Genomic DNA, 72089 nt, shown 5'->3' with positions numbered 1-72089 from the left:
GTGACTCAGAGTGTAATTATTATGGGATGCCAATTTTCCCCCTAGCAACCAAATACAGTACCCTAGCAACAGAGTAAACAAAGCCTTATATCTCCGCATCAGAACATCGTAGAGACACGGGGGTTGGACCGTTTGACTCGTGACTCGAAGTGTAATCATTATGGGATGCCAATTTTTTCCCTAGCAACCAAATACAGTACCCTAGCAACATAGTAAACAAAGCCTTATATCTCCGCATCAGAACATCGTAGAGACGCGGGGGTTGGACCGTTTGACTCCTGACTCAGAGTGTAATCATTATGGGATGCCAATTTTTTCCCTAGCAACCAAATACAGTACCTTAGCAACAGAGTAAACAAAGCCTTATATCTCCGCATCAGAACATCGTAGAGACGCGGGGGTTGGACCGTTTGACTCCTGACTCAGAGTGTAATCATTATGGGATGCCAATTTTTTCCCTAGCAACCAATTACAGTACCCTAGCAACATAGTAAACAAAGCCTTATATCTCCGCATCAGAACATCGTAGAGACGCGGGGGTTGGACCGTTTGACTCCTGACTCAGAGTGTAATCACTAGTGGATGCCATTTTCCCCCTAGCAACCAAATACAGTACCCTAGCAACAGAGTAAACAAAGTATTATATCTCCGCATCAGAACATCATAGAGACACGGGGGTTCGACCGTTTGACTCGTGACCCGGAGTGTAATCACTGTTGGATGTCAAATTTTTCCCTAGCAACCAAATACAGTACCCTAGCAACCAAATAAACAAAGCCTTATATCTCCCCATCAGAACATCGTAGAGACATGGGGGTTTGACTGTTTGTCTTGTGACTCGGAGTGTAATCACTAGTGGATGTCAAATTTTTCCCTAGCAACCAAATACAGTACCCTAGCAACCGAATAAACAAAGCCTTATATCTCCGCATCAGAACATCGTAGAGACATGGGGGTTGGACCGTTTGACTCGTGACCCAAAGTGTAATCACTATTGGATGTCAAATTAGCCCTAGCAACCAAATACAGTACCCTAGCAACAGAGTAAACAAAGGCTTATATCTCCGCATCAGAACATCGTAGAGACACGGGGTTTGGATAGTTTTACTCATGACTGAAAGTATAATCATATACGGTCCCCAGAAATTTGCCACGGCAAGCACCACTTCACATTTTCTTCAGGAAATGTACCTATCTAGTTATTATTATTATTCTTATGTCTGCACGTTTTTTCGGCGCGTAACTCGTCCCGCACGGTTTGCCGTAGTCCCATGAAGGAGGGCTCAAATCGACCGGTATATTGAAGAGATGGTGGCTATGACTTTTATAAGGGATCGGGTGCAGGATTTCTGAAAGGGGGGCGAAAAACCACCCGAAAAATCCCATTGACTTAACATTGCGCCCAACTTTGACGAGTCATAGCTCCGCTCGAGGATTTTATAGAAACATGTGGGTTACAACATTTGAAGAGGGTGGTAGGCTCTGTAAGAACATGGATAACAATGGGGTGTAAGTTGTACCCCTGGGGTGTAAGAGGTGCCCAAAAATGCCCAATGAAAAGTCAATGGGGCAAAATCCCATAGACTTACCATTGCAAAAATTTTGACGGGTCATAGGTACGATTGAGGATTTTGTAGAAACATGTGGGTTACTAAATTTAAAGAGGATGGTAGGCTATGTAAGAACATACATGACATTGGGGTTTAAGTTGTACCCCTGGGGTGTAAGAGGCACCCGAAAATTCCCGTTGAGGAAACATGCCCATATAAGGGAATAAAACAGTTCCAGATGGGATATCTTTGCTTTACAGTGTCGTAGAGATAAGTGGGTGGGCTCATTTCACTCAGGCATCCAATCAGTCTCTCAGGATCATCCCAGAGCTATTAAGCCACGCCCCTAGCAACCACTTTTGGGCACCCTAGCAACATCTTCCATAGACTGCCATTATAAAATGCCCAGATGGATATATTTGCACCACAGTGTCATAGAGACATGGGGGTGGGCTCATTTTACTCAGGCATCCAATCAGTCTCTCAGGATCCTTACATAGGTATTAAGCCACGCCCCTAGCAACCACTTTTGAGAACCCTAGCAACATAAAATTCAAACAGTTATATCTCGGCATCCGAACATCGTAGAGACACGGGGGTTGGACCATTTGACTCGTGACTCAGAGTGTAATCATTATGGGATGCCAATTTTTTCCCTAGCAACCAAATACAGTACCCTAGCAACAGAGTAAACAAAGCCTTATATCTCCGCATCAGAACATCGTAGAGACACGGGGGTTGGACCGTTTGACTTGTGACTCGGAGTGTAATCATTATGGGATGCCAATTTTTTCCCTAGCAACCAAATACAGTACCCTAGCAACAGAGTAAACAAAGCCTTATATCTCCGCATCAGAACATCGTAGAGACACGGGGGTTGGACCGTTTGATTCGTGACTCAGCGTGTAATCATTATGGGATGCCAATTTTTCCCTAGCAACCAAATACAGTACCCTAGCAACAGAGTAAACAAAGCCTTATATCTCCGCATCAGAACATCGTAGAGACACGGGGGTTGGACCGTTTGACTTGTGACTCGGAGTGTAATCATTATGGGATGCCAATTTTTTCCCTAGCAACCAAATACATTACCCTAGCAACAGAGTAAACAAAGCCTTATATCTCCGCATCAGAACATCGTAGAGACACGGGGGTTGGACCGTTTGATTCGTGACTCAGCGTGTAATCATTATGGGATGCCAAATTTTTCCCTAGCAACCAAATACATTACCCTAGCAACAGAGTAAACAAAGCCTTATATCTCTGCATCAGAACATCGTAGAGACACGGGGGTTGGACCGTTTGATTCTTGACTCAGCATGTAATCATTATGGGATGCCGATTTTTTCCCTAGCAACCAAATACAGTACCCTAGCAACAGAGTAAACAAAGCCTTATATCTCCGCATCAGAACATCGTAGAGACACGGGGCTTGGACCGTTTGACTCGTGATTCAGAGTGTAATCACTATGGGATGCCAATTTTTTCCCTAGCAACCAAACACAGTACCCTAGCAACAGAGTAAACAAAGCCTTATATCTCCGCATCCGAACATTGTAGAGACACGGGGGTTGGACTGTTTGACTCGTGACTCAGCGTGTAATCATTATGGGATGCCAATATTTTCCCTAGCAACCAAATACAGTACCCTAGCAACAGAGTAAACAAAGCCTTATATCTTCGCATCAGAACATCGTAGAGACACAGGGGTTGGACCGTTTGACTCGTGACTCAGAGTGTAATCACTATGGGATGCCAATTTTTTCCCTAGCAACCAAATACAGTACCCTAGCAACAGAGTAAACAAAGCCTTATATCTCCGCATCAGAACATCGCAGAGACACGAGAGTTGGATCGTTTTACTTTTGGCTTGGAGTATAATCATATATTGTCCCGAGAATTTTGCCACGGCAAGCACCACTCACATTTTCTTCAGGAAATGTACCTATCTAGTTAGTGGTGCTTGCATTTATGCAAGGCATCACTATTACTATTCCTCAGGGATATTATTAGTGGTGCTTGCATTTATGCAAGGCATCACTATTACTATTCCTCAGGGATATTATTATTATATTTTATTCTTCTTTTTCTGGACACTTTTTTCGGCGCGTAACTCGTCCCGCACGCTTTGTCGTAGACCCATGAAAGAGGGCTCAAATCGACCCGCTTATTGAGGAGAGGTGTGCTATGACTTTTATAAGCGATCGGGTGCAGGATTTCCGAAAGGGGGGCGAAAAACCACCCGAAAAATCCCATTGACTTAACATTGCGCCCAACTTTGACGGGTCATAGCTCCGCTCGAGAATTTTGTAGAAACATGTGGGTTACAACATTTGAAGAGGGTGGTAGGCTCTGTAAGAACATGGATCACAATGGGGTGTAAGTTGTACCCCTGGGGTGTAAGAGGTGCCCAAAAGTGCCCCATTGACTTATAATGGGCCAGGAAACACGCCCATATAAGGGAATAAAACCGTTCCAGATGGGATATCTTTGCTTTACAGTGTCGTAGAGATACGGGGGTGGGCTCATTTTACTTGGGCATCCAATCAGTCTCTCAGGATCCTCCCAGAGTTATTAAGCCACGCCCCTAGCAACAATTTTGGGCACCCTAGCAACATCTCCCATAGACTGCCATTATAAAATGCCAGGATGGATATCTTTGCAGCACAGTGTCATAGAGACTTGGGGGTGGGCTCATTTTACCCAGACATCCAATCAGTCTCTCAGGATCCTTATTGAGGTATTAAGCCACGCCCCTAGCAACCACTTTTGAGCACCCTAGCAACATAACATTGAAACAGTTATATCTCGTCATCAGAACATAGTAGAGACACGGGGGTTGGTCCGTTTTACTTGTGACTCTGAATGTAATCACTGGCCACATCATTGTCCACTCCCAAGCCACGCCCCTAGCAACCAAATATGAGCACCCTAGCAACCCAATAAACAAAGCCTTATATCTTCGCATCAGAACATCGTAGAGACACGGGGGTTGGACCATTTTACTTGTGACTCAGAGTGTAATAACTGGCCACATTATTGGCCACTCCCAAGCCACGCCCCTAACAACCAAATAAGAGCACCCTAGCAACATAATAAACAAAGCCTTATATCTCTGGATCCGAACATCATAGAGACATGGGGGTTGGACCGTTGGACTCGTGACTCAGAGTGTAATCATTATGGGATGCCAATTTTTTTCCTAGCAACCAAATACAGTACCCTAGCAACAGAGTAAACAAAGCCTTATATCTCCACATCAGAACATCGTAGAGACACGGGGGTTGGACCGTTTGACTCGTGACTCGGAGTATAATCATTATGGGATGCCATTTTTTCCCCTAGCAACCACTTTTGAGCACCCTAGCAACATAAAATTCAAACAGTTATATCTCGGCATCAGAACATCATAAAGACACGGGGGTTGGACCGTTTGACTCGTGACTCAGAGTGTAATCACTATGGGATGCCAATTTTTTCCCTAGCAACCAAATACAGTACCCTAGCAACAGAGTAAACAAAGCCTTATATCTCCGCATCAGAACATCGTAGAGACACGGGGGTTGGACCGTTTGACTCGTGACTCGGAGTGTAATCATTATGGGATGCCAATTTTTTCCCTAGTAACCAAATACAGTACCCTAGCAACAGAGTAAACAAAGCCTTATATCTCAGCATCAGAACATCGTAGAGACACGGGGGTTGGACCGTTTGACTCGTGACTCCGAGTGTAATCATTATGGGATGCCAATTTTTTCCCTAGCAACCAAATATATTACCCTAGCAACAGAGTAAACAAAGCCTTATATCTCCGCATCAGAACATCGTAGAGACACGGGGGTTGGACCGTTTGACTCGTGACTCGGCGGGTTATCATTATGGGATGCCAATTTTTTCCCTAGCAACCAAATACAGTACCCTAGCAACAGAGTAAACAAAGCCTTATATCTCCGCATCAGAACATCGTAGAGACACGGGGTTTGGACCGTTTGACTCGTGACCCGGAGCGTAATCACTTTGGAAGTCAAATTTTTCCCTAGCAACCAAATACAGTACCCTAGCAACCGAATAAACAAAGCCTTTTATCTCCGCATCAGAACGTCGTAGAGAGACGGGGTTTGGATCGTTTTACTCGTGACTGGAAGTATGATCATATACTGGCCCCAGAAATTTGCCACGGCAAGCACCACTCACATTTTCTTCAGGAAATGTACCTATCTAGTTCTTATTATTATATTTTATTCTTATGTCTGCATGTTTTTTCGGCACGTAACTCGTCCCGCACGGTTTGCCGTAGTCCCATGAAAGATGGCTCAAATCGACCGGTTTATTGAGGAGAGGTGTGCTATGACTTTTATAAGGGATCGGGTGCAGGATTTCCGAAAGGGGGGCAAAAAATCACCCAAAAAATCCCATTGACTTAACATTGCGCCGAACTTTGACGAGTCATAGCTCCGCTCGAGGATTTTGTAGAAATATGTGGGTTACAACATTTGAAGAGGGTGGTAGACTCTGTAAAAACATACATGACATTGGGGTGTAAGTTGTACCCCTGGGGTGTAAGAGGCACCCAAAAGTGCCCCATTGACTTATAATGGGGCAGGAAACATGCCCATATAAGGAAATAAAAAAGTTCCAGCTGGGATATCTTCGCTTTACAATGTCCTACAGACAAGTGGGTGGGCTCATTTCACTCGGGCATCCAATCAGTCTCTCAGGATCATCTCAGAGCTATTAAGCCACGCCCTTAGCAACAATTTTGGGCACCCTAGCAACATCTCCCATAGACTGCCATTATAAAATGCCCAGATGGATATCTTTGCACCAGAGTGTCATAGAGACATGGGGGTGGGCTCATTTTACTCAGGCATCCAATCAGTTTCTCAGGATCCTTAAAGGCTTACTAAGCCACGCCCCTAGCAACCACTTTTCAGCACCCTAGCAACATAAAATTCAAACAGTTATATCTCAGCATCCGAACATCGTAGAGACACGGGGGTTGGACCGTTTGACTCGTGACTCAGAGTGTAATCATTATGGGATGCCAATTTTTTCCCTAGCAACCAAATACAGTACCCTAGCAACAGAGTAAACAAAGCCTTATATCTCTGCATCAGAACATCGTAGAGACACGGGGGTTGGACCGTTTGACTCGTGACTCGGCGTGTAATCATTATGGGATGCCCATTTTTTCCCTAGCAACAAAATACAGTACCCTAGCAACAGAGTAAACAAAGCCTTATATCTCCGCATCAGAACATCGTAGAGACATGGGGGTTGGACCGTTTGACTCGTGACTCGGAGTGTAATCATTATGGGATGCCATTTTTTTCCCTAGCAACCAAATACAGTACCCTAGCAACAGAGTAAATAAAGCCTTATATCTCCGCATCAGAACATCGTAGAGACACGGGGGTTGGACCGTTTGACTCGTGACTCAGAGTGTAATCATTATGGGATGCCAATTTTTTCCCTAGCAACCAAATACAATACCCTAGCAACAGAGTAAACAAAGCCATATATCTCCGCATCAGAACATCGTAGAGACACGGGGGTTGGACCGTTTGACTCGTGACTCAGCGTGTAATCATTATGGGATGCCCATTTTTTCCCTAGCAACCAAATACAGTACCCTAGCAACAGATTAAACAAAGCCTTATATCTCTGCATCAGAACATCGTAGAGACACGGGGGTTGGACCGTTTGACTCGTGACTCAGAGTGTAATCACTAGTGGATGCCATTTTTTTCCCTAGCAACCAAATACAGTACCCTAGCAACAGAGTAAACAAAGCCTTATATCTCTGCATCAGAACATTGTACAGACACGGGGGTTGGACCGTTTGACTCGTGACTTGGAGGGTAATCACTAGTGGATGGCAATTTTTTCCCTAGCAACCAAATACAGTACCCTAGCAACCGGATAAACATAGCCTTATATCTCCGCATCAGAACATCGTAGAGACACGGGGGTTGGACCGTTTTACTCGTGACTCGGCATGTAATCACTAGTGGATGCCAATTTTTTCCCTAGCAACCAAATACAGTACCCTAGCAACAGTGTAAACAAAGCCTTATATCTCCGCATCAGAACATCATAGAGACACCGGGGTTGGACCGTTTTACTCATGACTCGGCATGTAATCACTAGTGGATGCCATTTTTTTCCCTAGCAACCAAAAACAGTACCCTAGCAACAGTGTAAACAAAGCCTTATATCTCCGCATCAGAACATCGTAGAGACACGGGGGTTGGACCGTTTTACTCGTGACTCGGCATGTAATCATTAGTGGATGCCAATTTTTTTCCCTAGCAACCAAATACAGTACCCTAGCAACAGTGTAAACAAAGCCTAATATCTCCGCATCAGAACATCGTAGGCACACAGGGGTTGGACCATTTCACTTGTGACTCTGCATGTAATCATTAGTGGATGGCAATTTTTTCCCTAGCAACCAAATACAGTACCCTAGCAACAGAGTAAACAAAGCCTTATATCTCCGCTTCAGAACATCATAGAGACACGGGAGTTTGACAGTTTGACTCGTGACTCGGCGGGTAATCAGTAGTGGATGCCATTTCCCCCCTAGCAACCAAATACAGTACCCTAGCAACCGGATAAACAAAGCCTTATATCTCCGCATCAGAACATCGTAAAGACACGGGAGTTGGATCTTTTTACTTTTGATTTGGAGTATAATCATATACTGTCTCCCGAAATTTGCCACGGCAAGCACCACTTCACATTTTCTTCAGGAAATGTACCTATCTAGTTATTATTATTATATCTTATTCTTATGTCTGCACGTTTTTTCGGCGCGTAACTCGTCCCGCGCGGTTTGTCGTAGACACACGAAAGAGGGCTCAAATTGACCGGTTTATTGAGGAGAGGTGTGCTATGACTTTTATAAGCGATCGTGTGCAGGATTTTCGAAAGGGGGGCGAAAAACCACCCGAAAAATCCCATTGACTTAACATTGCGCCCAACTTTGACGGGTCATAGCTCCGCTCGAGAATTTTGTAGAAACATGTGGGTTACAACATTTGAAGAGGGTGGTAGGCTCTGTAAGAACATGGATCACAATGGGGTGTAAGTTGTACCCCTGGGGTGTAAGAGGTGCCCAAAAGTGCCCCATTGACTTATAATGGGCCAGGAAACACGCCCATATAAGGGAATAAAACCGTTCCAGATGGGATATCTTTGCTTTACAGTGTCGTAGAGATACGTGGGTGGGCTCATTTTACTTGGGCATCCAATCAGTCTCTCAGGATCCTCCCAGAGTTATTAAGCCACGCCCCTAGCAACAATTTTGGGGACCCTAGCAACATCTCCCATAGACTGCCATTATAAAATGCCAGGATGGATATCTTTGCAGCACAGTGTCATAGAGACTTGGGGGTGGGCTCATTTTACCCAGACATCCAATCAGTCTCTCAGGATCCTTATTGAGGTATTAAGCCACGCCCCTAGCAACCACTTTTGAGCACCCTAGCAACATAACATTGAAACAGTTATATCTCGGCATCAGAACATTGTAGAGACACGGGGGTTGGACCGTTTTACTTGTGACTCGGAATGTAATCACTGGCCACATCATTGGCCACTCCCAAGCCACGCCCCTAGCAACCAAATATGAGCACCCTAGCAACCCAATAAACAAAGCCTTATATCTTCGCATCAGAACATCGTAGAGACACGGGGGTTGGACCATTTTACTTGTGACTCAGAGTGTAATAACTGGCCACATTATTGGCCACTCCCAAGCCACGCCCCTAACAACCAAATATGAGCACCCTAGCAACATAATAAACAAAGCTTTATATCTCTGGATCCGAACATCATAGAGACATGGGGGTTGGGTCTTTGGGTCATGTTAGCTTCATGCTAGCTTAATGCTAAGTCATACTAGCTTCATGCTAGTTTCATGCTAGCTTAATGCTAATTTCATAATAAATCTTGCTAACTTCACGTTAAATCATGCTAGCTTCATGCTAACTTCATGTTAACTTCTTGCTAATCATGCTAACATCATGCTAGCTTCATGCTAATCATGCTAACATCATGTTATCTTTATGCTAATCATTCTAACATCATGCTAACTTCATGTTAATCATGCTAACATCATGCTAGCTTGATGCTAATCATGCTAGCCTCATGCTAATCATGTTAGTTTCATGCTAGCTTCATGCTAATCATGTTAGCTTCATGCTAACATCATGTTAATCATGCTAACATCATGCTAGCTTCATGCTAATCATGCTAACTTCATGCTAATCATGTTAGCTTCATGCTAGCTTCATGCTAATCATGCTAGCTTCATGCTAGCTTCATGCTAACTTCATGCTAATCATGCTAACATCATGCTAATCATGCTAACATCATGCTAATCATGCTAGCTTCATGCTAATCATGCTAGCTTCATGCTAGCTTCATGCTAATCATGTTAGCTTAATGCTAGCTTCATGCTAACTTCATGGTAATCATGTTAGCTTCATGCTAGCTTCATGCTAATCATGTTAACATCATGCTAGCTTCATGCTAACTTCATGCTAATCATGCTAACATCATGCCAACTTCCTGATAATCATGCTAACATCATGCTAACTTCATGCTAATCATGCTAGCCTCATGCTAGCTTCATGCTAACTTCATGCTAATCATGCTAACATCATGTTAATCATGCTAACTTCATGCTAATCATGCTAGCTTCATGCTAATCATGCTACCTTCATGCTAATCATGTTAGCTTCATGCTAGCTTCATGCTAATCATGTTAACATCATGCTAGCTTCATGCTAACTTCATGCTAATCATGCTAACATCATGCTAATCATGCTAGCTTCATGCTAATCATGCTAGCTTCATGCTAATCATGCTAGTTTCATGCCAGCTTCATGCTAACTTCATGCTAATCATGTTAGCTTCATGCTAGCTTCATGCTACTCATGTTAACATCATGCTAGCTTCATGCTAACTTCATGCTAATCATGCTATCATCATGCCAACTTCCTGATAATCATGCTAACATCATGCTAACTTCATGCTAATCATATTAACATCATGTTAGCTTCATGCTAATGATGTTCGCTTTATGCTAGCTTCATGCTAATCATGTTAACATCATACTACCTTCACGTTAATTATGCTAACATCATGCTAATCATACTACCTTCAATAAACAAAGCCTTATATCTCCACATCAGAACATCGTAGAGACACGGGGGTTGGACCGTTTGACTCGTGACTCGGAGTATAATCATACATTTCCCCCAGAATTTTGCCACGGCAAGCACCACTTCACATTTTCTTCAGGAAATGTACCTATCTAGTTATATTTTATTCTTACATCCGGACACTTTTTCGGCGCGTAACTCGTCCCGCACGCTTTGTCGTAGACCCATGAAAGAGGGCTCAAATCGACCGGATTATTGAGGAGAGGTGTGCTATGACTTTTATAAGGGATCGGGTGCAGGATTTCCGAAAGGGGGGCGTAAAACCACCCGAAAAATCCCATTGACTTAACATTGGGCCCGACTTTGACGGGTCATAGCTCCGCTCGTGGATTTTGTAGAAACATGTGGGTTACAGCATTTACAGAGGGTGGTAGGCTCTGTAAGAACATACATCACATTGGGGTGTAAGCTGTACCCCTGGGGTGTAAGAGGCTCCCAAAAGTGCCCTAATGAAAAGTCAATGGGGCAAGGAACACGCCCATATAAGGGAATACAAATTTTCCTGATGGGATATCTTCGCATTGCAGCATCGTAGGGACAAGTGGGTGGGCTCATTTTACTCGGGCATCCAATCAGTCCCTCAGGATCATCTCAGATCTATTAAGCCACGCCCCTAGCAACAATTTTGGGTACCCTAGCAACATCTCCCATAGACTGCCATTATAAAATGCCCAGATGCATATCTTTGCACCACAGTGTCATAGAGACATGAGGGTGGGCTCATTTTACTCAGGCATTCAATCAGTCTCTCAGGATCCTTAAAGACTTACTAAGCCACGCCCCTAGCAACCACTTTTGAGCACCCTAACAACATAAAATTCAAACAGTTATATCTCGGCATCAGAACATCATAGAGACACGGGGGTTGGACCGTTTTTCTTGTGACTAGGGGTGTAACAATTGGGCACATAATTGGCCACTCCCAAGCCACGCCCCTAGCAACCAAATAAGAGCACCCTAGCAACCGAATAAAAAAAGCCTTATATCTCCACATCAGAACATCGTAGAGACACGGGGGTTGGACCGTTTGACTCGTGACTCGGAGGGTAATCAGTAGTGGATGCCAATTTTTTCCCTAGCAACCAAATACAGTACCCTAGCAACAGAGTAAACAAAGCCTTATATCTCCGCATCAGAACATCGTAGAGACACGGGGGTTGGACCGTTTGACTCGTGACTCGGAGGGTAATCAGTAGTGGATGCCATTTTTTTCCCTAGCAACCAAATACAGTACCCTAGCAACAGAGTAAACAAAGCCTTATATCTCCGCATCAGAACATGGTAGAGACACGGGGGTTGGACCGTTTGACTCGTGACTCGGAGGGTAATCACTAGTGGATGCCATTTTTTTCCCTAGCAACCAAATACAGTACCCTAGCAACAGAGTAAACAAAGCCTTATATCTCCGCATCAGAACATTGTAGAGACACGGGGGTTGGACCGTTTGACTTGTGACTCAGCGGGTAATCACTACTGGATGCCATTTTTTTCCCTAGCAACCAAATACAGTACCCTAGCAACAGAGTAAACAAAGCCTTATATCTCCGCATCAGAACATCGTAGAGACACGGGGGTTAGACCATATGACTAATGACTCAGAGTGTAATTATTATGGAATGCCAATTTTTTCCCTAGCAACCAAATACAGTACCCTAGCAACAGAGTAAACAAAGCCTTATATCTCCGCATCAGAACGTCGTAGAGACACGGGGGTTAGACCATATGACTAATGACTCAGAGTGTAATCATTATGGGATGCCAATTTTTTCCCTAGCAACCAAATACAGTACCCTAGCAACAGAGTAAACAAAGCCTTATATCTCCGCATCAGAACGTCGTAGAGACACGGGGGTTGGACCGTATGACTAATGACTCGGCGTGTAATCATTATGGGATGCCATTTTTTTCCCTAGCAACCAAATACAGTACCCTAGCAACAGAGTAAACAAAGCCTTTTATCTCCGCATCAGAACGTCGTAGAGACACGGGGGTTAGACCATATGACTAATGACTCAGAGTGTAATCATTATGGGATGCCAATTTTTTCCCTAGCAACCAAATACAGTACCCTAGCAACAGAGTAAACAAAGCCTTATATCTCCGCCTCAGAACATCGTAGAGACACGGGGGTTGGACTGTTTGACTCGTGACTTGGAGTGTAATCATTATGGGATGCCAATTTTTTCCCTAGCAACCAAATACAGTACCCTAGCAACAGAGTAAACAAAGCCTTATATCTCTGCATCAGAACATCGTAGAGACACAGGGGTTGGACCGTTTGACTCGTGACCCGGCGTGTAATCACTATGGGATGCCATTTTTTCCCCTAGCAACCAAATACAGTACCCTAGCAACAGAGTAAACAAAACCTTATATCTCCGCATCAGAACATCGTAGAGACACGGGGGTTGGACCGTTTGACTCGTGAGTCAGAGTGTAATCACTATGGGATGCCATTTTTTACCATAGCAACCAAATACAGTAAACTAGCAACAGAGTAAACAAAGCCTTATATCTCCGCATCAGAACATCGTAGAGACACGGGGGTTGGACCGTTTGACTCGTGACTCGGAGTGTAATCATTATGGGCTGCCATTTTTTCCCTAGCAACCAAATATAGTACCCTTAGCAACAGAGTAAACAAAGCCTTATATCTCCGCATCAGAACATCGTAGAGACACGGGGGTTGGACCGTTTGACTCGTGACCCGGCGTGTAATCACTATGGGATGCCATTTTTTCCCCTAGCAACCAAATACAGTACCCTAGCAACAGAGTAAACAAAACCTTATATCTCCGCATCAAAACATCGTAGAGACACGGGGGTTGGACCGTTTGACTCGTGACTCAGAGTGTAATCACTATGGGATGCCATTTTTTTCCATAGCAACCAAATACAGTACCCTAGCAACAGACTAAACAAAGCCTTATATCTCCGCATCAGAACATCGTAGAGACACGGGGGTTGGACCGTTTGACTCGTGACTCGGAGTGTAATCATTATGGGATGCCATTTTTTCCCTAGAAACCAAATACAGTACCCTAGCAACAGAGTAAACAAAGCCTTATATCTCCGCCTCAAAACATCGTAGAGACACGGGGGTTGGACCGTTTGACTCGTGACTCGGAGTGTAATCATTATGGGATATCAATTTTTTCCCTAGCAACCAAATACAGTACCCTAGCAACAGAGTAAACAAAGCCTTATATCTCAGCATCAGAACATCGTAGGACACGGAGGTTGGACCGTTTGACTCGTGACTCAGAGTGTAATCATTATGTGATGCCAATTTTTTCCCTAGCAACCAAATACACTACCCTAGCAACCGAATAAACAAACCCTTATATCTCCGCATCAGAACATCGTAGAGACATGGGGGTTGGACCGTTTTACTTGTGAGTCGGAGTCTAATCACTAGTGGATACAAATTTTCTCCCTAGCAACCAAATACAGTACCCTAGCAACAGAGTAAACAAACCCTTATATCTCCGCATCAGAACATCGTAGAGACACAGGGTTTGCATCGTTTTACACGTGACTGGAAGTATAATCATATACTGTCCCCCGAAATTTGCCACGGCAAGCACCACTTCACATTTTCTTCAGGAAATGTACCTATCTAGTTATTATTATTATTCTTATGTCTGCACGTTTTTTCGGCGCGTAACTCGTCCCGCACGGTTTGCCGTAGTCCCATGAAAGAGGGCTCAAATCGACCGGTTTATTGAAGAGATGGTGGCTATGACTTGTATAAGCGGTCGGGTGCAGAATTTCCGAAAGGGGGGCGAAAAACCACCCGAAAAATCCCATTGACTTAACATTGCGCCCAACTTTGACGGGTCATAGCTCCGCTCGAGGATTTTGTAGAAACATGTGGGTTACAACATTTGAAGAGGGTGGTAGGCTCTGTAAGAACATGGATCACAATGGGGTGTAAGTTGTACCCCTGGGGTGTAAGATGTGCCCAAAAATGCCCAATGAAAAGTCAATGGGGCAAAATCCCATAGACTTACCATTGCAAAAATTTTGACGGGTCATAGGTCCGAGTGAGGATTTCATAGAAACATGTGCGTTACTAAATTTGAAGAGGGTGCTAGACTCTGTCAGGACGTCCCCCACAAGGGGGTGTAAGGTTACCCTAGCAACCATTTTGGGCACCCCAGCAACCTATCCCATAGACTGCCATTATAAAATGCCTAGATGGATATCTTTGCATCACAGTGTCACAGAGACATGGGGGTGGGCTCATTTTACTCAGGCATCCAATCAGTCTCTCAGGATCCTTAAATAGATATTAAGCCACGCCCCTAGCAACCACTTTTGAGCACCCTAGCAACATAAAATTCAAACAGTTATATCTCGGCAACAGAACATCGTAGAGACACGGGGGTTGGACCATTTTACTTGTGACTAGGGGTGTAACAATTGGGCACATCATTGGCCACTCCCAAGCCACGCCCTTAGCAACCAAATTTGAGCACCCTAGCAACCGAATAAACAAAGCCTTATATCTCCGCATCAGAACAACGTAGAGACACGGGGGTTGGACCATTTGACTCGTGACTTGGAGGGTAATCACTAGTGGATGCCATTTTTTTCCCTAGCAACCAAATACACTACCCTAGCAACCGAATAAACAAAGCCTTATATCTCCGCATCAGAACATCGTAGAGACACGGGGATTGGACCGTTTGACTCGTGACTCGGAGGGTAATCACTAGTGGATGCCATTTTTTTCCCTAGCAACCAAATACAGTACCCTAGCAACAGAGTAAACAAAGCCTTATATCTCCGCATCAGAACATCGTAGAGACACGGGGGTTGGACCGTTTGACTTGTGACTCGGCATGTAATCACTAGTGGATGCCAATTTTTCCCCTAGCAACCAAATACAGTACCCTAGCAACAGAGTAAACAAAGCCTTATATCTCAGCATCAGAACATCGTAGAGACACGGGGGTTGGACCCTTTGACTCGTGACTCAGTGTGTAATCACTATGGGATGCCAAATTTTTCCCTAGCAACCAAATACAGTACCCTAGCAACAGAGTAAACAAAGCCTTATATCTCCGCATCAGAACATCGTAGAGACACGGGGGTTGGACCGTTTGACTCGTGACTCGGAGGGTAATCACTAGTGGATGGCAATTTTTTCCCTAGCAACCAAATTTGAGAACCCTAGCAACCGAATAAACAAAGCCTTATATCTCCGCATCAGAACATCGTAGAGACACGAGAGTTGGATCGTTTTACTTTTGGCTTGGAGTTTAATCATATCTGGTCCCCAAAATTTTGCCACGGCAAGCACCACTCACATTTTCTTCAGGAAATGTACCTATCTAGTTATTATTATTATTCTTCTTCTGTTCATACTTTTTACCAATTGTAACTCCTCCTAGAGCTTTCAAGCTACACCCACAAAACTTTACAAAACTTTTAAGACTGGTCCGTAGATAGGTGCTATGCCTTTTCTAACTGATGGGACCTACCGAATTCCTAAACGGGGCGCTCAAACACCCCAAATTTTCCATTGACTTAACATTGCGACAAACTTTGACGGGTCATAGCTGCAAGCGAGAAATTTGTAGAAACTTGTGGGTTACCACATTTGAAGAGGCTGGCAGGCTCTGTAAGAACATACATCACATTGGGGTGTAAGTTTCACCCCTGGGGTGTAAGAGGCACCCAAATTTCCCCATTGACTTATAATGGGGCAGGAAACATGCCCATATAAGGGAATGAAAGCGTCCCAGATGGAATATCTTCACTTTAGAGTGTCGTAGAGATATGGGGGTGGGCTCATTTTACTCAGGCATCCAATCAGTCTCTGAGGATTCTTATCGAGGTATTAAGCCACGCCCCTAGCAACCAAATATGAGCACCCTAGCAACATAATAAACAAAGCCTTATATCTCTGGATCCGAAAATCATAGAGACATGGTCGTTGGGTCTTTGGGTCATGTTAGCCTTATGCTAGCTTCATGCTAAGTCATACTAGCTTCATGCTAGTTTCTTGCTAGCTTTATGCTAATTTCATAATAAATCTTGCTAACTTCATGCTAAATCATGTTAACATCATGCTAGCTTTATGTTAATTCATTTTAGCTTCATGCTAATTCATGTTAGCATCATGCTAGCTTTATGTTGATTCATGTTAGCTTCATGTTAGCTTCATGCTAATTCATGTTAGCATCATGCTAGCTTCATGCTAATTCATGTTAGCATCATGCTAGCTTCATGCTAATTCATGTTAACATCATGCTAGCTTTATGTTAATTCATTTTAGCTTCATGCTAATTCATGTTAGCTTCATGCTAGCTTCATGCTAATTCATGTTAGCATCATGCTAGCTTCATGCTAATTCATGTTAGCATCATGCTAGCTTCATGCTAACTCATGTTAGCATCATGCTAGCTTCATGCTAATTCATGTTAACATCATGCTAGCTTCATGCTAATTCATGTTAGCATCATGCTAGCTTCATGCTAATTCATGTTAGCATCATGCTAGCTTCATGCTAATTGATGTTAGCATCATGTTAGCTTCATGCTAATTCATGTTAGCATCATGCTAGCTTCATGCTAATTCATGTTAGCATCATGCTAATTCATGTTAACTTCATGCTAATTCATGTTAGCTTCATGCTAATTCATGTTAGCTTCATGCTCATTCATGTTAGCTTCATGCTAGCTTCATGCTAATTCATGTTAGCATCATGCTAACTTCATGCTAATTCATGTTAGCATTATGTTAGCTTCATGCTAATTCATGTTAGCATCATGCTAATTAATGTTAGCATCATGCTAGCTTCATGCTAATTCATGTTAGCATCATGCTAGCTTCATGCTAATTCATGTTAGCTTCATGCTAATTCATGTTAGCATCATGCTAGCTTCATGCTAATTCATGTTAGCATCATGTTAGCATCATGCTAATTCATGTTAACTTCATGGTAATTCATGTTAGCTTCATGCTAATTCATGTTAGCTTCATGCTCATTCATGTTAGCTTCATGCTAATTCATGTTAGCATCATGCTAGCTTCATGCTAATTCATGTTAGCATTATGCTAGCTTCATGCTAATTCATGTTAGCATCATGCTAATTAATGTTAGCATCATGCTAGCTTCATGCTAATTCATGTTAGCATCATGCTAGCTTCATGCTAATTCATGTTAGCATCATGCTAGCTTCATGCTAATTCATGTTAGCATCTTGCTAGCTTCATGCTAATTCATGTTAGCATCATGCTAGCTTCATGCTAATTCATGTTAGCATCATGTTAGCTTCATGCTAAATTATGTTAGAATCATGCTAGCTTCATGCTAATTCATGTTAACATCATGTTTATTCATGTTAACATCATACTAGCTTCATGCTAATTCTTGTTAGCATCATGCTAGCTTCATGCAAATTCATGTTAACATCATGTTAAATCATGTTAACATGCTAACTTTTTGTTAAATCATGTTTACGGAAAGTTAGACTACTAAACTAAACTTGTTTTAAGTTTCTCTCAAACTTTTTTAAACGTTCAGGCCAGGCTTTGTCAAGCCAACATAAAGTTTGTCTTCAAACTTTTCTATCTAGTTATATTTTATTCTTATGTCTGCACGTTTTTTCGGCACGTAACTCGTCCCGCACGGTTTGCCGTAGTCCCATGAAAGCGGGCTCAAATCGACCGGTTTATTGAGGAGAGGTGTGCTATGACTTTTATAAGGGATCGGGTGCAGGATTTCCGAAAGGGGGGCAAAAAATCACCCAAAAAATCCCATTGACTTAACATTGCGCCGAACTTTGACGGGTCATAGCTCCGCTCGAGGATTTTGTAGAAATATGTGGGTTACAACATTTGAAGAGGGTGGTAGACTCTGTAAGAACATACATGACATTGGGGTGTAAGTTGTACCCCTGGGGTGTAAGAGGCACCCAAAAGTGCCCCATTGACTTATAATGGGGCAGGAAACATGCCCATATAAGGAAATAAAAAAGTTCCAGCTGGGATATCTTCGCTTTACAATGTCCTACAGACAAGTGGGTGGGCTCATTTCACTCGGGCATCCAATCAGTCTCTCAGGATCATCTCAGAGCTATTAAGCCACGCCCCTAGCAACAATTTTGGGCACCCTAGCAACATCTCCCATAGACTGCCATTATAAAATGCCCAGATGGATATCTTTGCACCAGAGTGTCATAGAGACATGGGGGTGGGCTCATTTTACTCAGGCATCCAATCAGTTTCTCAGGATCCTTAAAGACTTACTAAGCCACGCCCCTAGCAACCACTTTTCAGCACCCTAGCAACATAAAATTCAAACAGTTATATCTCAGCATCCGAACATCGTAGAGACACGGGGGTTTGACCGTTTGACTCGTGACTCGGCGTGTAATCATTATGGGATGCCAATTTTTTCCCTAGCAACCAAATACAGTACCCTAGCAACAGAGTAAACAAAGCCTTATATCTCCGCATCAGAACATCGTAGAGACACGGGGGTTGGACCGTTTGACTCGTGACTCGGAGTGTAATCATTATGGGATGCCATTTTTTTCCCTAGCAACCAAATCAAGTACCCTAGCAACAGAGTAAACAAAGCCTTATATCTCCGCATCAGAACATCGTAGAGACACGGGGGTTGGACCGTTTGACTCGTGACTCGGAGTGTAATCATTATGGGATGCCAATTTTTTCCCTAGCAACCAAATACAGTACCCTAGCAACAGAGTAAACAAAGCCTTATATCTCCGCATCATAACATCGTAAAGACACGGGGGTTGGACCGTTTGACTCGTGACTCGGAGTGTAATCATTATGGGATGCCAATTTTTTCCCTAGCAACCAAATACAGTACCCTAGCAACAGAGTTAACAAAGCCTTATATCTCAGCATCAGAACATCGTAGAGACACGGGGGTTGGACCGTTTGACTCATGACTCGGCGTGTAATCACTATGGGATGCCAATTTTTTCCCTAGCAACCAAATAGAGTACCCTAGCAACAGAGTAAACAAAGCTTTATATCTCTGCATCAGAACATCTTAGAGACACGGGGGTTGGACCATTTGACTCGTGACTCAGAGTGTAGTCACTATGGGATGCCAATTTTTTCCCTAGCGACCAAATACAGTACCCTAGCAACAGAGTAAACAAAGCCTTATATCTCCGCATCAGAACATCGTAAAGACACGGGGGTTGGACCGTTTGACTCGTAACTCAGAGTGTAATCATTATGGGATGCCAATTTTTTCCCTAGCAACCAAATACAGTACCCTAGCAACAGAGTTAACAAAGCCTTTTATCTCCGCATCAGAACATCGTAGAGACACGGGGGTTGGACCGTTTGACTCGTGACTTAGAGTATAATCATATATTGTTCCCCGAAATTTGCCACGGCAAGCACCACTTCACATTTTCTTCAGGAAATGTACCTATCTAGTTATGTTGGCTTGACAAAGCCAACATACTGATATTGTATTTAAACTTATTATGTTGGCTTGACAAAGCCAACATACTGTTATTGTATCTAAGCTTATTATTATTATTATTTTTCTTCTGATCCCCAAAATTTCTGACTGTAACTCCTCCTAGAGCTTTCAAGCTACATTCACCAAACTTTCCAAAAGTCTTCAGACTGGTCTGACTTAGCGTGCTATGACTTTTCTAACTGATGGGACTTACCGAATTCCTAAACGGGGCGCTCAAACACCCCAAATTTTCCATTGACTTAACATTGCGACAAACTTTGACGGGTCATAGCTGAGAGCGGGAAATGTGTAGAAACTTGTGGGTTACCACATTTGAAGAGGCTGGCAGGCACTGTGAGAACATACCTCACATTGGGGTGTAAGTTTCACCCCTGGGGCGTAAGAGCCACCCAAAACTCCCCATTGACTTATAACGGGGCAGGAAACATGCCCATATAAGGGAATAAAAGCGTCCCAGATGGAATATCTTCATTTTAGAGCGTCGTAGAGACATGGGGGTGGGCTCATTTTACTCAGGCATCCAATCAGTCTCTCAAGATCGTCCCATAGCTATTAAGCCACGCCCCTAGCAACCATTTTTGGGCACCCTAGCAACATATCCCATAGACTGCCATTATAAAATGCCCAGATGGATATCTTTGCAGCACAGTGTCACAGAGACATGGGGGTGGGCTCATTTTACTCAGGCATCCAATCAGTCTCTGAGGATTCTTATCGAGGTATCAAGCCACACCCCTAGCAACAAAATATGAGCACCCTAGCAACATAATAAACAAAGCCTTATATCTCTGGATCCGAACATCATAGAGACATGGGGGTTGGGTCTTTTGGTCATGTTAGCCTTATGCTAGCTTCATGCTAAGTCATACTAGCTTCATGCTAGTTTCATGCTAGCTTTATGCTACTTTCATAATAAATCATGCTAGCTTCATGCTTATTCATGTTAGCATCATGCTAGCTTCATGCTAATTCATGTTAGCATCATGCTTATTCATGTTAATTCATGTTAGCATCATGCTAGCTTCATGCTAATTCATGTTAGCATCATGCTAACTTCATGCTAATTCATGTTAGCATCATGCTAGCTTCATGCTAATTCATATTACCATCATGCTAGCTTCATGCTAATTCATGTTAGCATCATGCTAGCTTCATGCTAATTCATGTTAGCATCATGCTAGCTTCATGCTAATTCATGTTAGCATCATGCTAGCTTCATGCTAATTCATGTTAGCATCATGCTAGCTTCATGCTAATTCATGTTAGCATCATGCTAGCTTCATGCTAATTCATGTTAGCATCATGCTAGCTTCATGCTAATTCATGTTAGCATCATGCTAGCTTAGTGCTAATTCATGTTAGCATCATGCTAGCTTCATGCTAATTCATGTTAGCATCATGCTAATTTATGTTAGCATCATGCTAGCTTCATGCTAATTCATGTTAGCATCATGCTAGCTTCATGCTAATTCATGTTAGCATCACGCTAGCTTTATGCTAATTCATGTTAGCATCATGCTAGCTTCATGCTAATTCATGTTAGCATCATGTTTACTCATGCTTATTCATGTTAACATCATGCTAACTTAGTGCTAAATCATGTTAACATGCTAAGTTTTTGTTAAATCATGTTTACGGAAAGTTAGACTACTAAACTAAACTTGTTTTAAGTTTCTCCAAAACTTTTTTAAACGTTCAGGCCAGGTTTTGTCAAGCCAACATAAAGTTTGTCTTCAAACTTTTCTATCTAGTTATTATTCTTCTTCTTCTTCTTCTGAGACTAAAATTTCTGCGCGTAACTCGTCCGACAGCTTTCAAGCTACATCCACGAAATTTTCCACGGACATTCTGACTGGTCTAAAGAAGTGTGCTATATCTTTTTGACGGGATCCGACTTACAGAATTCCTAAAACGGGACATAAAACTTCCGAAAAGTCCCATTTACTTAACATTGCGACAAATTTTGACGGGTCATAGCTGCGAGCGAGAAATTTGTAGAAACTTGTGGGTTACCACATTTGAAGAGGCTGGCAGGCACTGTGAGAACATACCTCACATTGGGGTGTAAGTTCCACCCCTGGGGTGTAAGAGGCCCCCAAAATTCCCCATTGACTTATAACGGGGCAGGAAACCCGCCCATATAAGGGAATAAAAACGTTCCAGATGGAATATCTTCGCTTTACAGTGTCATAGAGACATGGGGGTGGGCTGATTTTACTCAGGCATCCAATCAGTCTCTCTGGATCGTCCCATAGCTATTCAGCCACGCCCCTAGCAACCATTTTTTGGTACCCTAGCAACATCTCCCATAGACTGCCATTATAAAATGCCCAGATGGATATCTTTGCAGCACAGTGTCACAGAGACATGGGGGTGGGCTCATTTTACTCAGGCATCCAATCAGTCTCTAAGGATACTTATTGAGGTATTAAGCCACGCCCCTAGCAACCAAATATGAGCACCCTAGCAACATAATAAACAAAGCCTTATATCTCTGGATCCGAACATCATAGAGACATGGGGGTTGGGTCTTTTGGTCATGTTAGCCTTATGCTAGCTTCATGCTAAGTCATACTAGCTTCATGCTAGTTTCATGCTAGCTTTATGCTAATTTCATAATAAATCTTGCTAACTTCATGCTTATTCATGTTAGCATCATGCTAGCTTCATGCTAATTTATGTTAGCATCATGCTAGCTTCATGCTAATTCATGTTACCATCATGTTAGCTAAATGCTAATTCATGTTAGCATTATGCTAGCTTCATGCTAATTCATGTTAGCATCATGCTAGCTTCATGCTAATTCATGTTAGCATCATGCTAGCTTCATGCTAATTCATGTTAGCATCATGCTAATTCATGTTAGCATCATGCTAGCTTCATGCTAATTCATGTTAGCATCATGCTAGCTTCATGCTAATTCATGTTAGCATTATGATAACTTCATGCTAATTCATGTTAGCATCATGCTACCTTCATGCTAATTCATGTTAGCATCATGCTAGCTTCATGCTAATTCATGTTAGCATCATGCTAGCTTCATGCTAATTCATGTTAGCATCATGCTACCTTCATGCTAATTCATGTTAGCATCATGCTAGCTTCATGCTAATTCATGTTAGCATCATGCTAGCTTCATGCTAATTCATGTTAGCATCATGCTAGCTTCATGCTAATTCATGTTAGCATCATGCTAGCTTCATGCTAATTCATGTTAGCATCATGCTAGCTTCATGCTAATTCATGTTAGCTTAATGCTAGCTTCATGCTAATTCATGTTAGCATCATGTTAGCTTCATGCTAATTCATGTTAGCATCATGCTAGCTTCATGCTAATTCATGTTAGCATCATGCTAGCTTCATGCTAATTCATGTTAGTATCATGCTAGCTTCATGCTAACTTCATGCTAATTCATGTTATCATCATGCTAGCTACATGCTAATTCATGTTAGCATCATGTTAGCTTCATGCTAATCATGCTAACTTGATGCTAGCTTCATGCTAATCATGTTAGCATCATGCTAGCTTCATGCTAATTCATGTTAGCATCATGTTAGCTTCATGCTAATCATGCTAACTTGATGTTAGCTTCATGCTAATCATGTTAGCTTCATGCTAGCTTCATGCTAATTCATGTTAGCATCATGCTAGCTTCATGCTAATTCATGTTGGCATCATGCTAGCTTCATGCTAACTTCATGCTAATTCATGTTAGCATCATGCTAGCTTCATGCTAATCATGCTAGCTTGATGCTAGCTTCATGCTAATCATGCTAGCTTCAGGCTAATCATGCTAACTTTATGTTAAATCAGGCTAGCTTCATACTTAAACATACTAACAGCCAGATAGCCTACTAAACTAAACTTCTGTCAAACCGTTTTTAACGTTCAGGCCAGGCTTTGTCAAGCCAACTTATTCATGTTAGCATCATGCTAGCTTCATGCTAATTTATGTTAGCATCATGCTAGCTTCATGCTAATTCATGTTACCATCATGTTAGCTAAATGCTAATTCATGTTAGCATTATGCTAGCTTCATGCTAATTCATGTTAGCATCATGCTAGCTTCATGCTAATTCATGTTAGCATCATGCTAGCTTCATGCTAATTCATGTTAGCATCATGCTAATTCATGTTAGCATCATGCTAGCTTCATGCTAATTCATGTTAGCATCATGCTAGCTTCATGCTAATTCATGTTAGCATTATGATAACTTCATGCTAATTCATGTTAGCATCATGCTACCTTCATGCTAATTCATGTTAGCATCATGCTAGCTTCATGCTAATTCATGTTAGCATCATGCTAGCTTCATGCTAATTCATGTTAGCATCATGCTACCTTCATGCTAATTCATGTTAGCATCATGCTAGCTTCATGCTAATTCATGTTAGCATCATGCTAGCTTCATGCTAATTCATGTTAGCATCATGCTAGCTTCATGCTAATTCATGTTAGCATCATGCTAGCTTCATGCTAATTCATGTTAGCTTAATGCTAGCTTCATGCTAATTCATGTTAGCATCATGTTAGCTTCATGCTAATTCATGTTAGCATCATGCTAGCTTCATGCTAATTCATGTTAGCATCATGCTAGCTTCATGCTAATTCATGTTAGCATCATGCTAGCTTCATGCTAATTCATGTTAGTATCATGCTAGCTTCATGCTAACTTCATGCTAATTCATGTTATCATCATGCTAGCTACATGCTAATTCATGTTAGCATCATGTTAGCTTCATGCTAATCATGCTAACTTGATGCTAGCTTCATGCTAATCATGTTAGCATCATGCTAGCTTCATGCTAATTCATGTTAGCATCATGTTAGCTTCATGCTAATCATGCTAACTTGATGTTAGCTTCATGCTAATCATGTTAGCTTCATGCTAGCTTCATGCTAATTCATGTTAGCATCATGCTAGCTTCATGCTAATTCATGTTAGCATCATGCTAGCTTCATGCTAACTTCATGCTAATTCATGTTAGCATCATGCTAGCTTCATGCTAATCATGCTAGCTTGATGCTAGCTTCATGCTAATCATGCTAGCTTCAGGCTAATCATGCTAACTTTATGTTAAATCAGGCTAGCTTCATACTTAAACATACTAACAGCCAGATAGCCTACTAAACTAAACTTCTGTCAAACCGTTTTTAACGTTCAGGCCAGGCTTTGTCAAGCCAACATAAAGTTTGTCAACAAACTTTTCTATCTAGTTATTATGTTGGCTTGACAAAGCCAACATACTGTTATTGCTTTTAAACTTATTATTATTATTATTTTTCTTCTGAGACTAAATTTCTGCAATTAATGCGGCCTACAGCTTTCAAGCTACATCCACCAAATTTTCCACGGACATTCTGACTGGTCTGAAGAAGTGTGCTATGACTTTTTGAAGGAATCCGACTTACAGAATTCCTAAAACGGGACATTAAAATTCCGAAAGTCCCATTGACTTAACATTGGACAAACTTTGACGGGTCATAGCTGCAAGCGAGAAATTTGTAGAAACTTTTGTGTTACCACATTTGAAGAGGCTAGCAGGCTGTGTAAGAACATACATCACATTGGGGTATAAGTTTCACCCCTGGGGTGTAAGAGGCACCCAAATTTCCCCATTGACTTATAATGGGGCAGGGAACATGCCCATATAAGGGAATAAAAGCGTCCCAGACGGAATATCTTTGCTTTACAGTGTCGTAGAGACATGGGGGTGGGCTCATTTTACTCAGGCATCCAATCAGTCTCTCAGGGTCGTCCCATATCTATTAAGCCACGCCCCTAGCAACCATTTTTGGGCACCCTAGCAACATATCCCATAGACTGCCATTATAAAATGCCCAGATGGATATCTTTGCAGCACAGTGTCACAGAGATATGGGGGTGGGCTCAATTTACTCAGGCATCCAATCAGTCTCTGAGGATTCTTATTGAGGTATTAAGCCACGCCCCTAGCAACCAAATATGAGCACCCTAGCAACATAATAAACAAAGCCTTATATCTCTGGATCCGAACATCATAGAGACATGGGGGTTGGGTCTTTTGGTCATGTTAGCCTTATGCTAGCCTCATGCTAAGTCATAGTAGCTTCATGCTAGTTTCATGCTAGCTTTATGCTAATTTCATAATAAATCTTGCTAACTTCATGCTAAATCATGTTAGCATCATGTTAGCTTCATGCTAATTCATGTTAGCATCGTCCTAGCTTCATGCTAATTCATGTTAGCATCGTGCTAGCTTCATGCTAATTCATGTTAGCATCGTGCTAGCTTCATGCTAATTCGTGTTAGCATCATGCTAGCTTCATGCTAATTCATGTTAGCATTGTGCTAGCTTCATGCTAATTCATGTTAGCATCGTGTTAGCTTCATGCTAATTCATGTTAGCTTCGTGCTAGCTTCATGCTAATTCATCTTAGCTTCGTGCTAGCTTCATGCTAATTCATGTTAGCATCGTGCTAGCTTCATGCTAATTCATGTTAGCATCATGCTAGCTTCATGCTAATTCATGTTAGCATCGTGCTAGCTTCATGCTAATTCATATTAGCTTCGTGCTAGCTTCATGCTAATTCATGTAAGCATCGTACTAGCTTCATGCTAATTCATGTTAGCATCATGCTACCTACATGCTAATTCATGTTAGCATCATGTTAGCTACATGCTAATTCATGTTAGCATCATGTTAGCTACATGCTAATTCATGTTAGCATCATGTTAGCTACATGCTAATTCATGTTAGCATCATGCTAACTTCATGCTAATTCATGTAAGATTAATGCTAGCTTCATGTTAATTCATGTTACCATCATGCTAGCTTCATGCTAAGTCATTTTAGCTTCATGCTAGCTTCATGCTAATTCATGTTAGCTTAATGCTAGCTTCATGATAATTCATGTTAAATTCGTGCTAGCTTCATGCTAATTCATGTTAGCTTCGTGCTAGCTTCATGCTAATTCATGTTAGCTTCGTGCTAGCTTTATGGTAATTCATGTTAGCATCATGCTAACTTCATGCTAATTTATTTGACATCATGCTAGCTTCATGCTAATTCATGTTAGCATCATGCTAGCTTCATGCTAATTCATGTTAGCATCGTGCTAACTTCATGCTAATTCATGTTAGCATCGTGCTAGCTTCATGCTAATTCATGTTAGCATCTTGCTAGCTTCATGCTAATTCATGTTAGCTTCATGCTAATTCATTTTAGCATCATGCTAGCTTCATGCTAATTCATGTTAACATCATGTTAGCTTCATGCTAATTCTTGTCAGCATCATGCTAGCTTCATGCTAATTTATGTTAGCTTCATGCTAATTCATTTTAGCATCATGCTAGCTTCATGCTAATTCATGTTAGCATCATGCTAGCTTCATGCTAATTTATGTTAGCTTCATGCTAATTCATTTTAGCATCATGCTAGCTTCATGCTAATTCATGTTAGCATCGTGCTAGCTTCATGCTAATTCGTGTTAGCATCATGCTAGCTTCATGCTAATTCATGTTAGCATTGTGCTAGCTTCATGCTAATTCATGTTAGCTTCGTGCTAGCTTCATGCTAATTCATGTTAGCATCGTGCTAGCTTCATGCTAATTCATGTTAGGATCGTGCTAGCTTTATGCTAATTCGTGTTAGCATCGTGCTAGCTTCATGCTAATTCATGTTAGCATCGTGCTAGCTTCATGCTAATTCATATTAGCTTCGTGCTAGCTTCATGCTAATTCATGTAAGCATCGTACTAGCTTCATGCTAATTCATGTTAGCATCATGCTAGCTACATGCTAATTCATGTTAGCATCATGTTAGCTACATGCTAATTCATGTTAGCATCATGTTAGCTACATGCTAATTCATGTTAGCATCATGTTAGCTACATGCTAATTCATGTTAGCATCATGCTAACTTCATGCTAATTCATGTAAGATTAATGCTAGCTTCATGTTAATTCATGTTACCATCATGCTAGCTTCATGCTAAGTCATTTTAGCTTCATGCTAGCTTCATGCTAATTCATGTTAGCTTAATGCTAGCTTCATGATAATTCATGTTAAATTCGTGCTAGCTTCATGCTAATTCATGTTAGCTTCGTGCTAGCTTCATGCTAATTCATGTTAGCTTCTTGCTAGCTTTATGGTAATTCATGTTAGCATCATGCTAACTTCATGCTAATTTATTTGACATCATGCTAGCTTCATGCTAATTCATGTTAGCATCATGCTAGCTTCATGCTAATTCATGTTAGCATCGTGCTAACTTCATGCTAATTCATGTTAGCATCGTGCTAGCTTCATGCTAATTCATGTTAGCATCTTGCTAGCTTCATGCTAATTCATGTTAGCTTCATGCTAATTCATTTTAGCATCATGCTAGCTTCATGCTAATTCATGTTAACATCATGTTAGCTTCATGCTAATTCTTGTCAGCATCATGCTAGCTTCATGCTAATTTATGTTAGCTTCATGCTAATTCATTTTAGCATCATGCTAGCTTCATGCTAATTCATGTTAGCATCATGCTAGCTTCATGCTAATTTATGTTGGCTTCATGCTAATTTATGTTAGCTTCATGCTAATTCATTTTAGCATCATGCTAGCTTCATGCTAATTCATGTTAACATCATGTTAGCTTCATGCTAATTCTTGTCAGCATCATGTTAGCTTCATGTTAATTCATGTTAACATCATGCTAACTCATGTTAATTCATGTTAACTTCATGTTAACTTAGTGCTAAATCATGTTAACATGCTAACTTTTTGTTAAATCATGTTTTCGGAAAGTTAGACTACTAAACTAAACTTGTTTTAAGTTTCTCTCAACCTGTTTTAAACGTTCAGGCCAGGCTTTGTCAAGCCAACATAAAGTTTGTCTTCAAACTTTTCTATCTAGTTATTATTATTCTTCCAACCAAATTTCCGCAATTAATACGGCTCGAACCGTTTAACTTAGAAACTTCATTCAAACTCTCAAACGTGCGGACTATTCGGGAATACTGTGCTATGACTTTTATAAGCGATCGGAGGTACGGTCTTCGCCCCAGGGGCGAAAAAGCAGCCGAAAAATCCTATTGACTTAACATGGAGACAAACTTTGACGATTCGTAGCTCAGACCTAGAATTTCACAGAAACTTGTGACTTGCCACATTTGAAGAGGCTGGCAGGCTCTGTAAGAACATACCTCACAATGGGGTGTAAGTTGTACCCCTGGGGTGTAAGAGGCCCCCAAATTTCCCCATAGACTTATAATGGGGCAGGAATCATGCCCATATAAGGAAATAAAAACGTCCCAGATGGGATATCTTTGCAACGCAGTGTCATAGAGACATGGGGGTGGGCTCATTTTACTCAGGCATCCAATCAGTCCCTTAGGATCCTTATTGAGCTATTAAGCCACGCCCCTAGCAACCATTTTGGGCACCCTAGCAACATTTCCCATAGACTGCCATTATAAAATGCCCAAATGGATATCTTTGCAGCACAGTGTCACAGAGACATGGGGGTGGGCTCATTTTACTCAGACATCCAATCAGTCTCTCACCATCCTTATTGAGGTATTAAGCCACGCCCCTAGCAACCACATATGAGCAGCCTAGCAACATAATAGGTACTTAACTGCTTAGAAACTGACCTCTTAAAAATAGTAAATACCTCTCTGATCACAGGCACCTTTCCAGAGTCATTAAAAACAGCAGTTGTTAAGCCTCTCCTAAAAAAGAGTAACCTAGACAAAACCATACTTAGCAACTACAGACCAATCTCAAATCTTCCGTTTATAGGCAAGATCATTGAAAAGGTGGTTTTTAATCAGCTGAACAAATTCTTAAACTCAAATGGCTATCTGGACAATTTTCAATCTGGTTTCCGTCAGCATCACAGCACAGAGACAGTGCTCATAAAGATAATAAATGATATTCGCTTAAACTCTGATTCAGGTAAAATATCAGTGCTGGTGCTACTAGATCTTAGTGCTGCCTTTGACACAGTAGATCACACCATACTCTTACATAGACTGGAAAACTGGGTAGGGCTCTCTGGGATGGTCCTCAAATGGTTTAAATCATACCTACAAGGAAGAGGTTACTATGTGAACATAGGTAACCATAAATCTGAGTGGACATCCATGACATGTGGAGTCCCACAGGGTTCAATTCTTGCACCGCTTCTGTTTAATTTGTATATGCTCCCACTTGGTCAAATAATGAAAAAGAACCAAATTGCTTACCACAGCTATGCAGATGACACCCAGATATACTTAGCCCTGTCACCCAATGACTACAGCCCCATTGACTCTCTATGTAAATGCATTGATGAAATTAACTGTTGGATGCGTCAAAACTTCCTCCAGTTAAACAAAGACAAAACTGAAGTCATTGTATTTGGAAAAAAAGATGAAACTCTCAAAGTTAACACATACCTTGACTCTAGGGGTCTAAAGACACAAAATAAAGTCAGAAATCTTGGTGTAATTTTAGAGTCTGACCTTAATTTCAGTAGTCATGTGAAAGCAATAAGCAAATCAGCTTACTACCATCTCAGAAATATTGCCAGAATTAGCTGTTTTGTCTCAAGACAGGATTTAGATAAACTTGTTCACGCTTTCATCACCAGCAGGGTGGATTATTGCAATGGACTCCTTACTCGGATCCCCAAAAAGACCAACAGCTGCTGCCAGAATTCTGACCAGAACCAAAAAATCTGAGCACATTACTTCAGTCCTCAGGTCCTTACACTGGCTTCCTGTTACATTTAGAATAGATTTTAAAGTATTGTTACTCGTTTATAAATCACTTCATGGCTTAGGACCCAAATACATGACAGATATGCTAACTGTATATAAACCTAAAAGATTACTCAGATCATTAGGATCAGGTCAGTTAGAAATCCCAAGGGTTCACTCAAAACAAGGTGCGTCAGCATTTAGTTATTATGCCACCTCTAGCTGGAATCAGCTTCCAGAAGAGATCAGATGTGCTTCAACAGTAAACACTTTTAAATCTAGATTAAAAACACATCTGTTTAACTTTGCATTTACTGAATGAGCACTGTGCTGCTTCACACTGACTGCACTTTTAAATCAAGTCACTTTTACTTCTGTTTTATTCTTTTTAACATTTTAAAGTGTTTTTATTAAAATCACATTTATTTTCTTTAATTGTTATTCTAAATTCTCATGTATCTTTGTTTTTATTGTGATTTTATTGTGTATCTATTATTTTTACATTTTCTTTTTTCTCTTTTATATATTGTTTTCTCATTTCTATGTAAAGCACTTTGAATGACCTCTGTGTATGAAATGTGCTATACAAATAAACTTGCCTTGCCTTGCCTTGCCATAATAAACAAAGCCTTATATCTCTGGATCCGAACATCATAGAGACATGGGGGTTGGGTCTTTGGGTCATATTAGCTTCATGCTAGCTTCATGCTAAGTCATACTAGCTTCATGCTAGTTTCATGCTAGCTTTATGCTAATTTCATAATAAATCTTGCTAATTTAATGCTAAATCATGTTAGCTTAATGTTAAATCTTGTTAGCTTCATGCTAAATCTTGTTAGCTTCATGCTAATCATATTAGCATAATGTTAGCTTCATGCTAATCATGCTAGCATCATGCTAGCTTCGTGCTAATCATGTTAGCATCATGCTAGCTTTGTGCTAACATCATGTTAGCTTCATGCTAATCATGCTAGCATCATGCTAGCTTCATGCTAATCATGCTAGCATCATGCTAGCTTCATGCTAATCATGCTAGCATCATGCTAGCTTCATGTTAATCATGCTAGCATCATGTTAACTTCATGCTAATCATGCTAGCATCATGCTAGCTTCATGCTTATCATGCTAGCATCATGCTACCATCATGCTAATCATGTTAACATCATGCTAGCTTCATGCTAATCATGCTAGCATCATGCTAGCTTCATGCTACTCATGTTAGCATCATGCTAATCATGCTAACATCATGCTAGCTTCATGCTAATCATGTTAGCATCATGCTAGCATCATGCTAATCATGCTAACATCATGCTAGCTTCATGCTAATCATGCTAGCATCCTGCTAGCTTCATGGTTATCATGCTAGCATCATGCTAACATCATGTTAATCATGTTAACATCATGCTAGCTTCATGCTAATCATGCTAGCATCATGCTAGCTTCATGTTAATCATGTTAACATCATGCTAGCTTCATGCTAATCATGCTAGCTTCATGCTAATCATGCTAGCATCATGCTAATCATGCTAACATCATGTTAGCTTCATGCTAATCATGCTAGCATCATGGTAGCTTCATGCTAATCATGTTAGCATCATGCTGGCGTCATGCTAATCATGCTACCATCATGCTAGCTTCAATGCTAGTCATGCTAATCATGTTAACATCATGTTAGCTTCATGCTAAATCATGTTAGCTTCATGCTTAATCATGCTAGCTTCATGATTATTCATGCTAGCTTCATGGTAAATTATGCTAACGTCATGTTTAATCATGCTAGCTTCATGATAAATCATGTTAACTTCATGGTAAATCATACTAATGTCATGCTAAATCATGCTAGCTTCATGCTAAATCCTGCTAGCTTCATGCTAAATCATGTTAACACATGCTATCTTCATATTTCATCATGGTAACTTTTTTAAATCATGCTAGCTTCACACTAAAACATGTCAACAGCCAGGTAAACTGCTAGACTAAATTTCTTTAACATTTCTGTCAATCAACTTTTTTTTGCATTTTCATGCACTGGTAATTCCTTGGGAATTGCATATCTAGTTATTATTATTCTTCCAACCACATTTCCGCAATTAATACGGCTCGAACCGTTTAACTTAGAAACTTCATTCAAACTCTCAAACGTGCGGACTATTTGGGAATAGTGTGCTATGACTTTTATAAGCGAACGGGGGTACGGTCTTCGCCCCAGGGGCGAAAAAGCAGCCGAAAAATCCCATAGACTTAACATTGCGACAAACTTTGACGAGTCGTAGCTCAGACCTAGGATCTCACAGAAACTTGTGACTTGCCACATTTGAAGAGGCTGGCAGGCTCTGTAAGAACATTCCTCACAATGGGGTGTAAGTTGTACCCCTGGGGTGTAAGAGGCCCCCAAATTTCCCCATAGACTTATAATGGGGCAGGAATCATGCCCATATAAGGAAATAAAAACGTCCCAGATGGGATATCTTTGCAGCACAGTGTCGCAGAGACATGGGGGTGGGCTCATTTTACTCAGGCAACCAATCAGTCTCTCACCATCCTTATTGAGGTATTAAGCCACGCTCCTAGCAACCAAATATGAGCAGCCTAGCAACATAATAAACAAAGCCTTATATCTCTGGATCCGAACATCATAGAGACATGGGGGTTGGGTCTTTGGGTCATATTAGCTTCATGCTAAGTCATACTAGCTTTGTGCTAGTTTAATGCTAGCTTTATGCTAATTTCATAATAAATCTTGCTAACTTAATGCTAAATCATGTTAGCTTCATGTTAAATCTTGTTAGCTTCATGCTTAATCATGCTAGCTTCATGCTAATCATGCTAGCATCATCTTAATCATGCTAACATCATACTAATAATGTTAGGATCATGTTAATTTCATGCTAAATTCATGTTAACTTCATGTTAATCATGCTAGCATCGTGCTAGCTTCATGCAAATTATGCTAGCTTCATGCTAATCATACTAACATCATGCTAGCTTCATGCTAATCATGATAACATCATGTTAATCATACTGGCATCATGTTAGCTTCATGCTAATCATGTTAACATCATGCTAGCTTCATGTTAATCATGCTAGCATCATGTTAGCTTATGCTAATCATGCTAGCTTCATGCTAATCATGCTAGCATCATGCTAGCTTCATGCTAATCATGCTAGCATCATGCTAGCTTCATGCTAATCATGCTAGTAGCATGTTAATCATGCTAGCATCATGCTAGCTTCATGCTAGTCATGCTAGCATCATGCTAGCTTCGTGCTAATCATGCTAACATCATGCTAGCTTTGTGCTAGCATCATGCTAGCTTCATGCTAATCATGCTAGCTTCATGCTAATCATGTTAGCATCATGCTAGCTTCATGCTAATCATGCTAGCATCATGCTAATCATGCTAGCATCATGCTAACTTAATGCTAATCATGCTAGCATCATGGTAACTTAATGCTAATCATGCTAACATCATTTTAATCATGCTAGCATCATGCTAACTTAATGCTAATCATGCTAGCATCATGCTAACTTAATGCTAATCATGCTAACATCATGTTAATCATGCTAGCATCATGCTAACTTCATGCTAATCATGCTAGCATCATGTTCGCTTCATGCTAATCATGCTAGCATCATGCTAGCTTCAATGCTAATCATGTTAGCATCATGCTAGCTTCATGCTAATCATGTTAAATCATGATAATGTCATGATAAATCATGTTAGCTTCATGATAAATCATGTTATCTTCATGCTAAATCATGCTAGCTTCATGCGAAATCATGTTAGCGTCATGCTAAATCATGTTTGCTTCATGTTAAATCATGCTAGCTTCATGCTAAATTATGCTAGCTTCATGCTAAATCAAGCTAGCTTCATGATAAATCATGTTAGCTTCATGGTAAATCATGCTAACGTCATGTTAGTTTCATGCTAAATCATGCTAGCTTCATGTTAAATCATGTTTGCTTCATGTTAAATCATGCTAGCTTCATGGTAAATCATGTTAGCTTCATGCTAAATCATGCTAGCTTCATACTTAATCATGCTAGCTTCATGCTAAATCATGTTAAATCATGCTAGCTTCACACTAAAACATGTCAACAGCCAGGTAAACTACTAGACTACATTTCTTTTCCATTTCTGTCAATCAACTTTTTTGCATTTTCATGCACTGGTAATTCCTTGGGAATTGCATTTCTAGTTGCTTTTTAATGTGCTGTTATTCACAAGATGTTTATTGTTGCATTTCTTATCTTAGTTAGCTAACTGGTGCATTAATGCAGTATGGCAGCATCATGCTAACAATAGTTGTGGATAGTTAAGGCTGGTTTAAGCACTGCAATTTGATCCCTGTGCTTCCCTCTTCTTGGCCAATATCTTAGACCCTGTGCATTTATCAGTTTGTGTAAATGAGAAAGCAGTTAGTGTTGGCCTGGCCATACTATGGTATTAGAACAAGTAGCTTAAGATGATATGACAGTACACACTGACTGCAGATTACTGTCAGGAACAGGGACAGATGAAACCAAATGCAGATGATGTTGAGGGGTGAACAGAAAACACTTTAATAATAAACAAAACAAAACAAAAGCCCTCGAGGGGGCAAACAACAGTTAACAGTATATAATTACAAAACACAACACTAAACACACAACTCGACTAAAGACTGAGCAGAACACTAGACTACAACAGTAATAACAAAACAAACGAGCATAGGACAAGAAACACAAGGGCTTTGAATAAGGGAGTAAATCAAGAGGGGAACAGGTGCAAGGGATCAAACTAATGAGAATGACAAGGGAGCGGGGTAAAAGAGACAGGACAAGGAAAACACGTGGCCAGCTATCAACAAACCATGGCCACGTGTTCCCACACAGAACATGATACTGTCAGAACCCTGTCAATTTAAACTAAACACTAAAACAAGAGACCAATCTGACAGGGTCCTGACAATTACTAGGTCGGAAAAATAAAAGCAGACTGATTTCACTGAAAGTCATGTTAATCAAAAATTTGCTTAACTTATACGTGTCCATGGCACAAATGTCTTTTTTCGTGTTACTAGCACAGATTTGTATAAATAGTTTTTCGTGTCCGTTGCAGAACTTTTTCGTTTCATTTTATGTATTGTTTTCTCATAGTGTTTTCATATTTTCTTACCATTGTTGATTGTGGTTGGGGTTAGAATCACTTTCTGTTATATTTTTAGACATCCTAACCCAAAACCCAATTCTAACCCCAACTCCAAGAGAGAATAGTTTTAATAGCGGAAGAAAAACATGTAGAAACCAATACATAAAAGTACACACTAATCCAGGGGTGTCAAACTCAATTTCATCCCGGGCCACATCAGCATTACTGTTACTCTCAAAGGGCCGGTTGTATTTGAACTACTGTATGAATGTATCAACTCTTTTATTACTGTACATTGCATAATTCTCTCTGCATTTGATTACTATTGGTTTTGTTAATAACTAAATTAATACCTAGCTTTGAAAGAAAAAGCCCAGGCAAATAATTACAAAGTGTATAGAGTACAACTTTTCTACAGATTATTTTAAAAATAATTGTGGAGACAAAAACACATTTTGTATACAGTATGTTAGTACACTCAAAATGTTCTGTTATCCTTCATTGTGCAGGTAAGAAAATGAGAGGCATTTTTAGATAAAGAGTTTTACAATCTCCACCACAATATGCTGTGATTTTTTACCTGGCTTTAAGTGTCTGATTGACTGACGTCTTATGAGTTCAGTGTTGTAGGAGATCGTTTCAATCGTTTATTAAAAGTAATCGGTTCATATGAGTCATAGTTCGCGTATTTAGCGGAATACGCGTTGTAAACTAATCCCAGCTGGACATCGCGAAACATTTCTGTAAACGAGACGGAAAACATTCTCTCGCTGGATGCGCATGAGCGTGCGCGAGAGAGGGAGAGAAAGAACGAGCAGATACTGTCCGTTTCTAAATTCAAAGGCTGCAGCCTGCGGAGGTCGCATATGCAGCATCATCAAGCCTGGTTTATTTAAGTTAACTGACCATTACATTCGCAAGTCATGCACATATTACAACTATTTACTATAAACGAAGAATAATATTTAATTTTATAATTGTTAATATTCTGAAACAAAACAGTCTTGATGACGTATGCAGCCTGGAAATGCGACCTCCGGACGCTGCAGCCTTTGCATTAAGACACGGCCACTCTAGCAGTGCGCGCGTGCGGACCACTGCTCGTTCTCTCTCATGCAATCATCAACATTATCACTATAATTACATTACAAAAAGACTTTGGCTGGACAAAAAATTGTTTTGGTGGCTGCTAAAAAAATCAATGTAGGAAATAACCTGCAAAAAATAAAACAAAAAAAAAACAATAAAATGTTCTGTAAGCTCTCGCTGGCCACATAATTAACATAATTTGTAAACTCTCGCGGGCCAGATGAAATGAGGGGGCAGGCCGGATTAGCCCGCGAGTCTTGAATTTGACACCCCTGCCCTAATCCAACCCCCAAATCTAACCCCAACCCCAAGCGACAATGATTTAAAAATAGGGGGGAAAAATTACAAACAAACATAAAATGACACGAAAAAGAAAGTCGTGCCACAGACACAAAAAACTACTTATAGAAGTTTGTGCATGTGACACAAAAAAGACATTCGACAATTATCATTATGAGACAGAGGGAAGAGTTCAACTGAAATCCTCTGTAAACCACACAGAGTTTATTTCTTCTTACTCTACCATTCTTGCCCTATCCTGTTGCAAGACACCTTGCTCTGAATAGAAACCTGGCATATCTTTTGCCACTGTTTTGTGATGGTTGGGGTTAGGAACTGGGCTAGGTTAGGAGAATAGAATATACAGGTTGTACAGTATAAAATTGTGTGTGTGTGTGTGTGTGTGTGTGTGTGTTTGTGTGTGTGTGTGTGTGTGTGTGTGTACCTGGTAATTATCACGTGGTGGGGACCAAATGTAAATTTATAAATCAAACAAAATGATGTTTCTTGAAAATCTAAGGATCTAGCAGAAAGTTTTCTATGATGGTTGTAGTTCCAGATTTCACTGAAAAGCTCTGTGTCTCTGGTTGGCCAGCTAATCTGCATGTTGTGATTGGTCTGAATACTTCTGACATCAGCAGGAAATGTGACATTCCTTACCATATTTGAAAGATTTGGTTGCTAATAGGAGTTAACTTACAGGGTGTGAGTCCTAAGGAATTAGGAAGTAAAATGTTGCCTACAATCCGTGTGTTTGTTGTAGTCCAAGAAAAGAGATTTACGTTGGAGACAATAACTCGCGTCATCGTTTACTTTGGGGTATGTTCCTTTTGCATATCGCTATCGTACTAATACACACTTTCACACCAAAGGAAATTTAAAAACATTAATTGGACAATAGGTGCTCTTTAATTTCCCTGTACGTTCACAGTTTTTCAGCATGTATTAATTCTTGTTAATGTTAGTTAATGTGCATATACTGTAGTAACTTATGTTAGTTCATGTTGCATTTATGTTAACAGTTACAACGCTTGATTTTATGAATGTATTAGTAAATGGCGAAACTAACATGAACTAAGATTAATAAATGCTGTAGAGGAATTGTTTATTGTAAGTTCATGTTAGCTAAAGCATTAACAATTTTTTTAACAAATACAACCTTATTGTGCAGGGGTCTTCAACCCTGTTTTTTGTGAGCTAACATCCTGCAGATTTTAGCTCCCACCCCAATCAAACACAGGTGAACCAGCTAATCAAGGTGTTCAGGGTTGCTTGATAATTACAGACCACTGTGTTGGAGCTGGGTTGGAACTGAAGTCACAGCAGGACAGTAGCTCACCTGAAGCAGGGTTGGAGACACTTGTTGTAAATTGTTACCAATACTTCTTTTTGCAACATTGTAAGCCATGCAGCTTTATATTCCTGCAAGTTTATTTTCTTTTGTATTCAGCTGAAAGGTCAGTAGCCGAGGCCCAATGAGTATGCTGTAGAGGGAGGGCTTTAATTTGCCCATCTCAAGCATGGTCCTGAACAATGCTTAAACACACGCACGCACGCACACACACACACACACACACACACACACACACACACACACACACACACACACACACACACACACACACACACACACACACACACACAAATCTACATTTACAAAATTATAATGCTGACCAGGCTGTCATGCAAGTCACATTCTTCTTATATGTGTAATTTTCCAATAGTCCTAAAGACTTTTGTAAACTAATGAGTTAGGGGTGTAGCTGAACTAAACAATACAGAGTCAGAGTATGTATGTGTTCTTGAACAGAACTTCTCTGAAGAGGTCAGATCTTGTAAAGATAAGGGTCATTAACTGTAGTTTACACACTCAATGGGAATTCAACATATATAATAAAGGCCTTTCTGAGGCATTTAATATACTTTTGTAAGGTTGCATTCACACTGAATGTCCTTACAATGCTGTTATCAAACTTCAGGGTTGCACCCTGTATGTATTCTCTAAGAAAACAGCTTGGTATGATCTGATGGCAGAGGTTAATCTTTTGTTATTTCTTCCCAAGGATTTCTGTCAGTGTTTGGACTGAGCTCTGTGGAAAGACGCAGGAGAAGGAAGGATGCAGATGACGACAATTAAGAAAGGAGGCTATGCCATTTGTGTAAAAGATAAACAAAGACTAAAACTAATTACTGCTGGAGGTCAGCACTCTTAATGCATATTCAAAAGAGCAAGGTTTTTCAGCAAACTTACAGCAGTCACACTTATTTTGCAGTGAATCCAGAGAGAAAAGGGGACATGAAAAGTTGTGAAGAATTGATGACAGACTCCTTGAGAGTGAGCAAAATAAAATTGACCATGAAATCTGGAACTTGGAATTAAATTGGCTGGAAGAAGAGACAACAAATGGAGAAAAGGTACAGGGTGTGACTTATAAAAAGTGGTTTTGTGTGAATGCCAAGGTTAATTTGCACATCGGTTAAATGGATTATTAAATTTTAGAGGATAAGTTTAAAGTTAGGAAACCATAATGGCCTGATAGATATCATTCAGAGTTGGATTAATGAAATCTGTGCAGCTTGTGAAGAGCAGCTTTCCTTTAGCACTAAAGGTCAAAGGCAAATTATTCACATAGACAACATTTAAAATAATATGAAAAATATGCAGTTAACAATGATTTGTATGGGAGTCAACTCAACAGATTTCAAGTTATTTGATGGTTTCTTAGGGACGCAAGAAAATGCATTTCAAGAAGACCTCCAAAAAAACAAATCACAGCTGCATTAAATTTTTACTAGTTTTCAGATCTCGTTTGATTTCATTTCTCATATTAACTTTTACCCCGCAAGTGTTTTTTAAAAAAAGTTGCCAGCCAGCACCAGCATTATGCCTTTCATAAAATGCTCTTCTTTAAATATATATAAACATGCAATATATCAAATGAAAGAACAGACCCTCTGATTTAAAAAAAAACTGTTTCATCCTACCTTCATTTGTTCTCTTTTTATCACCTCTTAAATGTGTAGGTTTCTTCAAAAAAAAAATTTAGTGATCCATAAAACATACACAGAGTTTTAACTGTTTGCCCTAAGGGAACACTTCCAGGTTTTATAAGTTGGGCAAGAGTGCCATCCTGTGGATAATAGCGGAAATACCGATTGCTGAAAAAACTCGTCATTGGCAGGGAAGCGTTTTCTCTTAATTGACGAGTTAATTCAGCAATGGCAGGGAATGAGACCAATTAATATACCTGTATTAAGTGATAAAAACATAACCCTTGATACCTTCCATACAGTGCATCCAACAGCATCCATCACAGCCCAGATTGCCAGTCTGTTGTCACTTTAAAACAATCTACAGTCTTTGAGGCAGATTCAAAACCAATTGTAAAACATTAGCTGTAAAGTGACGATGAGGAACTGACAAGGCTTTTGGGGTTTCTCCAAAGCATGAAATTTGGATACTTGGCAACTACTAAACAATTCTTGCTGGTACATTGAGCAGCTACCCAATTTGACTTGAGTTGAAAAGAGTAATTGAGGAACAGAGAGAAAATGGAAAGAGAGAGCGAGAGAGGGGGGGACAATGCCTTTTTAGTTGCCTTTGGTCACCCACACTGGCAAAATGTGCCACACATCTTAGAATTGCAGACGAGGCAAGAAGTACAAAGGGCTGATGGATAATTTATCACTCAGTTAACAGTTAATTCATTTCTATTCCAGGAAATATCTGTCACTAGAAAAAAATAATGAGTGAGGCAAATTAAAGAGAAATACTGTAGAGAGCGAGCACTGAAGAAAAGATCTGGAATGGGTGACACAGTTTTAGAATGCCCTGTCTTTTTTGCCATACCCTCTTTTGAAAGGAATAAAGAGACCTCTTCTCATCCTTTTCTTCCTTCACTTCTTTCTCTTATTTTTCTCTCTTAACCATTCCCATATCTCTCACTTTCCTTTGTCAGTATTTTTTTTTTGTTTGAATGATGTATGTGTGTCTTGTTATCAACACGGATTCTATAGACCTTAATGCATTCACCAAGACATTCATGGCATAATTGTTAATTTTAATGCAATAATGGCTTCAGATGGGAGGCCTGATTAGACATTTATTGCACAATTAAATGCAACATATTTAAAAACCACAAAAGGCTTCCATAATTATTTCAGGCCATTAATAAAATGGGCATTAAATTATATTGGACAAAGAGAAGTGAAATAAATTTCCATTAGAGGAATGGAGGCAGAGAGGGGGTAATAGATGAATTCTATTCTGAAATTAATTGTTGGCCAGCCTATTTCCACATACAGTGGATAAATAAATGAGAAAGGAAAGGAAGGAGTTGGTGGCCATGAAAGAGGGTTGGGGGTGTGGCGGGAGTGACATTAGGAGTCTAAATATAAAGCCCTTTTGTTTAAGACCCTACTATAGCCATTATATTCAATAGGGAAGCGAGAAAAGGAAAGAAAAAGAGAGAAAGAGAGAGAACAAGAGGCGTTTGGTGATTTAAAATGTATTTGAATGTTCGACGGATAGAGAATCCCCAAGTGCCAATCGCACCAATAATACATTGCTTCATTCAAAACTTTAATTTGTCATGGAATAAAGTCTACAAAGCTGAGTGTAAAACAATATTTAAGTTCATTTTCACAAAATATACCAAAATATTCACAGCTTTTAAAATAGGTCTTGTTTAAATCGTTTAACTATATTATTACCTTGTCAGCAAGTTCAGAAGTTCCTGTAGACTACACATACTGTTAAGAAATCACAATATTTTCATTAGGTTTATATTAATGCTGTGATGAAAGTTATTAACAGGGTTTTAGAAAATAACAGCAGTTTTCATCTCCAACAAACACACTGGAGGACTTTAAACCAATTTAAAGGCACATGATATGAAAAGCACTTTAGAGAGCAGTTCTAATGGGAAGCCAAATAGAATTGTCTTTTGAACTGCTGCTCTATTGAGATTTATGAAGTGTAAATGAAAAGGGGAAAGGATATAACAGATCCCCCTGGTGCATAAATTAGTAACCAATAAAAAGAATCAATCAACACTTGATACTAATGTAAATCAGTTTATCTAAATCAATTTATCTGCATTCAGAATTTTTTTATTGACTCTCTTTTATCAGCCCTTTTGGTTTCCTTTCTTATTTTGCTTACTCGCCCACTGTGTACATGGGTTCCAAGCCTGGCAGAGCGACACAAGCAGATTGCTTGTATTTTTTTAATTTATTGTGTGTGTCACTACTAGCTACAAAGAAAGGTAGAACCATTAGCATTTGTATGAAGTTTTTTGTATGTATTGGACTTTTAGAAATAATACTGGTATTCCGAGTTTCTTAGCATAAGATTATAGTAAAGGGATATTTTACGTAAAGCATATAGTTCACCCAAAAATGAAAATTATGTCATTAATGACTCCCCCTCATGTCGTTCCAAACCTGTAAGACCTCTGTTCATCTTCGGAGCACAGTTTAAGATGTTTTAAATTTAGTCAGAGAGCTTTCTGACCCTCCATTGGAAATTGTATGTAGGGTATACTGTCCATGTCCAGAAAGGTAAAAATACATTTTGGTCCAAAAATAACAAAAAATACGACTTTATTTTGCATTGTCTTCTCTTACGGGTATATTGCTATCTGTGTCCATGACACTGCAGTGACACTGCTGACGTACGATGCTGTATACCAAAATACAAACAATCTATTTGTTTTGGGGGTGTGGCGGGAGTGACATTAGGAGTCTAAATATAAAGCCCTTTTGTTTAAGACCCTACTATAGCCATTATATTCAATAGGGAAGCGAGAAAAGGAAAGAAAAAGAGAGAAAGAGAGAGAACAAGAGGCGTTTGGTGATTTAAAATGTATTTGAATGTTCGACGGATAGAGAATCCCCAAGTGCCAATCGCACCAATAATACATTGCTTCATTCAAAACTTTAATTTGTCATGGAATAAAGTCTACAAAGCTGAGTGTAAAACAATATTTAAGTTCATTTTCACAAAATATACCAAAATATTCACAGCTTTTAAAATAGGTCTTGTTTAAATCGTTTAACTATATTATTACCTTGTCAGCAAGTTCAGAAGTTCCTGTAGACTACACATACTGTTAAGAAATCACAATATTTTCATTAGGTTTATATTAATGCTGTGATGAAAGTTATTAACAGGGTTTTAGAAAATAACAGCAGTTTTCATCTCCAACAAACACACTGGAGGACTTTAAACCAATTTAAAGGCACATGATATGAAAAGCACTTTAGAGAGCAGTTCTAATGGGAAGCCAAATAGAATTGTCTTTTGAACTGCTGCTCTATTGAGATTTATGAAGTGTAAATGAAAAGGGGAAAGGATATAACAGATCCCCCTGGTGCATAAATTAGTAACCAATAAAAAGAATCAATCAACACTTGATACTAATGTAAATCAGTTTATCTAAATCAATTTATCTGCATTCAGAATTTTTTTATTGACTCTCTTTTATCAGCCCTTTTGGTTTCCTTTCTTATTTTGCTTACTCGCCCACTGTGTACATGGGTTCCAAGCCTGGCAGAGCGACACAAGCAGATTGCTTGTATTTTTTTAATTTATTGTGTGTGTCACTACTAGCTACAAAGAAAGGTAGAACCATTAGCATTTGTATGAAGTTTTTTGTATGTATTGGACTTTTAGAAATAATACTGGTATTCCGAGTTTCTTAGCATAAGATTATAGTAAAGGGATATTTTACGTAAAGCATATAGTTCACCCAAAAATGAAAATTATGTCATTAATGACTCCCCCTCATGTCGTTCCAAACCTGTAAGACCTCTGTTCATCTTCGGAGCACAGTTTAAGATGTTTTAAATTTAGTCAGAGAGCTTTCTGACCCTCCATTGGAAATTGTATGTAGGGTATACTGTCCATGTCCAGAAAGGTAAAAATACATTTTGGTCCAAAAATAACAAAAAATACGACTTTATTTTGCATTGTCTTCTCTTACGGGTATATTGCTATCTGTGTCCATGACACTGCAGTGACACTGCTGACGTACGATGCTGTATACCAAAATACAAACAATCTAGAATAGCTTGAATATAGCGTTCGTCTCCCTCAGACTGTAAACGAAGCACGAGCGCACCAGATAACACATCAGCAGCGTTGTACGTCAGCAGCGTTACTGCAGTGTCATGCACACAACCTTTAATTATAAATATTTCCTCACCGTCATGTCAATTAAATCCAAAAATGTCTTTGTTTGTAGAACCAACAAGTGTTGCCTCTCTTTCAGTGTACATTCACTGTGTCTGAACTGTTGTTTAGGCAGTTGTAGGATGTTTACTTTAAAATAATGTGTGACAACTGGAACAACAGCAATAACCACAAGAAAAAAGTATGGGAGTAAATGTCTTTAGGACACTGAAAATATGTGACACATGTCAAGTGGAGATATTTATTTAACACTGTTGGATTATTTTGAAGTTGAAGGTCGTCAGAATCAATGCCCATAGTAACCAGAAAACCCCAAACAATACTTTTTCGTTTGGGTTATAAAAAACAAGAATGACATTGGGGCTTCAAACAACATGAGGGTGAGTAAATAATAAGTTGCGGATAAACTATCCCCTTTAGGTATTCAGTAAAGTGCAAAGAGCTAACAGTGCAATAAAACTGGCATTCCCATTGCCGATACGGATTTTGCTTCTTTTAGGGACTAATCTAATTCTTAGCTCTCAAAGCAAGTACATGTGCACCTCAAAGAAGACTAATGAGGATTTTGAATAGGTTGAGAGATTTTGCTTTTATGTCTTTTATGTTATTAAAAACCTTTCTATTTTTCATCTGTTGTCTTAGGAGGCAAATCTAGCAAAGACTCTTGGAAACACAATTACCGATCAGGAAACTGAAGTATGCCGCAATCATCACAGCTCTAAGCAAGGCTGTCTTCTTCTTAATGAAGGTCAGAGAAGAGGCCCCATTTCTCTTTTTGGGTGATAATTCATCTCTATCTCCTGTTATCTCTGTCTGGCCTCTTTAATCCTAATTGTATTGTATGATTGTGCAATGCTTGCTTCTGTGTCTCTGTAGCATTACCATTATCCTTTTATTATCAACCATTGCCTTGAACCTCTTTTACAGTCTTTTTTCTCTGTTTTATTTCATTCAATCACTGGCTATTTATTTTATTTGTTATTAACTTCGCCCTTTGCACAGGGCAAGTGATTCTCTGAGGGGCACTTATTGGGTTCTATCATGAAAAATATTTGACCATGAAAATTGACAATTTTATATGTCTCCCGTTGGTCATATATTTCTGCCTAATGCTCATTTCAGTTTTGATTAGAACTTGGTCCCAGCTATTGATAACAATAGATTGATATATGGAGAGAATGAGAAAGAGGAAACAGATACATAAAGAGCTGAAGATGGCCTAGATGTGACTGGACAGTTTCCGACATGTGGCCCAATCTTGAAGCATTGACTGCTTGTCTTTCACCATTTTCCCAAAATGGTATTATGCTAATCACTCTTACGGCCACCCAAAAAGAGCCTGTGATGCTGCATGGGCTAATAAAATGTCTCCAAACCAAACAGCATTTTTTGTAAATATATATTTTGCAGAGGTTCCAGAAAAATGCTGGCTGTGACAGCTGACTAAAATCAATTTCCACACTGGAGAGAAATTGGAGCCAAGAGCCCCGCCAGAACAAACAGTACCAATTTGAATATGCGAAATAATGTCAGTCTGTAAGGAGAAAGCAGGCTGGGGAAGGAGATGGGAGGGGAGGTTGAGGCAAGACTCCACTTTTCAACCCACTGTCTCATAATGGATAGAATATTTTGAATTTCATCTTTAAGACTAGCTGTCAAAGTGAAAAGTTGCTGGAGGTCATAGTTGGGTGGTTGCTTAGTGTTTGCTCAAAACATGCCAAAACAACTTCTAACTTCCATTACAATTAAATAATTGGCTGACACACCAACCTTTAGGGGTGAAACACTTTTGTTCAGTTATTTTTTTGTAAATACCAGTGGTCATTAAGTACATAATTTAACATCATATATGAAGATGCAAAACCGTAAGTGCTACTAATTTATAACATTTTTATTATAAATTAACATTTTATCAGGCTCTTACACTGTGAAAAATTATATTTTAAAAGTTGTGAAAACTGAAAGTTAAGTATTGACTCAACATATTGCTTTCAAATAATTCTCCCCAAACAAAAAAATATGCATTGTGGTATTGGGGTATAACAAATATATATATATATATATATATATATATATATATATATATATATATATATATATATATATATATATATATATATATATATATATAATTCACATAACATATTAAACTCTTCTCAGCCAATTTATCTTGTCAAATAAAAAATCTGAGTTGACTGAACATAGTTTGTAGCCAGAAAAGCGTATGGGCATGCACCTGAAATGAATTGGCTTTAGTGGTGGGTCCGCGGGAATTGATGATCGACATTTTCTACAATAAAGTTATGGTAAGTACTTAAAAATGACTATAAATATAAATATTTAAGTATTTTTTTAAGGGGCAGTGAATCAAAAAATCAATTTTACTTGATATGCTGTTATATAATACACATATGTTTGACTTTTTTAATTTACTAAAAACATTAAATGATTAATAAAGGTGCAACACTTAACAATACAACTGTAATATAATGATAGAAATATACAAAGCTAGTGATAAGGAAGGACTTACCAGCCGCGATTTAGATTCTGATGCCCGCTTACTGTGTTGTATACAGTAATTTAGGCAAGTTGCATTTGATGGGTCCAACACTCAACAAAACTTTTTTTATCATTTAACTGTGGTATGTAAGATTACGTGTATGTAAGAGCAACCTTTCAAGCACAATAGAAATATATAAAGTTATGATAAGGACTTACCAGCCGCGGTTTAGATTATGATGCATGCTTACTGTGTTGTTTACGGTAATTTAGTCACGTCGAGTTTAAAGTTTTGTTTCTTCTTTACTGTACACATTGTCATTTATGTGTAGCACCTTTAGCACCCAGAAACTTTTGTGGCTCAAACATATGTGTTCGGATGCTATTTTTACACATTAATGTTTTTAAAAATTTCCCCACATGTAAACATCCATTAGTAGACAGTATAAAACAATAAAATGGACAGCTTCGTTGCCCCTTTAACTTGTTTTTGAGTTAAACTGAGTGAAAATCTGAATAATTACAGCATACAAACAAAAATCATATTGCCGAGCCAGAGGAACTATAAGCAAGACCAACTGTTTGATTGTTTTAAGAAAGCTAGATGATGGAAGACAGAAGCAGTCATGGCGCAGTACAAAGTGAAGTTGATGCAAAGTGAACTTGTACAGACCGCTTTCTCCATGACTTCATCCAAACCCTCTTTTTCATTGAATTTTCTGTGAAAATCATTCCAAACACTATAATTGAAATCTCTTCATGCATTTCATCCGGCATGCTTATTCTGAAGTCTCGCAAGATTTTGCAAGATTTCCTGTGTTCACAGCCAAGACTCTGGTTGAAAATTTGTTTGTGTGTGGTATGCTGTATTTGACACATCATGGCACACCACACACTATAGGTGCAAAACGGTTAAATCTAGGATGTTTTATCCTCATGTTTGTGGTCTATAACATTTTATAAATGTTATAAGATGTAAAAAGTCTTTCGGTGTGTATCCAGCATTAGTCAGGAAATTGCAAGGCCACTACAACTTTCACATTGAGTATATTATATTTCCTATATAAAATATTTCTGTGAAAACTGTTAGCTTTTTCAAGATTTATGTGCGGTTGTTTGACTGAGAGCCACGTGCTTGGCTTGCGAACCTGCACCTTTCTAGAAAGAAAGTACCGTGTTTTTTAAATAAATGAATATATTACGAGTGTAGGGGCATCTGTATTTGTCTTGGACATCACGAAACGGGTGCATTTTTTACATGTATTTGACTGCATGCACCACTGCGCAGACAAATCAACATATGAAATCAAAATTCCGCAAGAGCCATTCAAAAGCTTATCACTCTCGCGTTACTAATCTCATGTGCCAACCGATCTGTCGCGCATGCTGCCGTCATATTGCAGCAGGAAATTCATAAGGGGGAGATATGAAAAGGACACTCTCTCTCCGCTAGTGTTTATACTCCTTGACTCAATGGCACAAGTCTCAAATAAGTGCACGGACACCACCCAAAACGGACTAGATGTATTAATAATCAGCACGTTGACTGTACGGTAAGTAATCGAGTATAAAACCAACACTAAGTAGCACTTAGTAGGTTTGCTTGAACCATCCCTTAGAAAATTAACCATAGTTTTACTATTGTTTTTGTTGTAAAACCATATAACCTCACATTTACCATAGTATTGCTACAGGAAATATAGTTTAACCAATATATTTTCAGTGAAACTATAAACTAATGACAATACCAACAATGTTGAACAGCAATATAGCTAAGAGCAGCCATTTTTCTATATTCAGAAGTGTAAACTTTAAGATATTCTGTATTGATCTGGTTTTATTTATTACATTGGCTTTATTTGGTAAATGTACACTCAGTAGTGATACTTTTTCACTTCTTACAGAGTACACAGGCTTTGGAGATTCACACACGTGACATGAAAATGGGAATTTGTGAATCTGTGAGCAGTAGCTGTATCATGTCAAGATCCCTTTCCAGTGAACAAGTTGGTCTGGAAAATTTGTGAGACTTTATAAAAGCCTTCAATTTGTAGAATGTTTCAGGTGTTTAATGTTTAAATGGTTATGAGGCATTTTCGTGAGCTTTACTACATGTAAAAATGCTAAAATTCAAGTGACATTTTGCTGAACACTGAGTGAGGAACCCTTTCCTAAGTTACTTACATTTTATAGTGTTTTTACAATTTTGAAAATATTTGTTAAGATGTATTTAGTTTCATAAGCTCTTACTTAGTGTGAAAATGTTAAATTGTGATTAATATTGGATGAGGCTAACCGGGCCATAGCAAAACCCTAAGTGCAGCATGCATTAGCGACTTGCTAACGTGACTCCCTGACAGTATATTAAAAGTTTAAACACTGACATCAATACACATCATTCATCATTAATCCAAGCAATAAAAACGATGACAGACACTAACATTTTACACTATTTTAAGCAAGTATGTAAGCTAACCGGACCATAGCAAAAATGTAAACACTAAGTTAGTGCACATGCATTAGCCACTTGCTAACATGACTCTCTGACAGTATATTAAGAGTTTAAACACTGACATCAATACACATCATTCACCTTCAGTCCAAGTTATAAAAAACGATGATATTGATAATTTGATACATTGATATTTTCACACTCATTTAAGCAAGTATGTAGCTAACCAGGCCAAAGCCAAACGGTAAACGCAAGTGCACATGCGTTAGCCGCTTGCTAACGTGACTCTCTGACAGTATATTAAGAGTTTAAACACCAACATCAATACACATCATTCATCATTAGTCCAAGTTATAAAATCGACGACAGATATTAAAATTTTTACACTCATTTAAGCAAATGTAACTTAAGCTAACCAGACAACAGTTTAACTGCAACATGCATTGCTAGCGCAGCTTACTTAGAACATTCGGGGGAAAATAAACACAATATAATAATCATACTTACAGGTTCTGGTTAGGAGACGCATGTTGTTCCAAATAAAGTTGGTACTAAACCATCTTTCATTGCCAAATGTTTAGTAAATCCCTCCGTGAAAAAGTAATTTTAACCACTGATTCTTCACAGTCAAACGTTTAGTAAATCCCTCCTTGAAAAAGTAATTTTAACCACTGATTCTTCATATCTTCATCCTTTGGTTGTCATGGGCTTGCCAGATCTTTTGTACTAGACTCAGGTCTGAGTGTATCTGGCAAGACCATGACAGTACTATGTTCTGTGTGGGAGCATGTGGAGGCATATAGTTGTGTGGCTTCCACATGTTCCCAGTGTTTTGTGGCTGTCATGGTCTTGCCTGACCTTGGTTATTATCCAGGTTGGATGTTAGAGGGCAAGGCCATGGCAGCATTGTGTTTACGTGGGAACACGTGTGTTTTCACATCATGTATGTGTGACACGTGTTCCCAGTGTCTCGTCACTTTTACCCTACTCCCTTATGTACTCGTGTCTTACGTGATTAATTATGTTCACCTGTTCCCCATTGATGTGCTGTCTATTTAATGCCCTCGTGTTCTCTGTGTGGTGTGCGTGCGTTGTTGAATTTCAGTGTTCATGTTCTCCGTGTGCCTGAGTTCTGTTCTAGTGTTTTGTGTTCCATCACAATATTATTTCATCCTCTGTTTTACCCCCACGTGGGTTTGTTTTGTTCTGTTTTATTAAAATACATAGTTATATTTTCTTACATCTCTTGCGTTTGGGTTCATCCTTTGTTTTCCACTTTCCGGTATTATACCGATCGTGACATTGGTAGTGAAAACAACACTAACTGAAAACACAGTGTGATATGATGTTTACACACTAACTAGCTGAAGTGTCTGTGAGCAGGTCAGAGTTTTCGTTTCTCCCGGTCAAGGCTGTAGGTGGAGATTATTATGCAAAGTGTTCGTATTACGTAGATAAAGAGAGGCAGGAGATTCAATCCATATAAAGACTCGTTTCAGCGATTCAAAGTCGACTCCCTAATTTAGAAGCCAATAACTTTATTAATTGTGCACTATTTGGTTTAACTAATTTGCACATTGTTTACATTGATGGACAGCTACATGACACACTCCAATTCAGGTAATTTTCAATTTTGGATCTGTGTGGCTCTTTAAAGCTCGTAGGATTGCACACATGCACAGTTTTCAAATGCAGTGCTTTTATTCTGTTTACAAATTTAAAGGCATATTTTTTTATATATTTAGAATGATGGATATAGAAAGTACTACATGTTTTTTGCTTACTTTGTTCAAAAGCATGATCAACGTAAATCTACATATTATAATAACAAGGAACTATGGTTCTAACAACAGGTGAAGACCTGTTGTTCAAACCACACAAGTTTGCTATGCAGCTTGCGAATGTTCGTTTGAACTATGGTTTTGGGAACACCAAATCGTTGAACTCAATCAGTAACGACGAAACTTACGACAGTAGTTGGCTAACGATGCTTTTGGGAAACGCACCCCAGACCATTTTCAATTCCAAACATGCTTTGCATGGGACTGCATTTTTAAAATAAAGTTAAATTTTATGTATTTTTCAGTAAAGAAAAAGTGTTAAAGGATAGTGTTTAATGTTCATCTATTTTCAGATTCAGAGACGTTTACAATATTTTTGAGTTTTGTGGTTAAGAAGAGTGTTGCTTATGGTTAGATTTTGGAAAGTGTATTGCAGGGTTCCCCAAATCTTACCCTGGAGGGCCGTTGCACTACAGAGTTTAGCTCCAAGCCTAATCAAACTTACCCACCTGTGATTGTCTAGTGATCATGAAGACTTTGATTTGCTTGCTCAAGTGTGTTTAATTAGGGTTGGAGCCAATCTCTACAGTGCTCCGGCCTTCCAGGGTAAGATTTGGGGAACCCTGGTGTATTGTTTTAATCAATAAAGTGAAACAGGTGTTTCGTTACAATATAGAAACAGCTTATATTGCTTTAAGTTGTATAAGCTTCAATTTTGAAAGCTGTTTGTCTTTTGAGTAAAGAAAGAAAGAATTAACAATATAAAATAATAATATTGAGTTTAGTCAACATGAGACAACAAAATATTCCTGTAAGTTACTTATGCTTTTTTAAGTTCTGTTAACTTAATTAGGTGGTGAAAGTTGAAAGTTTTAAGTCACAATATCTAAACACAATATAATTACAATTTAATAAACTTAGTTAGTCCAACTTAAAAAAAGCTAGTGACCATAACACATTTTCTTTTGTTTTAATAACTTTTATTTGTCATTCAAACTGAAAAATTTAATGTGTATGTAACCAAAAAGTTTTAAGTTGGTATGAAGTTTGCTTACTTTTTTGTTAAGGAAACGGTTTTTTTTTACAGTGTACTTGACTTAATTTAAACTTTATTTAGACTTTATGAAGTGTTATGGCTTTATTTACTTAACTGCCAAAAAAGCTAGTGACCATAACACATTTTATTTTGTTTTAATAACTTTTATTTGTCGGTCAAACAAAAAATCATATGTATGTAACCGAATAGTTTTAAGTTGGTATGAAGTTTGCTTTTTGGTTAAGGCAACAGGTTTTCACAATTTGTTTAAGTAAAGTCATCATTTTTACAGTATACTTTATTTAGACTTTATGATGTGTTATGGCTTTATTTACTTGACTGTAATTCACTTTTCAATTTTAACTGATTAAACAGAAAACATGCTTGGTTCCTAGTGATCATGTGTTCACATAAAAACTTTTTTCCCCATTAGGTCATTTTCAGTCAATTTTACATAGATTTTTACATTGTTTATTTATGTGCTGTAATAGAAAATATTTATTTTTAGTAAACCTCTGTCGATGTATATGAAAGTTTTATAAAGCCACAAAAAAAGCATAGCTGATATACAACACACTAAAGGATTTGAACTGTTATTAAATATGTAAAATAGGCTCATTTGTGGCTTGTTCAGTTTTATCATGACGGTTGCCTTTAACACATCAATAGAAATCAGTTGCTGGCCTGCATAAGATGACTAGCAGTAAAAAAACTTGAATAATGTCTGCATTCCCAGTACTGCAGGTCAGACATTTTAAATTATCTTCATATGCTTTGTTTGAAAGCATTTCCGTTGTAAATAGTCTCCATTTCAGCTGTTGAATTCGCGATGCTGCGCACAGAACTTAACTCCAAGGGAATGCATTTGTCTTACAAAACAACATGCAGCGTACTCGCAGAGGTTTCTTGGCAGAGCACACTTTCAAATTCTTGGGGGGGAAATCTATTGCAGCATCATGCGAGCAGAATCACAGCAGTAAATGGGATGTAAGAAGAATAAAAAGCATTGAAATGTCAACACGGTTTATGAGGAGTCATGAGGGCGACCGCAAGTTAGCAGTGGGGAAAAAAGCCATTTAAGGCATCAGGACCATGGACAGCTACTGTGCCACAGTATCCATCTCATGAACACTGTCTAAAGCATAAGGGACTGAACGGGATTCACAATGTCACTACCGATACTGAGAATGTAATACAAAATCGCGTTAATGTCGCGGTGTGTTGTTCAGTTAGACCTATTTTAACGGAAATTGATGTTATTTAAATGACTTTTACTCCATTAAGAATAAAATATGTGTTTTACCTTTATGCGTTTTAAATAGGCATATGTTAATAAAAATACACTAAATTATATTCATATTTATATAAATAAACATATAAATAATAAATGCTCGTTGTTATGTATAAAAACATATGTATAGAAATATAGCAATAATGTACAATAATAGACCTCAATTACTTTATGCTCAGGGAAATTGATCAGCCGTTCTGGCAATTGCAAAAGTATTGCAGTGGCATTTATTTTCTTCAGAATCAGACTAGGCTATATGCCTATTTTTTTCTGAGGATTCGTTTAAGTTATTTCTTCCCCAGGAAGTGGTATTTTTAAAGTAATTTATTTTAAACAATAGTGTATTATTATTTGAGAATTATGAACGTTCAGTTAAGTAGTCTAGTTTGTGTATGTTGATCTTGTGCAAGTTGAATATTTTTTTTTTAAATATACTGGGGCTTTAACGACTCATTTATATCGACCTGCGCCGGGTTTCCCTAAAGCATCGTAAGGCTAAGTAGGTCGTAAAAGGTGCTAAGTTCAATCGTTAAAATAGTACCAAATACGTTTTCCTTCTGCATTAATTTATGTTCAGTCATAAATTTGATTTCTCATTTTTATTTATATAAGTAATTTAAACAAATAAACAAAGAAGAACCCAATTAATAAATATACATTTAAAACATTACATTATCGTAATTGCAGGACTGCAATTTGATGGTTGTCCTGCAGGTGACCTTGTAACTGTTGTCTTACAATGCACTTAATCCAGAGCACTCGTAGATCTGCGATGATTTTCAAGTGCTTTTGGGAAACGGCCCGTAATTCTAAGATGATTCGTACGATCGTTTATACGATAGCCTTACGATGCATTTGGGAAACCCGACCCTGTTTGCCTTTGTGCAAGCCAGATAACCTGCAAATTCCTTGGTGTATTCAAACTTTAAGGGGCGGTTTTCCGGACAGGGTTTAGATTATTCCAGGACTGCAGTTGTTTTAGGGCATTTAAATAGACATTTAAATGCTGTGCATTTTGAGACAAAACAATGGTACTGATATATGTTAAAATATGTCAGTGCTAGGTGTTTTGAAATTAAACCAGCTCAATCATGCATAGTCTCGGACTGTCCGGGAAACCGCTCCAATAAAAAATATAATCCTATAACTTTCTGAATGAAATGATGTTCGTTTAACTTGTATGTGCTAAAGACTAGACTATTCGATTGCTAGCTCAGCCCATTCTCAATGGCTTGGTTAGCTAAAGTTTTTGATTGGAATATTAGTCTTTAGTCTTTGCCCTTAGAAGTAATTTCGAAATAAGTCTTCAGTTTGTTTGGAGTAAAAATTTTTTGTGGGGTGGTGCGCTTCAAATAGTGAATTCGAAATTTGCAGAGACAAGTCTTCAGATCAAATAGACAAATCTTTGCCATCAAAACGTAAACAAACACATGCTCATTTGTGTTTTTAGGGTTGTTCAAGTCTCTGCTACGCCAAAAAGCTGCAATAGTTCACACTGCGCACGTAAGGGATCCGCAACCCGAATATCTCATCCATGAGGACGACCATTTAATGACGCGCGCACCTCAGCATGCTTGATTTCACAAATCTCACTTTATTTGGCTTTAAGTACATCATCTTTATGTCAAAAGCTATGTGCCCCAATAATTTCTGTTTATTCCTGTTGTAATTTCTGTTTCTATCAGACTGCTGCTCTTCGGATTTCAAGCTGCAATGCTCTCGGATGTGTTCTGAAATGGAGAGGGAGGCTAAGAGGCGGTGGAACGGTAAAGCTTGATGGATATCGAGCCGGCACCACAAAAAAAACGTTATGCTCCCAAGACGGATTTTACAATCAGTGCCTCACTTAAGTTGTAAGTAAATATGTACATGGGTTATACATACGTTTCATTTAAGCAAACAAAAAGCTATTTAAAAATTGACGGCTTTGCACTGCTTTTTGCAGCTTGTGAATCGCTTTCTATTATATATATATATATATATATATATATATATATATATATATATATATATATATATATATATATATATATATATATATATATAGGTTCTTAAATAAATTATGTTAGGTCAAGCTATTTTTTTCAGCTGGGCGATTGCAGTAGTTAAACATTAAAAACAATATTGTTTTACACTATATGTCAAAAGCTGAAAAGTATCCACCTGCATGGGGCAAGGTAAAATTTTTAAATTTGTTTTCCTTGCATACTTGAAAATCTATCAATTTGAATTTAAATCAGACCTATATGGTGAATCTGCACCATTTTAATTTAATACAAATTAAGTATATAAGGAAATATATACATTGTTCACCTATCAGAGAAATAGACACTGACACTGAAAATCTAAAAGATAAAAATACATAGGCAAAGCGCACAATATGGCAGACCAACCAAACGACTGACGAGCTAATATTTACAAGTATGACAAATTAATACATACAAATATACATGGGTAGCACGTACAACCATGTTATATTTAAGCAATGAAAGAAATTTCGATTAATATTTTCATGTTATGAAATAACAGTGCATCGTGTAGTACAGTGTAGACAATATATGTTGGTGTGCTAAATTGCAGACGGATCTCTCTTCATGTCACGCCTGAAGGCCCCTTCACCAGATATCACATATCTTATACATTTCACTTAATAATTGCATCCCTCCTTCTCATATATCAAGCTCCTGGCCTCGGGCTTATTAGGACCCTAGTCTTTAAAAAACTCAAATTTGCATGTTAAAGCTTTTGGTACTCGAACCTTAACACAGCACATTACCTTTGAATTAGTTATGTTGCTATTTAGACATCTGGTTAACATTTTAACAAGTAAATTAATACAAACGTTTATTTGTCACACGAGAGAAAAAACAACGATTGTTCATGGAAAAAAAAACATGATAAGTAACCTTAACTGTGACCATGAATTTAAGATTTTAAGCAATTACATGAAATCCGAATATTCTAATAAATGTCTGTTTAACAAAGATGCAATGAAATCGTCACTAAGCTCAAGTTTATTTATTTATTTTTTTACATTTTATACATTTGATTATCTATTGTATGTAATGATACTATAATCAAAGGGCATTGTTTTTAAAATGACAATATTTCATGCTTACGTTAACGTTCCAAAAGGGGCTATGGAGCATGTTCTAAACATCTGAGATTACAGCAAGAAAACAGGTGCAAGCACCAAACGAGCCTGTCCCAGGGGAGCTTTGGACAATTGTTCTCATTTAGGAAATATTTGCCCGGGGGCCACTGCTTCAGACAGCACGCTTATATTCGGAGATTATACCGTTTGTCTTTCTGTTCACCATCTTGGTTAACTTTTAAAATATATACCTAAAAAAAAAATCAAAATATAAGGCAAACATTTTAAACGTGATAAATTACTGTGTTTAAAGATTAAGTGTATTTAGTTCACATAAGCTCTACGGTGTTTAAAATAAAGTTTAACCTATTCTTCAGGCATCAGTCGTCTCTGAAGGATCGACGCTGGTTGATGTCAAGTTTTATTACAAAAAGGTTGAAGGTCTGTGTTTGTAGACCTAAACTAAATAGGTTTGGGAAGGAAAGAGAGTCACCTCTTTTTCCTCCCAGGTCTTTGTTTGTGTTGTAATATACATATTTTGGTAGGTTTTATGTGGATTTCTCAAAGCTGATTGGGCGCTCAGGTTGCGGCGTGAACGCCCTGTGATTATGTCAGATCGCGTGCAGAGCGAACCAGCCCAGCCTTTGAACTTCACCGCTTTTGGCTCTCATTCACTAGCTTCTCCTCGCTTGTCAGCCAGGTGCTTCGCGGGACGAGAATCCTCCGAGAAAAAGCGCACGAGCACACCGTGGAAACTTAGCTTCCCGCCCTGGATTTTGCGGAGCGAGGGGCTGTTCTTGCCTGAGCCCCCAGTGTCATTTTTAACAAACATCTTTCATCTACACGACCACACGGAAGAATTACTGGATTTTTTTCATTGATGTCGTTTTTAAACTTCTCCAACTTTTCAGAAGTGGCATGATCCGTGTCTGTCTACATAATAGGTGAATACTAATTTCTCTTGGTTAAAGAACTTCTTGTCGTTATTTTGAAAGAGGAGTTTAAACGGCGCTGTGAAAATGTCAAAGCCGGCAGATCACATCAAGAGACCCATGAACGCCTTCATGGTCTGGTCAAGAGGCCAGAGGAGGAAAATGGCTCAAGAGAATCCCAAGATGCACAATTCAGAAATAAGTAAAAGACTCGGCGCCGAATGGAAACTGCTTTCTGAATCCGAGAAACGACCATACATCGACGAGGCCAAGAGGCTTAGGGCTCAACACATGAAAGAGCACCCAGACTACAAATATAGACCCAGGCGGAAACCCAAAAACCTTCTTAAGAAGGACAGGTATGTGTTTCCTCTGCCCTACCTGGGTGACACAGATCACCTGAAAGGACTTCCGGTTACTGCCACGGACTCTCTCTTAGGTTCTACGGAAAAAGCTCGTGCATTTCTGCCACCAACATCTGCCCCTTACTCCTTCCTCGACCCGAGTCAGTTTAGCACCAGCGCCATCCAGAAGATGACAGAGATGCCTCACACGTTGGCCACCAGCACTTTACCCTACGCATCATCTCTGGGATACCAGAATGGCGCATTCGGGACCCTGGGTTGTCCCAGCCAGCACACCCACACCCATCCGTCGCCTACAAACCCTGGGTATGTGGTGCCCTGTAACTGCACCGCTTGGTCGGCATCGAGTTTACAGCCGCCTGTTGCCTACATACTGTTCCCAGGTATGACCAAGAGTGGGATTGACCCATACTCAACAGCACATGCCACTGCTATGTGACTCCACCACTATAACATTCTACTCTTTGAAAACTTGAACACACCAATGCATGTACACAAGAAAAGAGGAATGGTCAAGACATTTATACATGAGTCCGTGTGGAATTGAACTTTTCGCCAAGTACGAGAGGTTCCTTGGATCTTGGAATAAATGTAAGGCAGGTGCCCAGTACTGTAAGAAATGTAAATGTTGAAACGTTTATTATTATTATGGCAATAGGATTTGGATGCCATTAATTTTATTTATTATGTACAATTTGATGCTAAAATGATAATTGTGTTTTGACAGTTAATATAATTGTTATTATCATCATATTATTATTTTAATGACTTTAATTTGCACAAATACCGGTTAAGATTGATGTTCTTTGTACAGCCTATTGTATTTAATGCTGTTTTTTTAGCACTCTGAAATTCAAATTTTATGACTATTAGGGATTTCAAAGTTGGAAATTCAACGTTTAATAGATTATACGGGTTATTTTGATTAAAAAGATCTAACCGATTTCTGCAATTAGACAGTCTATTCAAAATATAAAATGAAAAAATCTTACCTTTTATTATCCTTAATTTTGACAATTTATGTGGTTCAGTGTTAGTCACTCGTTCTTTTGATTTGAATTGAACTAAAAGTTTGAAGCGAAGCTGTCCATCTTGTATTTTTTATCTGCGATGACAACTTAAATCCTGTCATGTTAATGGAAAGGAAAATTTATCTAAATCGGGTGATACCTCGATTCTTCGTTCATTTACCGAGCAAAGACATTTTAAATAAAGACATCTGTCTTAAAAAAATACACATCTCTTGTTATGTTGCATATTTAAATTAATAAAAAAGGTTTGGGCGATTCTCTTCTACAGTAGTGTCTCAAGGCAAAAAGGCAAATGCAGCAAAAAAGCCCTGCTGTATCGCTGTACATTAAGTGCGAATAAATCGTTTAATAATTGTTTGCTCTTCCGTTATTATATTAGGTAAACTGCTTTCATTTCTGGAGAACTTTACATTTGATTGGTCGATCAGAAAAAGATGTTCCTGCCAAATATAAACATACACCAGAAATTCCACTTATTAGATACTGTAAACAATTAAAGGGCACTGTTCAAGTAGTTTAATGTTTTTGTTGAAGGCTGCCTAATATAACAATCTGGCTTTTCGGCATAGATTTTAGGTAAACTCTGTCAAGGCATGGCGTTTCCGACGAATGTATAAGGGAACGCGAAAAATTAAATGGCAAAACAATTACTGTAGAGGAACGCTTAGGTAAACTGAGGGAGAACGTGAATTGTGATTTACCCTGAGACGGACAATAAAATGGAAATTGAAGGAGGGGTGGTTTGAGGCATGTCATATTACAAACATTTTCTAATAAAAACAATAAAAACAAAAGCGTCAAGATTGCTTCAAAATCTCAGACTTCACAAATTTTGCAGCGCTGACAAACGCATAGTAATAAATATGCGCTAATACATTACAGATCACTGCATATTTAGCATCTGCCAGTTTGCATTTTATGGTCTATTCGGCTTGATGAGCTCTTTTTTTGTGGTTTTAATTTATATTTTGAGCTCATATTTTTGCAATCGTGTGTGTGTGTGTGTGTGTGTGTTTGTGTGTGTGTGTGTGTGTGTGTGTGTGTGTGTGTGTGTGTGTGTGTGTGTGTGTGTGTGTGTGTGTGTGTGTGTGTCCTTATCGAAATAAGGAAATCCCACACTTTGATGTGTGGATGTGTAAGACGGGCTTGTGCACAATTCAGAATTGAATTGAGCATGACTCCTAAATTCCAATTCACTTCTTGAATTTGAATTGAATTTGAATTGATGTCAAAAACAGGATCTAGAATTACAATTCGAATTTGAATTAAAGGAAGCAGAATTGCAATTCAATAGACATTCATATACATATTATACATTAAGTAAAGTGTTAAAAATGAAGCTTTCAGTATATGTCAGATATGATTGCATTACATAATCTATAAATTATATTAGTTTGAACTACTTGTACAGATTACATTAACAGAAAATGTTTTCCCCCAGCAATTAATGTTCAAAACTCTAGTCACATAACAAATAATTAAGTTTGATTTTTTTGTAATTGTAATTTTGTGGAACACAATGGAACATGACTTCATTTCCCAGAATGCTTTACTTTAACCGAGTATTTAAAATGGTTTCCAAACAATTTTCCAAAGTAACTTTCCTAACACTGAATGTATGTGAGATTCTTTCTGTTTTGTTTGTGGAATTTCTTTGAATTGCCATGAATTTAATTCCATTTCCTGTCATTCCAATTCCAATTCAACTTCCTGTAGGGCAGAGTTAATTCAATTCAAATTCCAATTCATGAATTGAATGGAGGCCAATTCTGAAATTCTGAATTGTGCACAAGCCTGGTGTAAGAGACGTTTTAGGACTCTATTGTTCCACCTGTTTTACCGCTTCGGTTAAGTTAAGATCTTTAGAGTTTAGATCTTATACCAACACTGTTAAAAACATTAAGTATTATGAAACAAATAGCGTTTTTTTTGGTCAATTTCAATATTTAAATTAAAACGTTATCACATTATAGGCTATACACGCCAATTAATTATTACCCCCACCAAATATCATTTTTTAATTATAATTTTCTGTAACTCCTGATATATTATTATTAAAAGGAAATGATAAATAATCAAATGCAATGCCAACAAGCTTTTCAGAGGCCCCTAAAATAAGTTTGTTGCCTTATTTCAATATTGTATTTCACTGTGACGTTTGGTTTAATAACGTAAGGCATATAACAACCCATTCTCACCAAAAAGCGTACAAATGACACGCAGTGTGATTATCGTGCAATAGATACGCCAAATTCATTTCGCTTGGGTTTAGGGTTAGAACAACTTTTTGTTATATAAAAATGACATCCTAACCCAAACCCCAACTCTAACCCCAACTCCAAGCGACCATGGCTTAAATATAGACAAAAACATAGATAAACTTGTATATTAAATAACCTGCTTAAACAAATCTGAAATCTAACCCTAAACCCTAGCAAAAATGGTTGAAATAACAGAAAACAAATGAGAAAACAATAAATAAAACGACACGAAACGATTCGCCATATAAGTGAATGGGAAGGACTGGCGTATCATATGCAGGCAAAATCGGAATTTGGCGTATCTATTGCACGATAATCACACTGCGTGTCATTTGTACGCATCTTGGTGAGAACGGGTCAGAATAATTGCGGGTCTACGTTTTTTCACATTTTGACATCAATCAAATAATAATGAAATTTATCACAACGGGTAAAGGCGCCCCGGTTTTAGAAAGAAAAGCAGTTGCTGAAAGTGAAGCAGTCGACTTAAAAGGAAAATGGGGTTCTCTCAAAGGAAACAAGCTTGCAGAACAATTGAGTTTGAGCTGCAAACAGAGGATTGGAATTGGCCTCTACTTTTGTCTGTTGTAGCAGGAATGGGCAATGGGATTTGAACACAGAGGTGTAATATCGTTACTGTATTAATTAAAATTTCAATTTCATATCCAGATTGTTTACTTATCTTCCAGGAACATATGCTGGAAGAAGTTAAGATTCACGATTCTGCACTATTGCCCAAGGTGCAATTCGATATAAAGGGCTCTGATTTTTATGACAAGACTGTTTTATCTGTCGCTATAAATTAGGGCGATAGTCCTTTGAACCGAATAGCAAGTTTTACATCAACTTTGAAATTAGACGATGATAATTAGGCAACCTTAAAGATTACTTCTGAAAGAATGGCATGGAAAAGCGTGTTCTCTGCAACACTAGATTATTTCAACAGTAAAACGTGATCCTAAATTAAACTTAAATATTTACCAATTTTTTAAGTCTTGAAATGTAACTTTAGGTTTAAGTATAGGACACTACACAACTGCACAGATGCCCTAAACCATTTTATAATTTGAACTGTTGATCCATATAACATGACATTATAAACAACGTGACAAACCAACAAGACCTCACAATTAATTACCATTCAGATGATTTTGTTGATTTTGAGATGATTTTTTAAGATGATTTTGATGATTTTGTTTAGTTGGTAAGCCCATTAATAGATAGGTCTATTAATAAACTGCGATTATTTACATTTTTTTCTCAAGCAGTCTGTAAAATAAAACGTCGCAAACAAAACATAAATGCAACAAATTAGAGGTGAAAATTATGATTTAAAATTACAGACCCATACGTCCTTTCTGAGACGTTATTTGAGATCAACGGAGAGCCCGAATTCAATCCGTCTTATCTCCCCAAGACTCCTTTCAGCGGGAGATCAGAGAAAAAGAGAGGATAGTTGTTCTCTATTTTATTTAATTTAATGCGACAGGCTGTGCTTTCAGATCATTTACATGCTTCATTTAGCGATAAAATTTAAGAAGGTGGGAGATACAAGGCGCTTTCTTTCTGAAACACTTTAGTGGAAAAAATAAAACACACGAAACAAAAGTGAGAGGACATGACACTTTTAAGTGAATGCCATGGGTCATTTACATTATTGTCTTATAATGCCAAAATACATGGTCGCAGAATTAAGTTAGATATGTAGCTTATAAATATATCTTTCCCTGAATCTTGCCATGCTAATTTTGTAGACTTGTTTCCTTGTCAATTCGCTGTGCTTATTTTAGTTTGTTAAACAAGTCTGATTTTTGCTGTAACAAGAGGTTCTTTATTTTGTTTAAATATTTATTCAAAAACAGCTATTTTGTTAAAATTAGGCTACATATTTTATTATTGGCCTAATTATTATAATTTTAATAATGCATTATTATAATACAAACATTATGTTTTATAGTAAGTAAAACATGCTTATATGGGGAACAACAATTTATTACTAGTACATTTAAATATCGTAATATATTGAGTTTGATGTAATGCGGATCTCATTTCCAAAATTGTAACTATTGTCTCTCTCTTTCCTCTCCCACTCGGAAAGTCTTAAAAGCATTATTGCTGCAGCCTCGTCTATCTAAAATTGGATCTGGGATAGCATTTGGACAGAAGAAAAGTAAACCGCAGTCCTGTTGTTTGAAGCGCCGGCCTTGAATTTGGGGGTCCCTGAATTCTCATGTAAAAGTAAATAAAACGGTGAAAATGTGGTGGCTTTATATGCGGGTCCAGTCGGGAAAGAGCCCTCCGACTGATTCAAATAGTGAAAGATCTATCTCTCTCTCTCTCTCTCTCTCTCTCTCTCTCTCTCTCTCTCTCTCTCTCTCTCTCTCTCTCTGTCTCTCCCTCCCTCTTACAATCACGAACACAAGGCAGATTGGCTACCTAAAAAATAATGCATAAACGTCGTACTAACTGTCAGGCTTTAAACATGTCAATTAGCTACATAGCCTATATAAAAATATTACAATATAAAATATGCGTTATTATCATGTCGAGTAAAGGTCGACCAAATTAAGAAAATGAAATTATATATTATTGTAAAATATATTTTTGCAATAATTATATATACAGAACAGTGATTTCGTCAAGGATCACAACTTATATTCCGGAGCGTCTCTTAGGTTCATAAAAATATTCAGTTAATTAAGAGTCTGGAGCTTTATTCACAAAATAACATCCCATACGGCCAAAAATATATTTTAAATATATGCTAAATGCATTTTGTAGAATGTTATGCTCAATTGAATATATCTTTGAATTTGGGAATATATTTAGTTTTAACCTTCATATATCGACATATATTTCAAAATGAATTTCAAGGGCAAGCAAATACATTTCTAATTTTATATCCCAAATGGCAAAAACAATTAAATATATAAAATAAATATATGCTAAATACAAGTTAATTTTATAAATTTTATATTTGAAATTGAAAATTTATAAATGTATAATTTTAACCTTTTTAAAACTTATGTTTACAGGTTCGTAACATAAACAATGCTTTAAAATGTTTTAATGCTTTAAGATGTATTTACTTTTAAAATATTTTTTGGAATATGTTTACAAAAATATAATTTTCACCGATTTTTTTGTATATTTTGAAATATATTTAAATATATATATTGCCGTATGGGGTAAACAGTATCGAAAACGTGTCGTGTGTTAAGAGTTTTAACTTTATTTTAACTTAACTTTATTAATTAATTAGAATACTTAAAACATAATGAGCCATACTATATAATTACCAACTATTGATAAAAAAATATAATTTTTTTGCATTGTTTATGTTATTTAGTCCCAAAACAAACAGAATTATATTTATTTATTTATTATTGCTTGGTTGAATAAAAATCATGATTGTGCTATAATGTGAACCAACAAAACAATTTTATTAATATGAGATTGTTTTACTGTATAAAGATAAAATAATGTTTTACTGTATATATATGATCTAATTTCCGTGTTTTGGTTGATACATACTGTAGGCACTGCCAAGATCATATGAAACTCAAACACACATGGAAACATACACTTTGTATTAGGCGTTCTTTACAATACTTTATAATCTAAAGAATTCATGCGTAGCAATGTTTTAATATCTCTCATCATAGTGTAGAGTGTGTGCAAACATTATTAAACTTAGATAATGTCTTTCATCACTCAAAGCATTTTCACAACATGTTTAGGCCCCCAAAATTACCTTTTTTAGAAGTACAATACACTGTCAAAAATAAAGGTACGAAGCTGTCACTGGGGCAGTACCCTTTAAAAAGGTCCTAATATGTACCATTTAGGTACAAATATGTTCCTTTAAAGGTACATTTTGGCAGTTCAAAGTACTAATATGCACTCTTTGGGTACAAAGGTGTACCTTTTTGAAAGGGTACTTGTCCCAGTGACAACTTTTGTACCTTCATTTCTGAGAGTGTATATTAATTTGTGAAAATGATGTCTAAATATGTAAAATACATAAAGATGTACAACATGTTTTAATAATTATCATTATTAACTGATCTGCTGTTTAAAGCTATTATATTGAGTTAATTCCCATTTGTATATTTACTATCTTACACTACAAGATATGCATACACTCTGTTAAAAGGTATGGGTTATTTTCAACCCAGCATTGGATCAGAAAGGGACAAGCCCAGCCATTGGGTTAAATTAACCCAGAAAATGTTTTATAAACAACCCAGGATAAGTTAAATTAAATGCATATGCTGGGTTGCAACTAATTCAGCATTTTTAGAGTGTAAAAAGGCCAGAGACTTTTAACCCTACACTGTAAAAACGTTTGTCGTCAAATCAACATATATTTCTTATGTATGTTACTAATGTCAATTTATCACATGTCAAAAGTAGTAGGTGAACTGACTCTCTCTCTCTCTCTCTCTCTCTCTCTCTCTCACACACACACTCACACACACACACACACACACACACACACACACACACACACACACACACACACACACACACACACACACACACACACACACACACACACACATTCTGTGTTTCCATGTTTTGTGGGGACATTCCATAGACGTAATGCATTTTATACTGTACAAACTGTATATTCCCTTCCTCTAACCCAGGGGTCACCAACCAGGTAGCCCGCACAGAGTCTGTGAGGTGCCCGCCAAAGCACATTCTATTAAAAGTCCCAACTGTAATATTTATTCATTACATATTTTTTATATTAGCTTGGCTTGGTTTACGTATGTTAAGTAAAACAAAAAAGTTTTAAGTAGACTATATCAAAAAGTAGCCCTCCAGATTGTTTTATACATTGTGGTAGCCCTTGCTTATAAAAAGGTTGGAGACCCCTGCTCTAACCCAATCCCTAACCCCCACCATCACAGAACACTTTTTCCTACTTTAGATTATCAAGAAGCATCATTCTGTTTGATTTATAAGCTTGTTTTCTTAAAGGGACCTCAAAATGTCCCCACAAGGTTACAAAAATACTGTAGAGAGTATCTTTCTGGGTATATATATATATATATATATATATATATATTCAGAATGTCTGTCCCTGAATCTTCACATTGCTTACGCCATCCACTACCAATCAAGCTACTGGTAAGCTTCAAAAGCTGGCTTCTCTTTTCTGGTTCCATTTATATTTCATTAGCAATTAACAAACAATAAAAAAAATCAGAGCTGAATTATTATAATTTTTAGTGGAAATGAGAAAAATAAACATCAATTGTCAGTTTGCTTGTTAAGATGAGGTGAAAGTAAGTTTTCTTTTACTGCTTGGTTGGGGATGTTTTCAGGCTCCGCTCGAGATCTTTAGGATTTTGGTCAACAAAGTGTACAGAAAATAATTGAGAGCTAAAGATTTTAATTTTAAAGCTATAAACCATATTTTCCTTTTTTCATTAGGCTATGTATATTATAGGGCATAATCTACAGTTACAGTGGCATAGCTTGATTCGTTTACATTTTTGCTTTCCTGTTTTTCTTTCAGATTATTATTTTTTAAATAAATTTATAATTCATGTAATTACACTTTTATATTAATCATTTATAAGGTTCTGAGCATAAAACATGTTTTATAAATATTGTTAAAAATGCATGATTAAAAAGAGACATGTTTCATCCAGGTGATGGAGTTAAAGGTTGGAACAGTTGTAGGAGCCCACAGGTTTGAAAGGGCTCACAACAATTTCCCGTGGCCCATAGCAATATACTATACTCTACATTCAGGGGTCCTTGAAATCCAAGCTACAGTCCTGGTTTTATCATTTAAATCATTTATGAAGGTATGTGTCAGTACAGAGCCCTACATCTGCATCACAGGCAACCATGAAGGTTTTTTTAGCATCAAAGCATACCATTTAAAATAAAAAAAGAAGTGTCCCATCATCCTATGTGTCATATCCTATCAAATGACAACCTTATTCACTGATGTTGCCTAAGCAGTAGTGGAAGAATATTTATTGACAAAACTGGGCCTCATGACACTTACTGACATTCAGGTTGACAAGTTGTCAATCACCCTTCGGTGTGCAGCATATTACCTAGCTGATGAAAGCCTAAACCCCAGTCAATGGTCTGAGAACTCTGTGACTGGTTTGTAGGTCCAGATGCCACATGTCTCATTCAGATCCAGTCACATGGATCCCCTGTCAGGAACTCACAGCAATCAAATTACCCTGAAGCAACAATCAACTGTCCATTGTCAGACCCCAGAATCTAAAGTAAAGGGAAAATTATCACTGCAGTTGTGTCTCGTTTTAGCAAGGAAGTTCTGAAGAAGGAATGACTCTGGAAACCCAGGAATCAATGTGAAAATATAATTGACAAATGTAGTTTTGAATTGTTATTACAACAAGATAAAATGAAAGGCTTTCAGTGTTCACTTTCAAACCACGGAGTATGTTAACTTTATTAAGATTCTCATAAAAGGTATCTATCTAAGATAAATTATGTCAGAAAGAAACTTTGCTTTCCAGACACTCTCAGTTGAGTAGAAAAACTAAAGCACTTTTGTTGCAGATTGCACATCAAATGTAATGAAATTTAGTTCACAGTTATATTAACTCAAGCTTTTAAGATATATTATGTCAGAAAGAAACTTTGCTTTCCAGACACTCTCAGTTGAGTAGAAAAACTAAAGCACTTTTGTTGCAGAGTGCACATCAAATGTAATGAAATTTAGTTCACAGTTATATTAACTCGAGCTTTTAAGAACATCAGCCCTGACAAAGGTGATTCTTCTGTTTTCAAAAAAGCATGTTGTCATTAATCAGTTTCAACACAACATCTGTTTGGGATGGCAGGGGGCGGGGTTCCAGACTATTTTAGGCCTAAGTGAGCTAACAAGACTCATTACAGAGAACTGACCTTCAATTATTCCATGTGCTTAATAAAGCTTAATAGACAGCTTTGTGTCAACTGTATATTAGTTAGGTCACTGCCATACAAACACTTAGAATTTTTTGTGAAATTAATTACTTTGCATTCAAGGACTTTGATTGCAGGTCGGTGGAGGACTGTGTGCATGTTTGTGAAAAGAGAGAGTATGTAAGCTGAGTGGATGCTAATCGCTGCTCCCCGTGCCAGAGCATGTCATTCTGGTTCAAATGAGATTAAAGCGGTGGGTATGTGGGGCTGTGGAGGTGAAAGGTAAAGGCACTTATCAGAAGGGTTTCCCTCAGGGGCCGTGGTGACTGACTCAATCAGAACCCCGGCACACACTTCTCACTGGATTAGACTAATCAGGAAGAAGCAAGAGGGATGTATAGACCACTTATCAGGACCAAAAACATTGGACTCCCTTTCCCTTTAAACAGACCCTACAGAAATGTTTGTTAATTTTATTTATTGCAGCATGTTTTTACAGTAGCAATCTGTTTACATGTCACAAAGATAGCAGAGTCTTTGATGTTTTAAGACTCCTGTTCACTTATTGTGTTCATTATTTATTTTTCTTACTCTATTTGTTTAGGAAGCCATCATAAATCATACTGATGTACAGTAGTCAGTTTAAAAAAGCATGATATTTTATATTAAAGCAATCTTCAGGAGCTAATTGGGCCTTTAGTTTGCTTGTGAAAGCATATGAACATATGATTGTTACTCCATGAATGGCCCTTCCAAAAAATGTAATTTATAATTTATGATCCTGGAATATTTATCCTTATTGTTGCTTTTAATGTAACACTTGTTTAAGGTGTTATCTGTAATTTAAACCAAATTTATTTAATTTAATGGGAAACATATTTACATTTCCAAATATTTTTTTTTCAAGCACCTACACTCTAAGAAATTATGTTTTGTTTTGTGTTTCTCAGGATTTTGGAACAAGGAAGAACCCAAATGAGGACGTGATGGAACAACACAGGACTTTATTAACAAACAGGGTATATATATATATATCAAAATATACTGCAAGACTTACTGGAAGACACTTTGACCACGAGGGATTTGTGCCCCCTCTGTTTTATTTTTGTATTCATGGTTACAAATAAAATTTTCATCATTTTGAGTTAAATAATAATTTAACCTTATCTCCTACGGGATTTAGAATGTTCAGTAACGTGACATTACTGCCAGATTCAAACGTCTTTCGCGTTGGTTGACGCTGAGTCAGACGGACGAGCTCAGCGCTGTCATATATCAACACTATGCAGTGTTTTCAAACTCACAATGTTTGTTTTAGATTTCAGACATTTAAATACACATAAGCACTGTTTGTAAAATACACCCTGATGTCTGTGGAAGCAGCAATAAAAATCTATTCAAAAAAGATAATAATTTGCAAATAATAAATACAAATTATTTTCAGATAATAATCATTTGCCAACGTGTGTTATTCATATCAGACAAACACAGTGGAAGCAACTATAAAGTTTACTCTATTGTTATAAAGGTTATAATGATACCTGTTTGAAAGACGGAGATGCGTACCTGTCAAGCAACTATTACATAACAGAGCGAGCGAGGACAGAGACGAACGTGCTGGAAAAATATATGGAATAATTTGTGCATCTTTGAATAACTGAAAGAATACATTTCCTTTAAATATAATTTTTGTCATATAAAGTTTTAAGAGATAATAATGTTTTATCCACTTTTATTGCTTATCTAGACTTGTGGTTAACAGCGTGTTTGGCGCATTTAGCTTACCTCAGAGTTTATTAATAATAATACAATTTACATGTCAATCCTGCTTCCTTGTCTGTTTATTAATTTCATTATGCTGTTATGTTAAGTTATAGACTATGGGGATATTAATTGCCATATAAATTCTCTCGTCTAATATTCAAATCATATGCGGAATCAGAATAATGTGTGCATCTTTGAATAACTGTACGGAAGTTCCTTTGAAAATATATATTTTTTTCAAAGTTTTTTCAAAGTTTTGAGAAATAATGTAGTTAGGATATTTATTGCAGACGTTTATTGCCGTTGAATGCTCTCGTCCATAATATGGAAATCACATAGGACATAGGCTATATAATGTGGTGTACTGCACAGTTACCCTGCTAATTTTAATTTATATGTGGAGATAAATAAACATTTGCAAATCTGCTGATTTAATCCATTCATGTCCTGACCACAGGCTAGAGATTTTAAACATCTTTAGGGGCTAATCACACCAAATGCGCTTTAAACGCTTGGAAAAGCAAGGCGCACTTGCCTTTATTAAAAAAGAGCAGTGCGACACGGCTTTATATATTGCTAAGCAACCACCGAGTCAGCTGTCTTGTCAATAAAATATTAAAGCGTGAGCACTCTTTTGCTGTTAACTGTCATATTAGCAGAAACTTTCAAAAGAGGTCGCTTGCTCTGACCTTGTTTGAGGGTGAGAGGTGCACAAACACGCAGGAGAGAGTGAGCGAGTGGAGTCCGGTTTTTCATAGCAACTGTAAACTTCACTCACCAGAACGTAAGGCCCGCATCTCCCATCATTCGATTGGACAATGGAAAGACGCGATTGACGTCGGGCGCTTCTCCGCTCTCATCGCTTCTTCGAAAGCGCGTGCTGCGGCTGGCGGCAAAAACCGCAAGGCGTTCGGCGGGCATATACAGCGCGCAAACGCTCCCTGCCCATAGAATATCATTTAAAAAAGGCGCCTGCAACTGGTGTGATTAGCCCCTAAATCCACACTTATAGTCTATCAAATAATATCTCATGATCTATCATCATTAGTGAATTTCTGGTTACCTGTGCTGTGCAGTTGCATATGTAGTGTTTTATGGAACGCTGCATTTAAAAATATGTCTTTTCAAAGCGAGATCTCAGTGTATAATTGATGGTATAAAGTTAAGCCTCCTCAACAATTTCACATGCCCCCTCAGTCATTTCATTCTGCAGCCGGGCCTGCCAACAAAGTAACACTGACGAACCCGCACTGGACAACAAACACAAGGACTCTTAAATAGGTAGAAAGTAAATTACAAACACCTGGAAATAATCACAAGTAGGGATCGGGGAAAAAGTTACGAGACCCGGGAAATGCGTGGTCAGAATAAACCAATACTAAAACCACGCATCTCCCACATAAAACATTGTACTGTCAGAACCCTGCCATGAAGACTAGATCTAAATACAAACAAGGATCTGGCAGGATTCTGACAGTATGCCCCCTTCAGGAGCGGATACTAGACTGGTTTAATAAAAATAACAAACCGGGGAGGGGGGTGGGGTTAGAACAGGATGTATGGGTGGAAGTCCAAAATGCATAAACTTTGGTGAGTACTGAGTTCTGTGTCCATGGGGTAAGTATGAAGACTGTGGCAGACGGCTGTTGTAGCTGCGGCCACGCAGACGGTTGTTGTGGCCGCGGCTGCGCAGATGGCTGTTGTGGCTGTGCTGACAGCTGTGGCTGCGCTGACGGCTGTGGCAGGGGCTGCGCCGGCTGAAGTGGCTGGGCAGGAAGCTGTGGCTGGACGGACGATGGATGTGGTGAAGACGCCACCACTTCTTTTCTCCTCCTCCTCCTGTTCCTGGGTGCTGAAGGTGCAGAGGGGACAACAGGAGAAGGCGTGGGTGAGGCAGATGTGAGAGAAACCCCGGAGGTCGGAGAGGAAGGAACTGAACTTACCAGCCCTATCGACCCCGTGATGAGACCCCTAGAGGCCGATAGCTGCGGGCC

General features: G+C 38.4%; 1 protein-coding gene across 2 annotated transcripts; it reads left to right on the top strand.

Annotated features, from left to right (window-relative positions):
* Positions 1–39470: 39470 nt before the first annotated feature.
* LOC129450835 (transcription factor Sox-14) lies at positions 39471–70446 on the top strand. 2 transcript variants are annotated; one of them, XR_008646459.2, is made up of 5 exons: positions 39471–39684; positions 39759–39900; positions 45323–45428; positions 55425–55592; positions 69282–70446. XR_008646459.2 is itself a non-coding variant. In XM_073870100.1 (2 exons), the coding sequence occupies exon 1, from the start codon at positions 57853–57855 to the stop codon at positions 58567–58569; it is 717 nt and encodes a 238-aa protein (XP_073726201.1). In that variant the 5' UTR covers positions 56816–57852; the 3' UTR covers positions 58570–58721; positions 69282–70441. The 2 variants fall into 2 exon arrangements, 1 of the variants encoding a protein (XP_073726201.1); XM_073870100.1 differs by lacking the exons at positions 39471–39684; positions 39759–39900; positions 45323–45428; positions 55425–55592 and adding an exon at positions 56816–58721 and having other exon boundaries at positions 69282–70441.
* The last annotated feature ends 1643 nt before the right edge of the window (positions 70447–72089 follow it).

This window comes from Misgurnus anguillicaudatus, chromosome 8, assembly GCF_027580225.2.
Source record: "Misgurnus anguillicaudatus chromosome 8, ASM2758022v2, whole genome shotgun sequence".
Taxonomy (NCBI): Eukaryota; Metazoa; Chordata; class Actinopteri; order Cypriniformes; family Cobitidae; genus Misgurnus; species Misgurnus anguillicaudatus.
This window is presented reverse-complemented; position numbering and strand designations above follow the sequence as displayed.

Excerpts from the sequence above, each read along its gene's own strand:
- LOC129450835 (XM_073870100.1), top strand. The coding sequence starts at position 57,853 with ATGTCAAAGCCGGCAGATCACATCAAGAGACCCATGAACGCCTTCATG.